The 50,542-nt window shown below is 45.2% G+C and overlaps 2 long non-coding RNA genes across 3 annotated transcripts; both read left to right on the top strand.

Moving 5' to 3' along the window:
• The first annotated feature begins 272 nt into the window (after positions 1–272).
• Positions 273–7,557, top strand: LOC147001907 (uncharacterized). Its single transcript, XR_015044675.1, has 3 exons — positions 273–4,042; positions 4,640–4,744; positions 7,298–7,557. It is a non-coding gene; the product is annotated as an uncharacterized LOC147001907 (long non-coding RNA).
• A 16,263-nt stretch (positions 7,558–23,820) lies between these two features.
• Positions 23,821–34,093, top strand: LOC110309837 (uncharacterized). Of its 2 annotated transcripts, XR_002379750.2 has the most exons (5): positions 23,821–23,874; positions 24,412–24,429; positions 25,962–26,121; positions 32,578–32,904; positions 33,449–34,093. It is a non-coding gene; the product is annotated as an uncharacterized LOC110309837 (long non-coding RNA). The 2 variants fall into 2 exon arrangements; XR_002379749.2 differs by lacking the exon at positions 24,412–24,429 and having other exon boundaries at positions 23,837–23,874.
• The last annotated feature ends 16,449 nt before the right edge of the window (positions 34,094–50,542 follow it).

Raw genomic sequence — 50,542 nt, 5'->3', positions numbered from 1 at the left:
CCTGTGGTGATTGGTGGGGGCGTGGTTGTGGCTTGAGTGGGGAAAAAACAAAGTGGAGATACCCAGAGAGGCTCGGGGAAATTGGAAGGGGATTTTGTAAAGAGTAGCTGCCTGAGTAAACTGCTTTAAGAAGAACCTGTGGTTGCATCTTGCTTGCTGGTCAAGAGGGACGCGACAAATGGTGCCAAAACCCAGGAACCTGATTCCCCCACCGAAGAGGTTCAGAACTTTCTGCAGTCAGGGTCTGTTGACAGGATGAGTATGGTAAGTAACTCACTATCCCAGGATTGGGATCTCGGTAAAGAGACAATAAGGCTCTCGGTAAAGAGACAATAAGGCTCTCGGTAAAGAGACAATAAGGCTCTCGGTAAAGAGACAATAAGGCTCTCCGGCTCTGGAGACAAGAAGGCTCTCTGGCTCTGGAGAAGAGAAAGTGAAAGTAAGAGAAAGTGAAAGTAAGAGGGGTAATAGGGACAGTCTATGAGTTACTTTCTTTTTCTAGCCAGTAGAGTAATTTTTCTGAGCTTTTTTTGTTGCTGTGGCAACTGTGTGGGGTGTGAAAGACTAGGTATGGGGTCGTCACAGTCACACCCAATTTTTTCAGCACTCAATGAGCTGCTAAGAGCGAAGGGCGCAAAACTATATTTTTGGGGCCATATTCAACCTTCTGTATCTCCATGGAATACCCCAATTTTTGTTATCAGAAAGAAATCTGGCAAATGGAGGTTATTACAGGATCTGCAAGCTATTAATGCACAGATGCAGGTGATGGGCTCCATTCAAAGGGGTCTGCCTCTCTTATCTGCCCTGCTAGAAAAATAGCCTCTGATAGCAATTGATATTAAAGATTGTTTCTTTTACATTCCCTTGGATTTGAAAGATAGTGTTAGATTTGCTTTTACTTTGCCCTCCTGTAATCATGAAGAGCCTGATCAAAGATTTGAGTGGGTGGTGTTGCTTCAAGGAATGGCTAATAGTCCTACCATGTGCCAGCTTTATGTAGGAAAAGCATTGGAACCAATTAGGAAAAAATATCCCAAACTTCGCTGTGTTCATTACATGGGTGACATCCTGCTTGCAGCAAAGGATGAAAAGTATTTGCAGGAAGCCTATGGAAAGATGGTGGAGAGTTTGAGGCAATGGGGTTTGCATATTGCACCAGAGAAAGTACAACAAGATAAAATAGTATCCTGTTTAGGAGCAAGGATCACCCCTAAGGCCGTTTGGCCTCAAAAGATACAGCTGAGGGTTGATTCCTTGCATACTTTGTTTCAAATTTTAGAAGGAGACTCAGAGTTAAGTTCCAAAAGGAAATTAACACCTGAGGCTAGAAAGGCCCTTACCCTAGTGGAAGAAGAATTGATTAAAGCCCAGCTTCAGCGTTGTAGAGAAGGGTTACCCATCATTTTGATAATATTACATACTGAAATGCAACCCACAGGATTATTGTGGCAAGAAGGTCCATTGTTATGGATCCATTCCAAAATATCTGCTGGGAGGACATTAGATCATTACCCTACAACAGTGGCTTCTTTAGCCTTGTTGGGAATTCAGCATTGTTTACAATTTTTTTGGTATAAAACCCAGCTCTATTGTAATCCCTTATGATAGGTATCAGCAAAAGGTCCTAACAGCAAATATTGATGAGTGGGCTATTTTAGCTTGTATTAATGAGAGCCCATTTGATAATTATTATCCCAAACATCCGTTAATGACCTTTTTTAAGGAACATCCAGTCATTTTCCCTCAAGTGGTGAGGAAAACACCCATTAAGGATGTAGTTAACGTGTTTACTGATGGATCAAAAACCGGATGTGGAGTATATATGGTAGAGGGGAAAGATCCTGTGATCAGACAGTATTATCCCTGTACTCCGCAGATGGTGGAATTACAAATAGTTACTGAGGTCTTTAAAGATTGTGATTTTCCTTTTAATCTAATTTCAGATTCACAATATGTAGTTAATTTAGTTTTATCCCTAGAAGTGGCTGGTCAAATAAAAGCTCGTAGTACCATCCAAGCCTTGGCCTTACAATTACAGAAGTTGCTGTGGGAAACACGCCAACCATTATATATTGGACATGTCCGTGCCCATAGTGGGCTTCCAGGACCCTTAAGTAGGGGAAATGATAGTGTGGATAATTATACTCGTATGGAGTTCATATTTTTAGCATCCCCTATAGAGTTAGCCTCACAATTTCATTCTAAATTTCATGTTAATGCTAAAACTCTCCAGAGAAAATTTGGAATCTCTAGAGCACAAGCTCTGGATGTAGTCACTACCTGTGGACGTTGCCTAGAGTTTCAACACTCACCTTCTTATGGAGTGAATCCTAGAGGATTGCTCCCTCTACAGGTGTGGCAGATGGATGTGACACATTTTTCAGAATTTGGCAAATTGAAATACATTCATGTATCCATTGACACATGTTCAGGAATACTTTATGCATCTTCCATGGCAGGGGAAAAGGCCTCCCACGTTATACAGCATTGTTTGGAGGCCTGGGCTGCTTGGGGTAAACCCCAACAACTTAAAACAGATAATGGCCCTGCATATACTGCCAAAACCCTAGTGTCTTTTTGTCAACAGATGGAAGTACAAGTTAAACACGGCCTGCCATATAATCCTCAAGGCCAAGGAATCATTGAACGAGCACATAGAACCTTAAAAGAATTATTAATAAAACAAAAAGGGGGAATAGGCTGTGGCCAAACCCCAAAGATAAGAATCTCATTAGCTCTTTTTACCTTAAATTTTTGCAATTGGATAAGGAAGGTCGTTCTGCTGCTGAACGACATGCTAATACCAGCACCAGTGAACTGGGGTATGCTAAATGGAAGGATGTGCTTACAGGATCATGGAATGGTCCAGATCCCGTGTTAGCCTGGGGGAGAGGGTCTGTTTGCATGTTTTCACAGAATCGGGCAGAGCCAGTGTGGGTTCCGGAGCGGCTAGTGCGACGCTGTCAAAATGAAGAAGCTGACCTTGCTGGTGATGAGCATGTGTCTGCCCATGATGGTTGCGGAACCCAGATGGAGGATACTGTCAGTGTTAAGAAATTGGACTGCAAATTTTGATGGCAAGATGAATGAGTTTCGCTCGGCGATTGCCACTGTGAAATCTACCCGAGTGAATCCTGTCTTGGCATTGGGAAAGAATGGACTGGGATGGGTGCCCTCGCTGTGGCCTTTGTTTTGGCATGCATGTTGTGTGTATGGTGTATGTGTCAGTTTCGAATGTCCAGGTCCACACTGCTGCCAAGGTGGTGCAAGCTTTTGCCACAGGGAAGCAGGGCAGTCACCTCAGATTTGGCTTGCTGCCATGAAGAATGAACAATGAAGCCATCACTCTGTAGGGTTGTAAGGCTAAGCACTGCACAGAGGTTAGTCTGGAAGCTGTTTGACAATCTCTGGGAGGTATGTCTGATTGTATGAGGGTTGAGTGTCCTAGTGTCCTTCCCCCAGGAAAAACGGCACGGGAGCAGGTCAGGGTTGCTCTGGGTAAAAACCTGTGAGCCTAAGAGTCAATCCTGTACATGGCCCCTATTTCTGCACACTGGGGATCAGACCTCTATCTTCACCCACAGAGCTTGCTTCAAAAGAATATAAAAGGGGGAATTGTGGGGAGCCATTCTGGACTCCCTGGCCAGCGGACAGATGGAAGTCTGTTCCAGGTAGTAAACAAGCCCATATTTGGTGGATGGCACGCCCCTAATCCCTGATTGGCTGACCAAACCTGCCTGGTGAGGTGCTGTGACCTGTGGTGATTGGTGGGGGCGTGGTTGTGGCTTGAGTGGGGAAAAAACAAAGTGGAGATACCCAGAGAGGCTAGGGGGAATTGGAAGGGGATTTTGTAAAGAGTAGCTGCCTGAGTAAACTGCTTTAAGAAGAACCTGTGGTTGCGTCTTGCTTGCTGGTCAAGAGGGACGCAAAAGCTCCTGAAGAAGTAAGCAATAAAGCTTTTGCTGCAGAAGATTCTGGTTGTCCTGAGTGTATTCTTGCCGGTGGGGACAAAAGCTCAGGATAGCTATACCCTTGACTGGTATGTTAAACTGGAACTATGCATACTCTGTTTTGTCCGCCCCCCCGCCCCAACACACACACTTTAAAGATTGAATTTTGGGCTGGAGTGATGGCTCACTGGTTAAGATCATGAGCTGATTTTTCCAGACTACCTGGGTTTGGACCACCCAGCACCCACATGGTTGCTCACAGTTGTTTGTAACAGTTCCAGGGGACCCGGTGCCCCCTTATAGCCTCCAAGGTCACTCACTGCATGGGTGTGGTGCACAGACACTCCTGCAGACAAAACATATAGACAAAATAATAATTTTACCAATGTTATTTAGTGTGTATGAGTGTGTTGCATGCAGGCATGTCTGTGCATCACATGCACCATGGTGCCCACACAGGTCAGAAGAGGGTGTTTGATTCCCTGGAACTTCAGTTCTAGACAGTTGTGAGCCACTGTATGTTCTGAGGACTAAACCTGGTTCTTCTCCAAGAATAGCAAGAACTCTTAGTGACTGGTTAGCATTCATGATTCTCATGCTCTGGATGTGGAAAAAGATCCTTTGTTTTGGCTGTTGCTCTTGAGTGTAGGCATAACAATCTGTGAAATACTTTATTGTTTACACAGTCCACTGTATCAGAAAATTATACCATTGCTCCCAGAATCCCATGGAGTGACGACATTCTATTCCTCAAAATCCGACCTTCTCACATTCTGCCTCTCTTCCATCAGGTAGGTGACTTTCGGCTCCTGGAGAGTCAAGGTCAGTGTCCCAGTTCAGCACCCTGACTTCAGAAAGGCTAATATTCAGCCGTGGTCAGCCCTGAAGTTTAAGGTATCCGAGTCCCACAAGAGGGACTCGACATAGGATAGATAGCTTGCTAGGAATTAGAGACACAAGGAAGAAAGGGCCCCCCTCATCTCCTGGTTCTGGTTTCTGTTTCCACCTAGCTGAACCCTGGGAATGTCTTCTGTTTGGCACATTCCTGTCCTGATGCCTGCACGTGAGTCTCTCCAACTGGCTCTCCCTTTTCTGCTGACTCGATGAACGCTCTGACTCACGCTGAAATTCTTTCTGTAGAAGCTATCAAGGACCCAGCAGCATGCCCTGTCTGCATCCTTGAATTGCATTTTCTGTTGCCAGTGGCAGATTGAGTTGCTGTGCATAGCAGTGACCAAAGCTTTTGGCTTTAGGTTAAATAAAACTTGTTCCTCAGGATCTATGGAGCATTAGCTCCGGGACTTCGTCAGTTATCAAAATCCATATGTGCTGAAGTCCCCTGTATAACAAGCATTTGCATAGTCCTCATGAATACTTTAACTCATCTCTCAATTGCTTTGAAGACCTATTATGAGATAAGGTCTGTTCATATAGTTGCTATACTTCATTATTGGGGGATAAGGACAAGGAAAAAGACTGTCTGTATATATTTACTACTAATGCACTGTATAGGAAACATTTCCAGTCCACTGTTGATTGGACCCAAGGATGTAAATCATGAACGGGGATCTGAGAGCACCAACCTTGAACTATTCATCTGTAATAGAATCATAAAACCACAGAAGGTTAGAACTAAACAAGAAGCTGCCCCATCCCTTATCACTTCCTTTAACAGTCAAGGAACCTAGAAACTAGGGAGATTGGAGAGACGTGTGCAAGATTCCAAGGGAACTCAGAGATTCAAAAATGAGTGTTTCTGGTTCCTACTTTGGTGCTATTTGTTGACAGTCTGCTTCTAAAAAAAAAATCCCACCAGTTTGGATAATTTACACAGTAGAAAATCCCATGCCACGCACCTAAGGCCAACTGGCATGCAAACACTGACCTAGGTAACCACTGAGATGCCTTTACTTAAGAACCAGGCTACTGCAAAGTATTCTGTCCTTTAAAATTCTTACTGTATATTTGATAAACTGCTTGGGACTATATAGAATCTTCTAAGGGAACTGCTATTAGTTGTTTAGACTAGTAAGCATTGTTATACAACACATTATTTTCCAGTAATTTGTATGTAACAGTTATTTTGAAAAATGGAAGAAAATATGTGAAAAGATGACACTGTATAGGGGTTCATGTCTTAGAGTTGCTGTCACTTACCCTGAACTGGATAGCTTCAAGCAACAGAGAATTATGGTCTTGCAGTGCTGTTGGCTGTGGTTCTAAATCAAGGAGCCAGTGTGGCTGTGCATTTGCTAAAGATTGTAAGAGAGGAAGAGTCCTTCTGTGTCTCTTCGACCATCAGTAGCCCTTGGTATCTCTAAGGGTGTAGATATGTATGTGTATATTTATGTATGTGTTTGTAGATGTGGGTTCAAATGCATATGCAAGTAGGTGTGTGTGTTTATGGGAATTAGAGAACAATTTTGGATGTTTCTAGGTACCTTTTAGCTTTTGTTTGACATTTATGTATCACACACACACACACACACACACACACACACACACTTTAAAGTATCATACAATGTGTCTTGATTATACTTGCCTTCCTTTACCCAACTCTTTTCAGCTCCACCCCCTTCCTTTCACAACCAATTTTGTCAAGGGCAATTTTTGCTGCCTTTTGTCAAGGTCAATTCTAGTCTTGACTGAGTAGCCTTCCACTGGAGTGGAGTCAATTTATTAGGTGCTGCATTCTTAGAGCAAATGTTGGGGCAAATTGACCCTTTTCCTAGCAGCTAGTTATTGCCAGTAGCCCCTCTGTTAAAGACTGAACTCTGTGCCCACTTCATGTCTCCATCCTGGGATTTGGTCTGGCTTGAGTTTGCATGGGTATTGTTCATGTTGTCACAGTCACTGTGAGTTCATATGTGCAGCCACTCTGATGCCCAGATGTTTCCGTGTAGCTACCATCCCTGGCTCTTCCTTTTAGTCCTCTCCTCTTGGATGATCCCCAAGACTTTGAAGGAGAGAGTACGGTGTATATATTCCCCTAGAGCTAAACATTCTGCAGCCACTTGGTCTCTGCACCTTGTCCTCCTTCTATGAAGACATTAGTCATATGGGGTTTAGCTCTCTGATCCAGTATGAGTGTATCTCCCTTTGCATCTGAGTGCTTCCCATGAGATCACATTCATAGGCTCTGAGTGCACATGGACTTGGGAGGGGGCACTAATAGACCCAACGCCTGAGAAGAACATTCTAGTGTAAGCTCTCAAGGAAGACTTCCTTGAAGAAAAAAAAAAGCCTCATAAATTGTATCGTTATCTAAATGTCCCTGGTAGATCCAGGCTGGCAGAGAGGATGATGTTCTAAAGAGACACTGTGTGCTTCCATTTCTCCGTCAGACTGTTCAAACAATGGACCGGAAGAAATTGCAGTTTCCCCAGGACTCTCATTCTGGAAGAAGAGAAAGATTAAAGCCTGGACCAGCCAGAGAAGAAACTTATCTCCTGGAACTTTTAAACCACTGTGCCGAAGACACTCCAGTCCTCCACTTACACTGTGACCTTGGGCCAGGACCCTGAAGATGCACTTGGAAAGTTACTGGGCCTCTCTGTCTCTGTTCCTAGTGTGCTGATATTAAATTAATTTCCCTCTTCATAAATGTTGACAATGTGCCTTTGAGATTCTTTTCTTTTGATCTAGCACAGACACTACAACTGAAGTCCCTCAAAGCTTCACACAGGGAAACTGAGGCTTCTCCTGGATAGCAGCATAAAAACTGGGCCAGTTTAACACATCTGCTTTCAGTTAACCTCATAGAAGCTGGGGAGACAGATCTGGGACAGGTGTGGCCATCCTTCTGGGCCAGGTTTAACAGAGCAAAGGTTTCTCCTAGACCCAGAGAACATCGGTTCAGCCTCTAGTGGGGCCTCCCAAAGCTGACCCCATCTGGGAAGTGCCCTGTGTGTACAGCTGGCTTCCTGCCTCCTTGCTGTAGAAGAGGCTGGCCTTCTGACCTTCCAGGCTGTTTGTTGTGTTTCTAAACAATGCTTACGGTCCTGCTTCCTCTCCAGTGAGTCTGTTGCCTCTCAGTGCTGCTGTCAAGATCGGGGCAAGATGTTTCATGTTTCGTCCTGCTCTTGCCTGAGTTTTCTACTACAGTACTTATCTATATATTATTCATGTCTATCTATATACCAATACATAGATATATCTATATAATAAGATTATATTAACTAGATAGATGACTTAATGATTACATTAACAAATAACTAGAAACGTGACTTGAGAAGGTTAAGTAGAGGGTTTAAGATGTTTTAACAGCAAGACACTAACTCCCCTTGCTAGCCCTTTACTTGTCACCAAACAGATCAGTTCCATCTTATGGTTATAAAATGGCCTACCTCAGCCTATAAGAAGAGCAGGGGGCATATCTCGCTTCATGGATATTAACGTTAGGGGCTTGTTGTTGTCATGCAAAAGCACAGCTCTCACCTCAAAGGGGATACAGACATAGTTTATTCTGGAGCCAAATATGAGGCCCAGGTAACCATGGCCCAGGAACACAGAATCAGGTTACCCCAAATTCCATCTTCCAGTGTGGAAAGCAGCATATAACATAGAACACCATAAATCAAAGTAAATTTCAACTACATTGGTGGAAATATTAAATTGAGGTTATGGAAATTACAGCTTCCGCATTTCTTGTTTCGTCCATGGCCCTTCCTCCATTTTCAGAACCAGCAGCAGTCAGATCTCTCTCTCTCTCTCTCTCTCTCTCTCTCTCTCTCTCTCTGGACAAAAGCTGAGGAGGATTTCTGTAGGACTGAGGGTGGCCATGTGACTGTGATCCCATACTGAGGGAGAATGGGAGAGAACCCTGGTGGGACAGAGGAGACATTCTAAGTTCTAAAGAGAGACACTTGTGTCCCACTGTATAGAGAATGGAGCCAGCAGAGCTGACCTGGAGGCTGACAAAAGGCCTCAAAGCCAAATCTGTGTATTGGGTAGGAGTCAACTATAAGCTGGTCATATAAAAAGGAATAAAGGGAGGACATAGTTTAATTAAGGACCAGTAAAAAGGACAAGGGGGAGAAAATGAACGAACAGAGAGTCAGCATGTGACTATGCCTGTGATTGGGTAAAAAAAAAATCACATGGTATGTCCCTGGTTGGACCAACAGGGTGTACAAGGAATGTGGGAGCCCACAGACATACCCAGAAAAATAACCAATCTCAATAAAATTACCTCAGTCTTTGTTGAGTGTCTGCCATAAACCCAATACCAAGTCTCTAGATGACACAGCTCAGTGGCAGCCCTCTCTGGGCACTCCTCCCACTCTCAGGAGCGTTTCTCATTTTTTTTTTTATCTCAATAAACTTTCACTCTGTTCAAGCGCTTTGTCCAAGTCCCTTATTCCTTGTCAGCTTGAAAGACACTTTGTCAGCATTGCTCTGATACCCTAGTCCCCTGGGTGACGCTCACCAGCACCACCAAAGGCTCTGTTGCTCTCAAAGATCCAACATCAGTATCTCCTGGCCTTTGTCTCGTGCTTTTGATAGATCCAAAGACTGCTACAGTCATAGACAGGAAGCAGCCTCTCTCTCCTCATACATCCAAACTGTAAATGAATTCATGTTTTAAGACAAATTGTTTCCTAGTCTGTTTTGGAATCCAGAAAAACAAGGGTGGAGTTTTATGGACCTGAGTGTCTAAGATCAACGGCAAACATTCTCCCCATCTCTGGTCTTTAACTATAGCAGAGTTCTCTGTTGCCATGTGACAATACATACATACATACATACATACATGCACATACATATATATACATATACATACATATACATACATATATACTAATGTATACTAAGTGTTTTTCCAAAGCATATATGCCTATGATAAAGCTTAATTTATGAATTAGGCACAGTCAGAGGCTAGCATTACTTAAAAATGAAATGGAACTATATATCAGAATAAAACTGCCAGAATAAAACTAGTTCTAGGCTTTGGGGCTGTTATTGAGTACAATAAAGCTCACTTTCACACAAGTACTGCGGCTCAACAGTCATCTATGTGATAACTGAGGTGGCCTCTAAATATTGACAGTAGGGTAGCATACACCGCCTGGATACCCTGGACAAACTGGTGACCCGTGTCCTGCGTGAGCCAGAGCAGGATGGTGCATGCTCTCTTCGCACTTCTCAGAGTGTGTGCAACTTCAAACTTCTGCATTGTTTTTGGAACTTAACCACTTGATATTTTCAGGCAGTGGTTGACCACCGATAACTGAAACCACATCGGATTTAAGCTCTGGTGAGGGTGGGGGTAACTGGAAAGCGATGGTGCTTGATCCATACAATTTAGTCACTCATTAAGTAAGTGGGAGAATAATGTTATGTGTTCAATGGCTGTATATATTCTTTAATTAAAAACATAATTTCCATTGTAGGTTTATCCTAGGTGTCCATGCTTTGGAAAAACACTTAGTATATATTATTAGTATGTATGTACGGTTGGTTGGTTGGTTGACTCCAGGGGTCTTGAAAGGTGACCCTTAGGAATGGTTACCTTTCCTGTGACTTTCTCTCTATTGCCTTTGACCCCATGGCCTGATCAGTACCCAGTTTCCTCCACCAAAACCCGTGTCCTTTCTTTTTGTCCACTCTCAAGCCCTGCACCGCAGCCCGCCGCTTTCAGAAAGCTGGGGCAATATCAAAGTGGGATGCGCTGTGGTACTAGATGGAGAGGAGATCTGAGCTCAGTGGAGCCCTAGAGATGTCCTCTCACTTAGAAACCTGCAGTTGCTGAGGGTGGCTTGTTTCCCAGGCTTTGTTGGCACGGGCAGGACTTTGTGGTCCACATGTATTTGTTCCTGCGCTCTCGGGGATTCTGAGATTTTGTCGGCCTCTCTCTGTATTCAGAGAGAGATTCCTGGAGAAATTGTGTTTGATTAGTTGACTAACACTATGTGAAAACAGGAGAGCAAGGCAGGCCGTTCAGAAGCTCTTCTGGAAGCCTGGAAAGTGACCATGTGGCAGAAGGAGGCTTCCAGGCTCAGGGATATGGATTTTTTTTGGTGACATGGGCATTGTGTGAGAGATGCTTTGATGGGTTCTGGGACTGGGGGCTGGGATTCAGAACCTCATCGCAACTGACTGTTAGCTTTGCCTGTGTTGCCATCAACTCCTCTTTGAGCCATACTGAGACTAGGAATATGCCACTAGAGGGCGCTGATGTTTGCGTCTCTGCACAAACCAGCGCCAACAGCAATGGTTACTATTTCGGAGTGGAGGCAACCAAATCAACACCAGGACATACGTAGATTTTAGGGATAGTGAATGCACTCTGTTGGAAGTAATCCCACTTGTGCACTGGACAGTTTTCTATGTCATTCATAGCGAATTCCCCTCTCATTTCTACTCCCAGATACTGAGTCTGTATTGAAAAGACCTAGCCACTAATGTCCCTAGTGTTTGACTCACCAGGGCCAAGCTAGGAGGTTTAGCTCTACATCCTGGATCCAGTCATAAGAAAATTACGCTCCCACCCTCACAGAGGTGTGCCCCTAAAAGAAGGGTGTCTCTTTTTCTACTGAAAATTCAGTTGTTTGTTAATTGTGCATAGCTTATTTGCTTGTAGGCAGGAGGGAAGGCTGGCTTGGGTTTGAGGTTTGGGTCTTATTTTATTTTTTTCTAGACCTAAGGTCCTTATTTAAAAAATGTACTATTGTACTCATGTGGGTGTTGGGGAGGGACAGGCATGCCCTGGTGTGTGCCTAGAGATCAGAAGACAACTTTATGGAATTGAATCTCTTCTGTCACCTTTATATGGGCTTTAGGGACCAAACCTGCTGAGTATCATGCTAATGCCCAGGATTCTCTTTTCTTTTTTTCCCCAAAATGAAACTAGAAATTCTCACCTGAGAGGACTGAGGGCAATACAAGATCTCATGTAGTGTGCATGGCCCCGTGTGACACTCAGTAGTCACTTTCTCATGATCACACTGCTACTCCTGATTGATCCAGGCTCTGTTTAGTTACCTCTGTCACCTGTTGACCATCACAGGGCTTGTCATGTGGCCATCCTCCTTAAGTGCTTTTAACAAATAATCACAACTAGAGCTCGAGCCCATGGATTTTAACCAATGATTCTTTAATCGATGAAAATCTAAGATTTTTGGAGGACTCAGGTTATATTCAGCTAACTTGGTGGTGCATGCTTGTCATCCCAGCACTCAGTAGGCAGAGGCAAGAGGATCAGGTGTTTAAAGTCACCCTGAACTACATATTGAGACAAAGCCAACCTGGGCTTACAGGATACACAAGATCTGTTTACCTTCTTCACTGACAAAGAGGGTTATATTATAAAATTCCCACTGTGCTTCTTTTTGCTGTATCCACCAGAGGAGACTGCTGGGACATGAGTTTAAGCCAACAGAAAGTCTTCATTAGCCTGTCAGTGACTACACTGAATGTTTGGGATCCCAGAGTAGTTCCAAGCCTTCCTCAGGGTGAACTTTTAAGGATAAAAACCATGTTCTGGGTTGACACACTTCAGTTAATAAGAAAAGCTAGCCAGAAGAAGAACTACAGAAGCCAAAAAGCAAGGTTCATACATTTAGAGATTTCCCAGAACTATGGACTTTGATGGACTAGGCCTTTGTTTTCATTTCTGACAGGTGGTGCTGTCCGTGTGCTGAATTTTACAGCTCGAATGGCACCTCCATCATGGAGTCTGTTATATGTCACAGTTACAGTCACAGCTGAAGTCTGTGAGCCTATGAAGGACTGGGGCCCTGATACAGTTCTGATGCTCTAACTGAAAGAAACAAAATCAAAACACAGCCAAAGGGACTAGTGTGATGGCTCAGTAGGTAATAAAGGCCCTTGCCATACAAGCCTGGGACCTGAGTCTCACCCCTAGGAACCATATAAAAATAGAAGGGAACAAATTTCACAAAGTTGTCCTATGGTCTGCCTATGCCCACACTGGCATAGCCCCTCCCCCATCGTGCATACTTACAATAGTAATAATAAAGAAAAAAAAAAACCCCAAACACCAAGAGTTTCACAGAAATGAATACACAGAAAGTGACTGGAATGTGGAACTTGAGATGTTTAGAATGAAACTGATCATTTTTTTTTTAAAGCAGAGCTCCAGTGTGAGCCTATGTTTGCTGACACTAAGCTGTGTCAAATGCTAGAAGGTGCAGAGAAGAAGAGCAACTGTGTAGCACAGACACTGTGTGTGGGAGGAAGATTTGAGGGTCTAGACATGAGTGGGAGAGCACTGGGCTGCCTGGCAGGGGAGTCGGGGTGCCTGGATACAGGAAAAAAAGCTCCAGGGAAGAGACACTAACGAGGAAGACACCATTTTCTCTGCACCATTTGACTGTTGATTTATTTCTTTCCAAGATGGAATAAGGTTGCATCATTAAAATCCAGAAGTGTTAGGGCTGGGTCCCACACCCAGTATACAGTTAGGCAGCCAGTGCAGTTCCAGGGCCCTGTAGACTGGGGTTCTTCCGTCTTCCAGGATACCAGCTATACCTAACGGCTGCTTTCACATCTTAGCTTTGTGGTCCCAATTGTCACTACTGCCATCAAACTACTGTGAAATAGTCCCTTGCTTTTCAGCCACCACCCAGTCTGGTTTCAGAATGGGGGGAGTCTCCAACCCCGCGCTTTCCCTTCCGCATTTATGGCACGATGCGGCACTAGGTGGCGCCATGGGCAAGATCCCATACAATGCCCCAGAACTCTAGGCTAGCCCACCTTGATGTTTCCTAGTCCTGTGTTCTCGAGTGAGCAACTCCTGGAGTGATTCAGAACGACTACCCTTAACCCCATCTTGCTTTGTGAGGTGACGAGCACACCAGATGTTCGTCTGTCCAGCATCCAGGCCTCCGTTTCGTAACAGCGAAGGAGTTTTCCTTTGAAGAACTATTTTCTCAGGCGACATCATGTGGTTCTTGTAGGCTCTGCCTCTTGCAAATGTACCCACATTGACCAGTGCGGCTAGTCCAGTCATTATGCCTTCTTGGAGTGCTTACTGGGAGACCACCACACTCTCTAGTATACCCCACCCGACCCCCACCTAAATACTCTGTCTGCCGCCTTCTCTGGGTGAAACCTGGCTTTTCCTTCAGGACATCAACTTCTTTGAAGACTCCCAGAAAACCGTAATTCTGTGACAGTCGCTAAGACAGACCCTTCATCGTGAATGCAGGGGCTGTTTTAGCATTTGCTGTAGTGTGCAGTAGAGAAAGATTGGCGGTGGCGTTAAGGGGTTCAATAACAACAGCTATGCTGGAAGGGACATGCATTGGACCATTCTATAGTGATTAAAATCACGATCAAGGGGCTGGAGAGGTGGCTTACTTAGTAAAAGTTATTCCTTCACAAGCATGAAGATTGGCGTTTAGACACTCAGCACCTATGAACATGTGTGTCCATCCATCAGTTTATAATCCCAGCACACAAGATGGGGGGATGGGGATTACCTGGAGTTAGCTGGCTACTTAGACCAGCTGAATTGGTGAGCTCTATTTGGGATCAAGTGAGAGACCCTGCCTTAGTAGAGAGCCATAAGGGAAGATTTGTGTTTCAATCTGACTTGCACACATAGATCCGAACTTACACACATACACCACATATGCAGGGAAAATATTTTTTAGAAGCATTCTTAATGATGTGGAGAAATACTTTAAAATAAGTGAGTACAGTTGTTACATACGAAATGATTCCAGGATAGCAGGGGAAGAAGAGGGTACCATCATGTCACGTGTTTTGTAGCTACAGATTTTATATTTGTGGACTCAATGAACCTGGAGTGGAAAACACAGGGGTGGAGGGTTGTATTTGTATTTACTCTGTACCAGTCTCTTCCTGTTATCCCTTAGAGGTCACACTATAGAATTCACATGGTATTTCCATTGCATTAAACATGGTGGGAGGATCTGATGTTCACAGAACAGTGAATTTAGCTTATGGCAAACACACCATCACTTTCTGTAAGAGACCTGAGCATTAGACCGTATGGAATATGCAGTCAGAGTTTTGTGAATGCTCTACCCATCCTTACCTTGAATCTAAGGAATGCCTTTATATGGAAGTTAATCACTTTTCAATGGTAGGATTATTAATCATTTTCTATTATTTTTATGTCTGCATTTTAATGTTTTACAACGAGAATATATTATACACCCTATAGGAAGAAAACTAGAAGATATCTTGAGATGTCTATATACAGTATTAAACATTTCATTTTTTATAATGGTTTATTTCATTTTATGTGCATTAGGGTTTTGCCTGCATGTATGCTTATGTGAGGGTGTCAGTTCCCCTGAGCTGACATTATAGACAGTTAAGAGCTACCATACATAGGGGTATTGGGAATTGAACCCAAGTCCTTTGGAAGAACAGCCAATGCTCTTAAATGCTGAGCCATTTCTCCAGATCCAAACACTTCATTTTTATACATGTCTATGTGCCTTAAGTAGACAAATTCCACCTTGGAGATTTCCTCTAAGGAAGTAATTGAAGGTATCAAATATGCTATGTTAATATGACCTTATTTGTAACCATGTAAAACTGAAATAATTTAACACTGTAGAAATGACAGAGAATGTATCATCTCCTCTAGATCAAAGGAAGACTCTTAAGCTTGTGTTTATAGTGCCAGGCAAGGTGGTGCACGCCTTTAATCCCAGCACTTAGAAGGCAGGAGCAAATAGGTCTGTCTTTGAGGACAGCCTAATCTACATAGTGAGGCCCCATCTCAAAAGAAAATTGTGTCTGAAAAGTTTTTTATAGCAAAGATAGCTTATGAGGTACTACAAGTTAAGAAAATGTAGATTATACTTATATCCTGATTAATTCAATGCCATTTTAAATGTGGAAAAAAGCAATGGACCAAATGAATCTAGCATACAGGTTATTTTGATTGGCATGACTTAGGGGAACTTGAGAATACTCTTTTTTCTTGTCAGCATGCTTTCAGGTATGATCATTAACCACTTATGTAAACAGGAACAAATGTACAATTATTTGAAAACACGGCATGCAGAGGTTATCAGTCTTTGGAGAACCTCCTAGGGTTGGGTGGAGACAGAATGATAAACTGCTGTTCTTCAAAGTCCCAGTGACCCCGCCCCCACCCGAGAACAGGGCCTTTCCCCAAGCCGCCCTTTATCATATGAAACATATGGATGCCAATCTAGCCTGGGCCCTAGAGGTCTTGCTCAGAGCTGAGGTCCCTCCTCAGGTTGTCTACTACCTCAAATAGCTAGAGAAGAGGCTTCTATCAGCTCACTCCACCCAGGCAGCCCCACCATAGTAGGGTGAGAGAGAACCCTCCCCCCAATAGCTTAGTCAACATTGCTGAACTTGAGCCTCACCCAGATCTCCCCACCCTTCCGACAGAATGGCCCACCCAGCTGCTGCCCTGGACTTTCTTACCTCCAGGCTAAGTGCCTTTGAGTCCCCTAAGCTTCTCCTCTGAGTCTGGAAGCAAGTTGTAGAAGCATGTTATAGGCTTAACACACTGAATCAGCTGCCAGGGAGCAGGTAGCTGTGAGAGGAGGGTGTTGCTAGAGACAATCCTATCTACAGGTACACCAGGTGAAAGCCAGATCAGCATAGACACTGAGCAAAGCTTTGGAGGATTTTGAAATAATAACCTGCCTTTGAAATCTGTGTACAGAAACCAGAAGGCTCCCCGCCTCATGTTCCCTTAGGGATGGTGTTGGATTGACAGGACACTTACAGCTATCTGTATGACCCCAAGCCTCGTACCATCCATCAGCCGGGTGTCCACAAAAGTCCACTGTGGGCTTAGTCACTTCCAAGGGCTCAGGAATGATCCATATCCCTGGTGTCCTGCACACCTCAATTTCCTTATCTGTAAAATGAGGGGCTTGTCCGACAGAGCATGGGTCTAAAAATCCTGCTTGCCTTCAGAGCATGCTTTACTTCACGGGAAGGTTGGGGAACTGAGGCCCTTGATTGGGACTATGCCATAAAGTCAGTGGAGCACAGCCAGAAAAGAAAACAGACAAACAAAAGATAGAGCTTAAACCCTTGAAAGAAAATTGTTTTCTAACTAAGAATAGAACCTCACAGCCAAGAAGGCTGCGGTGGGTCCCTGAGAGAGAGGGGCTGGAGACTTATCCACACCAATCCTGGTGTGTGTTTCATCTTAGGTTTTGTGTGGTAGGGAAAGGAGAGGTGGATTTGCATGTGTGTGTGTGTGTGTGTGTGTGTGTGTGTGTGCACCAATGCATGCATGCATATCCTCATAGAGGGCAGAGATAAATTTTAGGTGTCATTCTTCAGAAGTTAATCTTTTATTTGAACGTTCTTTACAATGAAGTCCATCTGTACCTATGAAGAAACGCTACTTAGTGTAGTCAACAAAGACTAAAGCTAGTAGCAAGGTTGGAAGAAATAGGAAATTGACCCAGTGTTCCTCTGGGTGTCTTTCCATTTTGATAGAGAATTGTCCATACGCTTCTTTTTCATTCATTCATTTTTTTATTTACTTATTTGTGTGCACACGTGCATGCACATTCCACAGCATGTATGTGCACACGCGCATGCACATTCCACAGCATGTATGTGGGAGGGTCAGAAAGAGTTGGTTCTCTCCTTACAGCATGTAAGTTGCAGGGATCAAGCTCAGGTTGCCAGCCCCACTGAGCCATCTCTCTGGTTCCTCCATCTTATATTTCGAGATAGGCTCTCTCACTGTACCAGATGTCCAACTGGACTGGAGGGCAAGGGAACCCCTGGGATCAGCCTGTTTCCACCTGCCAGCATAGGGCTGCAGGGATGGCCTACATGGTGGCTTCTACACAGGTGCTGGGGATTGAGCATCAGGAAGGAGCTAAATAATCAGGGCAAGGAAGGTGAAGAACCAGACAGGGCTGGTTACTCCTGGCCTCCCTGGTGTTGTTCATTGGCTTTCTGGGGGCTGCCATTGTAGTACCGGCATTGTTTTTGGACCAAGGCAAATATCTTATATCAGCTACTGAGTTAGATGCGTACCTGAAAAACAACTCTTCATTTGCTTGTTTGTATGCGTTTGCTCTTTTTCCAGAAAGAGTAGTCATGTGGCGTTCAGCTTTGAAATGTTTCCTGCCTGTCTTTATGCTTTGTGGGTAATTATTATTTATAAAGATAGTGTATGTTATCCCTGTTAATTTATAGAAATGAACACCGACTATACAAATTGCTATTTGTAATAATGACCGGACTATAATTCTTTTGTGGATAAATATGGGTTTGAACAATATAACCCTTAAACCTAATTGCACAGTCAAGCATGCAAGTTATGGGTGTTGTTCTGTAGATAGCTACCTGCTTTCCAGAACATCCAGCCGGGCTGCCTAGGAGCTCATTTAGTTCTCTGATAGTGACAGTACAAGAAGAATGGCTGTGAACTCAGCATGCCATTCATGGTTATTTTCCTGGTGACCGGATGCCCGAGTTTTCTTGTCACCCCATGTTGAGACGGGAGTCTTAACTGCCACTTCCTCTGCAACCATAACTTTTACAGAGTGAAGCCACCACACAAACAAAAGACTGACTGCAAAGCATTGGCGTCAGGTTTTCACACAAGCGTGATGTCAGCAGGGCAGTGGCAGGAGGCTCCTTGAGGCTTGGAACTAGTATTTGAAAGAGACTTAGGTCACTGGAAAGCAAGCACCCTGCAGGTCTGGACTGGCACTTTGGAGGTAAGTAGAGGCCTGAATGTGACAGACCAGAGCAGAATGGGTGTTGCTCAAGGAGCCTGGGGTCCCAGTGGTCATCTGTCTTCCACCCTCTAGCAGATCACCTCCTCCCCCCAGGGAGGACATACACAGACATCGCCAGAGTCATTTATGAAAGGCCCGGCTGCTGTTGCTTGCCTCAAGAACATTCTGGTATCAAGTGGTGGTGGTGGGGTGTCAATGTCTCCTGCATCCTCATGCAAAGGACTCCATTGCACACTCAATCCCAGTCCAGGCTGAGGCAGATGTACAGAGTGCAGTTGAGAGTGGATCTTGGGGGTGGTGCTCTCTTAGAATGACATCAGTTGATTCAGAATCTGTCCCTTGAGTCACTCCCATCACCTCATCTGGATTTAGAGTCTATGAGATCAAACCATATTTTTCTGTTCCTTGACCCTCTTAGGCCCATAGGGGTACATCTAACTCCTTATTCCATCTGGGTCCTCTGCAAGAGCAGTGAGTGCTCTTAACCACTGAGCCATCTCTCCAGTCTCACCTGGAAAAATTTAAAGATATATACATTTGAGTTCTATTCCATCTGGAAGAAAAAGGCCCTAAAGACTATTTGACTCTGAGGCCAATGGACAGATTAGACTGGCCATGGGTGACAGTCACTCAGAGAGCTGGTTGCTCCCACCCAAGCTACAGGCAGACCAACTTCCATCCCCTCGTACATACGAGGCACAGGAAGCTGATGTAGCCTGCAAACCTGCTCTTTGACATCACTGAACCGGAAGGTATCTCTTCACCCATAGACCCAGAAGCAGCCAGCATGAATGGTAGGTTAGTTACTGTCCTGACTGCCTGATCCAAGCAGATATGAACAGGAAGACCCAGCTAGACAGTCTTCTGTGATGTTCTGGCAGAGGTGTAGAACACTCTCCTACTTGGAGTAAGAGAGTCTCCTCACCCTAGCAGGGCACTGCCCAGGGAACACACTCTGCCTTGGATCCTATAGTAGCAGGCAAGTTGTGAAAGAAGAACTCTTGACCTTGACTTCTAAATCCACTGTCCTGTGGATTGTCCCATTGTGTCAGCCTCCTGGTTGGTCATCAGATCCATCTGCTCTGCCTAGAAAAAATACTTGGCTGGCAACTCTCCCTATTTCTTATCTTTCTCCACCTCCTCTTTGTGTTTTGTTGTAGACGCACTCATCGGAGAAGTAGATCAGACCCGTCCAGCTGGGTTGCTATCAGTTATGGCCATGCCTGGTGTCAGAGCTCACCCTTCCTTAACAGATAGCTAGCGAAACCCAGCGATGCTGCTAAGGGCCACTGCTACACCTCAATCTGGAGTGGCCCAGCCACCTGTGGACCACAGCTGGTGGCTGGCCTCCTGCTCCTACAGATTGCTGGTGGTGGCTGCTGAGAATCCCTGTCCCTGGGGCCTCGTTTCTCCTCCTGGGGCTTCTTGCTACTCTGTAATCAACAGGGAGAGGAAAGGCTCTGTTGTTATGTGACCTTTGTGGCCTTCAGTTTTTAGTTACCATAACACCTAATGCTGTGTAGCCTGAAAACCCCTCGTAGCCCAGGATGCTCATCCTGAGTCATCCTGACAGAGTTCTGAGAGTAGGAAACTAGAAACGACAGCCTCTCTTTAACATTTCGCTGTCTTCATGTGTCTGAATGGCAGAGTGTGTGTGATCGTGTCTCCCGCCTTTAAACAAGTCTTTACTTTGGAGAGTCGTACATGCTCATTGTATAACAAGTGGAATATGAAAACACAAGAAAGAAAGTGAAATCATTTCTGTTAAGAACTAACAATATTTTGATGCATATCTTCGGTCTTTCAATAAGCATACTTTAACACAAATAATACACAGTTTCATGTTTCCATATTTCCTCCAGGTTTCCTCTTTTACATGAATTAGTGTGGACAATTTTTATAGCAGTGAGACAGACAGACAGACAGACAAAATATGTATATAAGTATGCATTGCTAGGGCTTTATGCATTCCAGGCCAACACTCCACCATGAGCCACAGGTTCAGCCTCTGTTTTATAGGACAACATACACACGTGCTGCCTCTGGTTCAGCCAATCTCATGTCTTTAGCCCATTAGCTTGGTTCTCATCTCTCCCCATCCTAAACAAGGCTAATTGTTGCCAAACCCTGATGTTTTTCTTGCTCATTTGTAGTACTTCTGAGGCCCCCAGCACTGCTACCTTTAAAGATTATGGCGAGATTGTACCCCAGACTACGATGAATCCCAGTCTCTTGCAGGGTTGTACTTCTAGTTTTGTGTCAACTTGACACAGGCTGGAGCCCCTTGAGAAGAGAAAACCCCAACTGAGAAAATGCCCCTACCAGAATGGCCTGTAGGCAAGCCTATCGGGCATTTTCTTGATTAGTGATTGATGTGTATGGGCTCATCCCACTAAGGGTGATGCTTTCCCCTGGGCTTATAGTCCAGGACTGTATAAGAAAACAGCAAGCCATGACTAGCACAACAGTAAGCAGGGCTCCTCCTTGGCCTTGGGAACAGCTCCTCTCTCCAGGTTCCTGCCTTGAGTTCTTGATCTGACTTCCTTCAATGGTGAAGTGTGACCCAGGAGTTATAAGCTTTTCTTCCCCAGGTTTTTTTTTTTTTCATGGATTTTTATCCTAGTGATAAGGCCCTCAGCGAGGCTGTGGTTATCGTGAAGAGTCAATGTGGAGAAAAGTGCACGTGCTAAGGAAAAAGCGGCAAGCGCCAACATGTGGCATTTGTCATGGGCCCAGTATTGTTCAAGTGCTTCCCACTGTTAGTGGAATAATTATCTGTACCACAGTAAAGAGGACCAGAAGGCTCTGAGCCATCCCAGAGTCTCCTATTCGACACCTCAACTTCCCACTCCCCAGTGCTGCCTTTGTTACAGCTGACGGACTTACAGTGACATCATTGCCACCCTGAACCCACTTTATTTCTTTACTGCCTGGAGTTTTCTAGAATGTTACGCAACTGGAGTTCTATGTGTTCTTTTTAGATGAGCCTCTTTTGCTTAGTAATGGGTATTTGGGTTTCCTCTGTGTCTTTTCAAGCCTCGATAGCTCAATTCTTGTTAGTTCCGAGTAATAGTCCATTGTCTGGTGATGTCACTGCATCCTAACATGTTTAATCCCTGTGGTATCCTAGTGAGGTAAGCCTATTGACTCGCCCAGCTTTCATATGATGGTTCACTGAGGCATAGAGAGAGAAAGCATCTTTCTCAAGATCACAGAGTTAGGAAGATGTGGATCACAGAGTCTTATGCAGCAGTTCTCAACCTGTGGGTCATGACCCCCGCCCCCAACCCCTCGGATCTTTACGTGAAGATTCATAACAGTAGCAAAATTACAGTTCTGAAGCAGCAACAGAACAATTTTATAATTGTGGGTCACCACACCATGAAGAACTGTATTAAAGGGTCATAGCATTAGGAAAGCTGAGAACCACTGTTGACCTGTCTGACTTCTGAGCTTGTGCTGCTCTTAAGACACCATTACCCCTGAGGGTAGGATCCGGGAAGACGAGCTGATTCAGAAGACTGTGAAACAAGAGGCTGGGGTTCCTGGGGTTCCTGGGATGGCGACGGTTCATGACAGGCAAAGCCTGTCTTAGTTCAACAGCCTTGAGGGCTGGGTGATGGAGTCCCTTGTCATGAGCATGCCATGTGTCATTTAAAACAAGATGCACTCTGTACTTTGGGGGTTAAAGTGACATGGCCTGTTTTGTTTGTTTTAAAATTATCATTGCAGGGGAAGCACTGCTGAATAGGTGATGAACAAGTGATAGAAAATTAGCCCCTGGCTGAACTCAGCGAAGCTGCCTGGGCTGGGTATGCAGAGGATTCTCTCTCCCCTTCTTCCTCTCCTCCTCTCTCCCTTTGTACACACTGTTTGAGTGTGTACAGTGTGTGTGTGTGTGTGTGTGTGTGTGTGTGTGTGGTGATTGGAGGACAGCTTTGGCTATCATCTCTTACTGCCCGTCTTCTTTTGTGTCCCAAGACCAGACTGGCCCAGCAGTTTCCCAGAGGCTCTGTCTGCCCCTCCACAGTGCTAAGATGACTCATGCGCATCACTGGGCCCAGGTTTTTAATGTGCCTTCTGGAGATGGAGCTCAGGCCCTGGTGTGTGAGGCCTAGCTCTCTCTTCTATTATATTTGCTTCAAGTGTTCCATCCTAAGTCAAGATACATTTCAACCACTGGATGCTTTATAAATTCACCTTTCAGGAGACTTCCTATGCTGGAAGTTAAAGGTTCAGTGAGGAACATAAAGTCAAACCCAGCTGTGCTGTAGCTTTCTCAAAAGCTTTGCTCATCCCAGTTGGTCTAGGGAAAGAGTTAGAAAAAGTCATACTTCCTCCCATTGGATGTGTGGAAAAAAAGCCTTACAGGTTTGGTTCTTTTGGAGGGATGTTAATTTTTCATCATGGGGACCACTGTGAGGAAATAACTGAGTTTGGGGTGCTTGGATGGTGAGAAGTTAGATAACAGATTGCTTATCTGTCTAGATCTTAGGGAACATCCGGGGCTGCTATTAGTCCATTGCTGTCCCTGCCCAGGGCTGAGCCAAGTTCTGTGGGGAACAGCGAGGGAATGTGTATGAGGTCTTTTCTTCAGCCATACCCTTTGCGTGAGAGAGTGACAGGGCAATGAGGAGACTGTGCCACTGGATGCTGACACTCCCCCATCTGTTTTTATAACCGTGGCCTTGGGCCCTCCTGTTTATGTTTCAAAGAGAGACCGACTTTTTATCCAGTGGAGCCCAACAGAGTCCCTCAGCACCTCCCCGCTGCTTTACTGCATGGCCAGTGTTAAGAAAAGGCAGGCTGTTTTGTATTTTGTCTGTGATTGAATTTGCCAGAAGAATAGCAGTGTAAGGGGATATGTGTAATGTACTCCAAAACACCTTTTGTATCCTGGGAGAACTTACAGAAGACAAGCTCTTCAGAAGTGAGCGGCTGGGCACAGGGCAGAGAGCGAGTTGGAGAAGGTGGTAGACTTCAGGTCTCTCTTTCTCTCCTTCCTTCCCTCACTCTGTTTCTCTCTCCCTTGGAAGCTGCCCCCCCTCCCCATGACCTTAGACAGCTGATCTGGCTTTCTATCATCTATGCCAGGATTAAAGGTAACAGAATCCAAAGGTGCCTAGCCGTGGGTAGGCCGCCTTGTGGACTTTGATCAGGGCCAACGACTTTCTCATTTTCCTGATCTTTTTCATCTAGAGACAACCAGAGAATCTGATCGGGTAAGACCAGGAACTCCTCCCACTTCCACCCCTGCATCTCTTTCTTTTTTCATTTTTCCCCTTTTATTAAAGATAGAGTCTTTTCTCATAAATATATCCGGATTATAATTTCTATTCCTCCCAGTTCTTCCCTGACCCCTTCCCTTCGGGATCCACTCCCTTTCTGTCTCTCATTAGAAGAGAACAGGCTTCTAAGAGATAACAACCAAAGATGACAAAACAAATTATAAGACCAAGCAAAAAGTATTGTATTGAAGTTGGACATGCTAACCCAGCAGGAGGAGGGAAAGAGTCCCAGGAGCAGGCACAAGAGTCAGAGACCCACTTGTTCTCAGTCAGGAGTCCCATAAAATCACTAAGCTAGTAGCTATTATATATATGCAGAGGGCCTGGTGTTAACCCATGCAGGCCTTGTGCTTGCTGCTTCAGTCTCTGTGAATTCATTAGTGTCTTGCTTAGTTGATTACGAGGGCCTTGCTTTCCTGGTGTCCTCCACCCTCTCTAACTCTCATAATCTTTCTGCCTTCTCTTCCTCAGGATTCTCTGAGCGCTGAGGTAAGGGATTTGATGGAGACCTCCCATTTAGACTCTCTCTCTCTGCATAATGTCTGGCTGGTGGGTCTCTGCATCTGTTTCCATCTGCTACAGAGAAAGCCTCTCTGATGATGACTGGATAAGGCACTAATCTATGAGTATAGCAGAATATCATTAAGAATCATTTTATTGATACTTAAAAAAAAAAAGAACAGTCGTGTCTGTTTTACCCTCAGTCTCTGAGGTACGTATAGTCTCTGGTTCTTGGTTCCCCAAGCAGTCTTGGTATGGATTCCTTCTTGTGGAGTGGGCCTGAAGTCAAATCAGACGTTGGCTGGTCACTCCCACAAGTTCTGTGTCACCACTGCCCCAGCACACTTTTCAGGCAGGACAGATTGTAGGTCAAAGGTTTTATGGCTGCCACTCCCTGTCTTGTCTTGTCCTCCTAGGGTCCTGGCTCTAGCAGTGGGGTCACCATGGCTTTTGTATGCAGGGCATCTCTGCCCAGCCTGGAGTACATCTGACAGTTGTTTTGAGAGAGAGAGGAAGAGATGGTCAGAGGATGGACCTTCACTCAGGCTTTCCAGGGCCTCCAGGACATTAGCCACAGGTAGCTAGTGTCATGAGTCCATTGCCATTGTGCACACACACTGCATAGATTGGATAGTGACATAAGATGGACCTTGACAAAAACAAGATTACCTTATTTATAACTGCAGACATGAGCTTGGATGGCAGATACATTGGCACACAGGACTGCTCCTTCCAGGAGCCCTGAGACTCTCCATTCGTGAATGCCTCTCTTTACCAAGGGGCTTTCCCTTTCCTTATCCTTGGCGTTGAAAATCCTTTACAAATGGTTTTCTCACCACAGTAAGGCCATCCTCTCCATGTGAAAATCACCCTGAAAAACATGTAAATGGGGCCCAAATGGCAAGGCCAAAGAGGAACTAAGCCAGTGTTCACTAACCCCCAAAACAGATCAGCCTCAGATGCATTCATCCCGAGATGCTTTAAACCTCAGATGCATTTGTGTAAAGCAAGAAGTATTAGAGCATGGGATGAGAGTCTGCAATGTATCGCATCAGGTAGATTCCACAAAGCTGTGTGAACATCTGTTTCACCTTTGAAGGAATGATAAGCCATTTTACAAAGATGCCAGGAAGAGACACTTTGTACATTATTTAAAAAGCCTGAAATATGTGCTCAAGGGGATAGTTTGAAGAATCAGGAGGAGTCAGGGTGGAAGATATAACATTGAAGGGGCATATAAAACTACCTGCAATTCAGCAAAGGTCTTGTCTTGTTCTTAAAGGCAGACAAAGGTCTGAAAAGAAAATGCTCGTATAGCAAATTTGACATTGCAGCTGCCAGAACTTTCTAGAAGTTAGATCAGCAGTCATGTGTTGCATAATAACATATCCTATGAGCATGGTGGTCACACAAAACTCCATTGCCTAAAGATGACCCCAGATATCCTGGTTTGTGTAAGGACTCTCTGAAGTACAAAGAAATTGCCCAACGTCCTGCACTAAAAGCATCTCTGTTATTAGGTGGCGTATGAGAACATTGAGGAATGAGAAGAATCAGGGACAAAGTGAGCCAGGGCCTCTTCCAAGAGAGCCACCAGGCTGGACAACTACGGGGAGAAACACTACCACTGCACAACCAGCAGATGAACTCTTCTCTGAGATCTAATTCTAGAAGCCCAAGGTAAGGAGACAGGCTAGAACTTTCATGAGCTCTTAGAAACAGTCAGACTTTTGTAAGTCTGTGAATGCAAAAGTGTCGAGTGTCAATGAAAGCCATGGCAACAGTTCCGGTTTACTTTCAACATTTTGTATGTGTTTGTCTTCTGCCCAGTTTTGGATCACATTTTCTTCAGCTCTACCAATATTACTATCTCTTTTCTCTCCTCCCGATTGCCTTTTCACACAGAATGTTTTTAATCTGTGCCTCAGTGGCAGGGATTTGGAGTACATGGGGAAGTTTCCTGTCTGGATAGGCTTCACCTGTCTCCATTGGTACCTTGGCTAGTCTAGTCTGGTTCTTCATGCCTCCCCTCTCCTCCCCTCTCCTCCCTTCTCCTCCCCTCTCCTCCCCTCTCCTACCCCCCTTCCCTCCCTTCCCCTCCCCTTTTCTCTTCTCTTCTCTTCTCTTCTTTTCTCTAGTGATGTTCCCAGATATCCTGGTTTGCGTAAGGACTCTGAAGTACAATGACATTGCTCAATGTGTTGCACCAGAAGCATCTCTGTTGTTAGGTGATGTATGAGAACACTGAAGAATGCAAAGAATCAAGGGCCTCCTTCCAGAGGGCCATCAGGGTTGGACAAGTCACCAGAGCTGGGCAGCTACTGGGAGAAACACTCCTGAAGGGAAAAAAGGAAAGAAGGAAAAGAAAATAATGAACACTAGATAGACTTAAATCAGTATACAAAGTTCCATTTAAATTAATTTTTTAAGTGGCTTGTTCCTCAAATGGTGGACCCCTAGAAAAAGCTAGAAGCCTGCCTCAGCCTTCAGACTAGAATGAATTTCCTAAATAAAACTATAGATGTATGGATGGTATGGGTGGACATTTATGTAGTCTTTGCAAGAAAAAATTTCGTCTCAATCTCTCCATTAACTAATTATTGTATATTGATGTGTGTTATAGTGTGTGTGTGTGTGTGCTGGATCATGCATGCCATAGCACACATGCAGACCAGAGGATGAACTTGGATGTCTGTCTGTTCCAACCTTCTACTTAGTTTGAGATGAGGTCTCTCTTATACTTCCTGCCACCTACCCAAGGCTAGCTGGCCTGAGCTCATGGGGATTTCCCCGTGTACGGCTTCCATCTCCCCTTAGGAGAGCTGGGGTTTTACATGAGCCCCCTAGAGCTTCTCGCCTGTGCATAGAATCTGGGACCTGGACCTCAGGTACCAATGCATGGGTGGCAAGTGTCTCACTCAATGAGCCACTTCTTCAGCTAAAACTTTCTTTTTGAAAAAATTTTTTCCCTCAGGTAGTGACTTGCTGTGTTGCCAAGAATGGCCTGGAATCTATGGTCTTTTTGCTTTGACCTCCTGAGTTTTAAAATTACAGATGTGTGCCAACAGTGTCTCCCCTGAAAACCAAATCCGAAATGAGAATTACATATATTGAACCAAAAGATTTCTATGTGAAAAACTCAGTTCACATGAAGGCAGCTTGCAAGTCAAAAAGGGAAATATCAACTATACCACACAAACATGGTGAGTTTAGGCAAGGGAAAGTGGACATTCATGTCCTGACTTATAGGTGTGAATTAACACCTTTTAAAGATATGTACCTGACAGTGTAGCTTTGAAACTTTCAGGTTCTGACAAAGAAGTCCCAATTATGGGCATGGATTTCCTATTTCCATACATGCATACATACAGACTTATTTATGTCTTTAAATATTTATCATTTATAGTGTGTGTATGTGTGTGTCTGTATAGAGATATGCATGTGTGTGTGTGCCTGTATAGTGATATGTATGTGTGTATTTGTGTGTTTGTATAGTAATATGCCTGTGTGTATGTGTCTGTCTAGAGATATACATGTGTGTATGTGTGTGTGTCTGTATAGAGATATGCATTTGTGTGTGTGTGTGCGTCTGCACAGTGACACTCCTGTGTGTGGGCATGTGCATGTCATGGTGCATGAGAAGAGATCAGAGGATGACGTATGAGAGGCAGGTCTTGCCTTTTATCACAAGTGCTCTGGGGCTCTAACTCAGCAGCCATCAGGATCAGCAGCAAACACCTTTACTCATCTTGCCAGCCAAGGACACGGCTTTCTAAAAACCACCACAACAAAATGGTCTTTAGAGCTTTCTGTTAATGTTAGCCGTAAGAACTTCTGCCCCAGGACAGTTTATGATGATTGCCAGCATCAAGGAAAGGTGATATCGAAATCAGTCTTGACCCAACCTTGGAATGCAGTGCTGTTTAGGGCCCAGTGCTGAGGAAGGAAGTCTCATGTTGTCATAGATAGTAAGCTGTTGGCACAGCTGTCCTTTATTTATTGTGTTCCAGTATTTATTTATTTATTTATTTACTGAATGATTGGTTGACATGGAGTCTCCCTATATAGCACAGACAGGCCTGTAACTTGTGATCCTCCTGCCTCAGCTTTTTGAGCGCTGGCAATAAGGGTATGCACCACCACACCGAGCCTCACTATCGTTTACTAGTAAGTTTTGAGTAGAAGTGAGATTTGAATGGTTGAAGAACCAAAGCGGAATGGGGTGTCAGGGATCCTTGGTACCTTCGTCCACCTGACAATAGCCCTCCATTAAGGAACAGTCTCTCACATGGAGCAGACAAGGTTAATAAAACTCTTAGGCATGGGTTTGATGGATCTGATCTCTGTGTGGGAAAGGCCTGTGGCAGGAGGGATACCTGGAAGTTGTAAGGTAGCACTCCTGGCACTATCCGGTCATGTGACTTCCCTTCTCTTTCAGGCCTGGACTGTTCAAGGCACTCTTCTGTGAACTGATACAAATACCATCTGTCCCATCCTTCAGTTTATAACTGAACACACATTCAGGCACAAGTGTCTGGAAACTGTCCAGTGACCCCAGGGCAAGCACTGAAAAGTAGTAGACTTTCTTAGTGTACTATTCTTCCCCTATTAACTCCACATCACAAACACAGACTTGCGTACACACTTACATGGGCACATACTTGCACACTTTTATGTATCTGTAGAGAACTTAGGAACTACTAATTCTTGCTTTCTTCTATTTGCCCTCCTGGTCTGTCTTCCTCTCCCTCTACTCCCTCTGTCCTCCCCTCTCCATCTCTCCTCTCTTCCCTTTCTTCTCTTTTGTCCCTGTTCATTCACTTAGAGGTAGAGGAAAACAAAATTTGAGGAAAACAAAATTAAGAAATTATATGTTAGAGCATCTTTTGGGTATATGCCCAGGAGTGGTATAGCTGTGTCCTTAGGTAGTAAGTACTATGTCCAATTTTATGAGGAACATCCAGATTGATTTCCAGAGTGGTTGTACCAGTTTGCAATCCCACAAGCTTCGTCAGCAGCTGCTGTCCCCTGAGTTTTTGATCTTAGCCATTCTGACTGGTGTGAGGTGGAATCTCAGGGTTGTTTTGATTTGTATTTCCTTGATGACTAAGGATGTTGAACATTTCTTGCTTCTTGGCCATTTGAGATTTCTCAGTTGAGAATTCTTTGTTTAGCTCTGTACCCCATTTTTAAATAGGGTTATTTGGTTCTCTGGAGTCTAACTTCTTGAGTTCTTTGTATATATTGGATATTAGCTCTCTATTAGATGTAGGATTGGTAAAGATCTTTTCCCAGTCTGATGTTTTGCCCTATAGACAGTATCCTTGCCTTACAGAAGCTTTTCAATTTTATGAGGCTCCCAGAACCCAACAGGGATGACATTAGCTGAAATATCCAAGAAAGGGGAGAGAGAACTAGTGGAGACCATATCCAGAGGTTAGGCACAGCCCTCGATTGAGGGATGGGGCCATCCATCCATCTCCAAAGTTTTAGCTCAGAATTGCTCTTGTCTCAAGAAAATAAAGGGACAAAGAGTGGAGCAGAGACTGTAGGAAAGGCCATCCAAAGACTGCCCCACTTAGGGATGCATCCTGTATACAGCAGACACTATTGCTGATGCCAAGAAGTGCTTGCTGGCAGGAGCCTGATATAGCTGTCTCCTGAGAAGTTCTGCTAGAGTCTGACCAATACAGATTTGGATGATTGCAGCCAACCATCAGACTGAGCATAGGGAACCCAATGGAGAAGTTAAGGGAAGGATTGTAGGAGCTAAAGGGCTTTGCAGTCTCATAGGAAGAAAAACAATATCAACCAACTAGACCTCCCCAAGCTCCTAGAGACTAAACTACCAACCAAAGAGTACCCATGACTCCAATATGTAGCAGAGGATGGCCTTATCAGTGGGAGGCCCTTGGTCCTGTGAAGGCTCGATTCCCCAGTGTAGGAGAATGCTAGGGTGGTGAGGTGGGGAGCATGTGGGTGGGTGAGGGAACACCCTCATAGAAGCAGGGAAGGGAGATGGGATGGGGGTTTGTGGAGGGGAAACAGAGAAAGGGGATAACATTTGAAATGCAAATAAGTAAAATATCCAATAAAAATACATAAAAAAACAAAATTAAGAAAATTAATTTTAAGTTCAGGGCCTTCCTTGAATTTGCTTTCTACACTAGCTATGGCTTTTAGCATGTGCATGAATTTCCTTTCAGTTTTTCTAACCTATATAGTATTTATAAATTATATTGAATATTGTTTTCCATATTTTAAGATTGATGCAAATAATATTCTTCATGATTTCCCAACCTATATACTATTCATAAATTACATTACATATTGTTTTTCATATTTTAAAATTGATATAAATAATATTCTTCTTTTTTTGATACAGGATCTTATTATGTAACCCTGGCTGTCCTGGAACTCTCTTTGTAGACCAGCTTGGCCTTGAACTCACAGAGCTCTGCCAACCTCTGCCTCCGAGTGCCACCATTCCCAGCTCTCCATGATGTTTTTAGGCAACCCATTTTCACCATTCAATATTCTATTCAGGACATTTATTTTTATGGACTTAGATACTTGTTCTTCAAACTGCCATATAGGATCCCATTATGTTACTACCGTAACTTTTCCATTCTTGGTTCCACTTCCAAAAAGAACAGTCGTTAGTAAGACAAGAGCAGACTACACATCCACAGATACATATACCTTCCCACTGCGGAGCAGTGAAGGCAGCCTCATTTTGTTCTAAGAGGCTAGACCAGAATAAAACTAGGTCAGTCAAACACAGGTCTTAAAAAAAAAATCCAGAAGCATACCAGCTGTGAAGGACTCAATATCTAGTCCCAAAGGCGCTGGTAAATCACTTGCCTTGAAGAAACTGGAGTCTGATCTCCACAGCTCACCTAGAACAAGCAAGCATGGTGGAGTTTGCTTGTATTGTAAATGCTTACATGTTGGAGTGTCAAGATGTGGGAGGCTGGGTCAGGAGGATCAACAGTTTGAGGTCAGCCTGGGACATATGGAGTTTCAGGCCAACCTGGGCTACATAAGACAATTTCAGGAAACAAGGAAGAAGATCATTGGGCTTCCTCAAGCACATGATACACTCCAGGAGGAATTTAAAATAGGGGACTCAGGAAGAGACACAGAGGGTGTTTACTGGTGTGCTGTTTATGGTAATAAGGAATTGCAACCATATATATCTCTGTGCTAGGCTATTTAATGCCTGTCTCCTCCACTGGACTGTGGCTTCTGTGAGGGAAAGCCTGCCTGTTTATCTCATTTTTTTTATTTCCAGGGCCTGGGATACCAAAACAAGTGGAAAAAAAAAAGGAAAATTGAAAATTTAATCCATCTTAGCTACTATTCAAGTAGAACGTGTTATAGCCATAGAATGGAATACTAGACACCACACAAAAGATGTGTATAATTATATAAATACAATTTAAAATTCTGGCAGGAACTCTACCTATATCCCCAGAGTGGTTGGTCTTGTGGTTGGAGAAGGACTTGGAATTATGGGTAGCTTAGCTCTGTGAATAAATGTCTATTTTTTTTTAAAAAGGCTCTTGCATTTATGTTTGTCCTGCTCAATTAAACCTATTTTTAATATAAAAGGAGGCTAGAAGAATGAATATTTATGGACTATTTCCTGAGAACAAAACAACCCATGATTTTCCATCATGTTTTTCTCTGTAAATGTTTTCTAGATTTCCCCCAGTGTTTTGTCTATCACATTTGTGTTAATAAAAAGAAGTTCAGTTTGAAGAGATTACTAAAAATTTCAAATATTCTCTAAAAGCTAGTGCGAGATCACCTTAACTATTTCCACCCTGTCTCCAGCCGCTTAGTTCACAGAACTGTGCTTGGCGAGGGGTGCCAAGTTTCAGTGCAAAGTTATACAAGGTCCTGTGTTTGGGAGTATAGAAAAAAGATCCCAAGATTCATTTAGCCATGGCTGGCCCCCAGCCTGCAGTTAAATGTTCCACTTGATGACCTACCAACTAGCATACTCCGAACATCCAACTTAGGAATGTACGATATTCATCTCCATCTGAAGGGACCTACTCTCTGGCAATGGCTCCTCTCAGGTAATAAGGTTTATCCTTTGACTACTCAATTGGCGTTGTTGTATTTCAGGGATTTGGGAGCAGAAAACGTCGCAGAGATTCCCTCCAGCCTGCCTCTGCCGAATAGGTGTTTCTAAGGGCTGGTGAACAGTGTCTGCCATTGGACGTTTCTTCTTTTTCTCCACACTGTCATGGGCTCAAAAGGTAACACTGTGAGATTGTTCATAAAATAGCTGGAGGAAGGCCTCACACCAGGATTCTCCAGGATGAAGGAACTCAAACTGTGGGCATTTCACATGGCTGTCAGCAATGGACTCTGCTTTTATACTGAGACTTGACAATGAAAGAAACCCCAGGACCGGGCAGAGGTTTCTTCTCAAATGTAGTCTGATCATAGGTGAGTATCAGTATTGCTCCTGGCCATTATTTGTAGAGGCAGGGATTGTGCACAATTGGAGGTTAGCCTTGTATCTCTTCAAAGGCTTGATTTCAGCGGAGGGCATCTCATTGGCCCAACTGATCCCTCTGGGGTACAGTTCAGTCTAGGGCCAGATGCTGTAGTAGAATTGAGACATCCATAGCTTTGGCAGTAGAAGGGTGGTGGTGGGGCACTGTGAGTATGACCAGAGACCTAGGACAGGAATATGGTCCAGAGAGATGGAGGCACTTATTCAAGCCTTGAGTATCCCATGAGTAAGAAGCAGTGCTGCTTTCTTTCCACCATACCTTGTTTCCGTCTAGATGCTATAGATGGGTAGTTGCAGGGGAGCCAACACATCTCCTGGAGACATACTAAGAACAAACCCAGCTGTTACCACTCAGTACCTTCACTTAGCCATGGTGTGAGGAATTAGCTTGATGTCAATGCCACAAGGTTGAACATTCATAATAATCAAAGTTTATTTAAAAAATAAACCTTACCTTTATTTTTCCCTTTCTAGGCTATCCACACCTCCCCCCACCGCCAGCTCAGCAATGGGTGTGTTCTACCAACCCATCCCTCCCTGCTTATCAGAATGCACCTGTCACATCTTGCTTCACACATGTGCCTCTGGCCTGAGAGCAGAATCCACCCTTTCCCTAATCAAGCACCAAGGATGTGCGAGTTCATGGGAGATAATTGTGGCTGGTCTCTCCCTAGAGGAACCTCTACCTCCTGGTTATTCACTCTGATGTGTAGACATTTGACAGTCAGGCCAGCAGCTCTCTCATGTACTCATGAAGGGCCATTTTAAAACACTATGATAGGCTGTGCTGGGTACTCCCAGCAGAACCCAGCTATGTTCTTGTTCCTTTTCTGCCCAGAGCCTTAGGGAGAAGGATCTGGCTCCTGGGTTCCAGTGCAGCTGAATGTCCCACCTGCCTCCAGGCAAGGTCTTACCTGGATCTATGCAGCCAGAGTGAGTCACCCTATTGGTATTTGTGGCTCTTGTGGTCCTACATCCAAGTTGTGCACAACAAAGACAGAGCTCGGCCTCATGAAGGGAACCACTCACTCAGTGAACACTCTTGCTTAGCACACACAACAGAAGCCTCCTTCAGCCTGCAGCTATCTAGTTTTTTTTTTTATACAATAAATCTTATTTCATTTAGTTTTGTATTTGCCTGCATATATGTTTGTGTATTATCTGTGTTCCTGTGTCTGGAGCCCACAGAGACTAGAAAAGGCCATTGGATTCCCTGGAACTGGAGTTACAGACAGTTGTGAGTTGTCACATGGGCTCTGAAAATCAAACCTGGATCCAAGAGGAACAGGGAATGCTTTTAACCAGTGACCCACCTTTTCAGCCCTCCACGTAGTCACTTTTAAAGATAGCCTTGACATCCTGAGGTTGGAAACAAATGCTATTTAAATTTGCCAGATTCCTAAGAAGTAGGGGCCTGGTGACTATCACCCTAACTCAGCTCAGGCCCTACATTTCAAAACTGCTCAAATACTATTTGTCAAATGAGTGAGCCTCTCTTGGTGTTGCTGAAGATGGTTACTTCCTTCTGGATAGCGTTCGCAAACCCTTTTGGTGACTGGTAATACACCATACAGAGTGACACTGCAGACTTCTGGACTCAGCAGCCCATATATCGATGGGTCTAGAAGGCAAGGCCAACCATGGGTTTACAGAGAGAACGGAGTCTCTGGAATGTGATGATGAGGAGGAGGAGTAAGAGGAAGAGCAGGAGGTGGAGGAGGAGGAGGACGAGGAAGAAGAGGAAGAGGAAAAAGAAGGAGAAGGAGAAGGTGTTGATGATTCTTGGACAGGGTCTTCCTATATGCTCTAGAGTGGTTGTGAACTTACAATTTTCTTGTCTTAGGCTAATATAATATTTGGTGATAAAATACATATAGCACAACTATCACTTTCACAGTTTTAAATGTGCAGTAATGGCACCAAGTTCATTCACCTCATGGTGCAACCACTCCCCTCAGCCTCGTGCAGAACCTTTCCATAACCCCAATCTAAAACTGCCCACTCAACATTGGATGCTCATTTCCCCTCTCTTCTCAGGCCCTGGGAACCGCACTGCTTCTATGCCTGCGACTCTGGCTCTTCTAGGTACCTCATATAAGTAGACTCATATGACATTTGTTTTCAAAAACATTATTGATTATTATTATTCATAATTGCATTATGTGGGTGTGGTGTGGATGCGCCAGGGCCAGGACGGCCTTCCTGTGATGCACATCCAGTGCTCACCTCTGCCTTTGGGTCGCCACAGCTTCAGAGCTTCACCTCTCAGAGAAATCACTAGATTTGAAGAGAGGGCCTGAATTCTCACATCACCCTTCAAAGGCCAGAAGTTGTACTGAGTGTTCGTAATTTCCAGACAATTTGCTTCTGTGACTTAAGTCTTTAGGTTTATGGCAGCCCACTCATCTCCTTTTGAGGGAGAATTAGCCTCAAACTAAGATGATCTGTACCTGCTCTGGGTATAGTAGCTTCCTTTTCTGGACACTTCACTCATGCAGTGTAACAATGATTGCCCCCACCCCTTTGACTATATATCATTGATTCAATCATTAAACATTTGATATTGGCTGTCTAGTGAAGGCAATCAGTGTAGTATCTTGGAACTTGACCTCTGGACCCACACTTCCTAGGTCAGGATCTAAGTTATACCTTAACCATGTGTACCGTTCCATAGGCTTTTTTACTTCCTAGGGCTTCTGGTTCCTTATCTGGCCCACCTCGCTGTGCTGTTGTGAAGATTAAATCACCTGCTGTATTGAAAACATAAGAGGGTTTGGCCCTCCATAAATGTGCTGTTTCTCTGCACAGGTAGGGCATTGGCCTGGGTGCTGGGAATGGCATCCAGCCAGGCTGACCAGCAATAGTCCCTTTGTGGTTTGCAGACTGGTGGAATGGCTAGGCTGCTAAGCCATTGCATGACAGCTTGGCTTTATCCACAGGCAAGTGTGTAATTAAAAGATACATTTTTATGCAAAGACTAACCTTCGTCAATTGCACTCGAGCAAATCTTAGGATTAGAGAATTACAGGGTCACAAGAAAGCATGAAAGTGGAGACACTACTAACTCTTTCTTGTTTATTCGCTCACCCATTCATTAAAAACGAATAATTGTTAGGTTCCTACAGTGTATAGACCTTAGAAAATGTCAGTGAAAAAAAAAAAGAATCTTTTCCCCAAGAAACTAACTTTTTGGGGGGGAGGGGGAGGGGGCAGGCAGCAAACCACAAACATAAGCACTCAAATTAAATATCATATGAATCAAGAAATGCAGCTGTGTTGTATGAGAGGCTTCACTTAGTTATTGTGTGTGCATGAATGTTTGTGTAGTGTATGCATGAGTGGACTGTGTGTGTGTTTGGGTAATGTATGAATGAGTGGACTGTGTGTGTATGTTTGTGCAGTATATGCATAAATGGACTATGTGTATGTATGTTTGGGTAATGTATGCATGAGTGGACTGTGTGTGTGTGCGTTGGGGTCATGCACCTAGGCATGCGTATATGGAGGTCAGAGGTTGATGTCAGATCTCCTTTTTATCAGTATCTCCTCCTCCTCTTCCTCCTTCATGTTTACAAGTAAACAAGGTTTACTGAGAGGCAGAGGAACAGTTACCTGTACCAGGGAGGGAACCTGAAAAGGGTTGCCCTTTTTGTATTGCAAGGTTTAATTTTTTAAGTCTCTCTCTCTCTCTCTCTCTCTCTCTCTCTCTCTCTCTCCCTCTGTCCCTCCCTCCATCTCTTTTTCTCTTTTTCTGTGTTTATGCACATGAGTACAGACCGTGAAGACCAGATTAGAAGAGGATGCTACCCCTTGGAGCTGGAGTATGAGCGTTGGGAATTGAGACACCAACACCAACATTTTCTCTCTTCCCCTTTCTTTCTTTCTTTCTTTCTTTCTTTCTTTCTTTCTTTCTTTCTTTCTTTCTTTCTTTCTTTCTTTCTTTCTTCCTTCCTTCCTTCCTTCCTTCCTTCCTTCCTTCCTTCCTTCCTCTCTCTCTCTTTCTCTCTCTCTCTTTCTTTCTTTCTTTCTTTCTTTCTTTCTTTCTTTCTTTCTTTCTTTCTTTCTCTCTCTCCCTCCCTCTCTCCCTCTTTCTTTCTCTCTTTTCCCTCCCTCTCCCCCTCTCTCCCTTTCTTCTCTCCTCCTCTTCTTCCTCTCTCTCTCTCTCTCTCTCTCTCTCTCTCTCTCTCTGATAGGAACTCATTATAATTCAGCTGGCCTGGAGCTCACTATATTTATTACATGTGGGCCTTGAACTTATAACAATCCTCCTGCTTCAGCCTCCTGAATGTTGGTATTATAGCTATGTACAAATACCCTCTGTTCTATACTCCATTTCTGGAGGAATTACAGAGATGGTTACCATAGTTAACCCTTCTTCATCACTGAGAGTCTCTGGTGCTGATTCAACTCTGCTTTGTCAGGAGGTGGCATGGGTTCCTTTGCCTGATATTCTCTTGTGGGTTCATAACTGCTCTCCAGTGGTCCTTCTTTAGCAGCTGAGAGCTGGGAGAGACATGCTACAAATAAATAGATACTATTAACAGAGGATACCAGTGTGAAAGCACAGGAACAGCTGTAGGGTTTGGTATCTCCGATAACCAGGAGACAGCTCCTCACAAGGCCAGCTCCTCACAAGGAAGTAGAGGTGTCTCTTTACTTAATCCCAGTATTACCTTCACACCACGTGCTTCTGAGCTTTCTGCCACTCTGTCTCCATTCTCCTAAAGTCTACCCCTTCTGTGCTCAGTTGTCCGTCTGAGGCACTGGAAATGGGGTACCTATGATGCCTGGAAGATTGTAACTACTGATGGTCTTATTCGTGATGTGGAACCTTTGTGTAAACCATCTGGGGGATGTCAGCCAACATGACTGCACTCTAATGTGCTTGTGTACTTGGCTGGAGTTGGGAATAGGTGACTATAGATTTTTCTAGAGCACATATCTGAGATATGACTAATGACAGCAATATAAGAATCTTATCAGCCTCAGAGTTTATGACAGAGGTGAGAATATTGACCAGGTGCGAGTGGCTGACATTTATAATTTCAGCACCTGGAAGGCAGAGGCAGGAGGATCACAGAAAGTTTGAGGTCACCCTGGATTACAGAGTGAATTCAAGGCTAACTTGGGCTACAGATGAAGATCTTGAGTGAAACAAACCACAGTAAAGAGCAAACCAATACAAAACAAGCAAATAGTGAGCCGGTGAAAGAGTTGAAATCCACGTCTGGAGTTTGGTACCAGCAACCTCTTCTGTATCCCTGGACAAGTTACTTTATTTGGATCACTTTTGTTGGCCTACAAAATGGGATATAGAGAGTAGATTACATGCTACATGCTACATGCTATGTCTCATACAGGTCCTCATGTTTGTAACGTCATGTTATCCTAAGAGAAGTAGCCTCTTAATTACCCTTTGTAAGAGAGACTTTGAAAGAATTAAATATAGCCCTTCTGTACTGGCTCTCCATAATCTATTCAGAACATCCAAACCTGAGTTGCAGCATGGTTTTCCCTCTACAAACCATGGATACCTGCAATACTTTCAGGCTATTATACAGGAATGTGAAACTCTTTTCCAAAGACATTCTTATTGCGTTAGGGATATTTCTTGTCAACTCGGCGTATGTCCTGGGAATGGTAAGGCATACCTGAACCATACTGTAGGATGAAAAGTGTCATGAGCAGGGGGACAGACAGGGTCAAGTATCTGGGCTCATCTCCCTACTGAGATGTCAGAGAAGCTCTAGGGACGATGTGCTGTGTGCCTAGCACTGGGACTGGATGTTGGCTGCCATTTTGATGGGTAGAGTTGTGTACGGTTTTTTATTTCTAAGATGTCAGGGGATTTAGAGAGATGGTGGAGGATAAAAGGGAAGGGGTGGTTGGGATTGTGGTGACCTATGTCACCACAGGCTTTCTCAGGACACTCAGTTTATCCTTTCTGTCATGAAATGATCAATGAAGGCATCTTCTTATTCCCAAGAGTGGCTCAGTTTTGAGGTTTAGTTCCAGAATCAGTGTGGCTCCAAGGGATGCTGTTTCAGAGGCCAGAGATGCATCTGGCTGATAAGATCTGAGGGGTAGAAAAGGAGAACCAGGAAGTTCTAATCTTGCCAGGTTTTTGGATGGTAAAAGCATACAAAATGTGGGGAAATGGCACTGGAAGGAGTTGGTGCCCTGGTTGGTAATCCCAACTACTTGGGAGGCTGAGACGGAAAGACTTCGAGTCAAGGTTTGTCTGGACAATGGAGTGAGCTCATGGGCAGCCCAGGTAACATGCAAGACCGTGTCTCAAAATGAAAACTAAGAAGAGGCCTGGGGATTTAACTTAGTGGTAGTATATTTGCCTTCTAAATACTAGGCCCTAGGTTCAATCCTTAGTATTCAAAGGGACAAAGTCATGATTGTGGAGAAAGGTGATACATTTCATCTGAAAACAGAGCTGCAGTGGGTTGTTCCCTGACTGAGCCTAGGTCAGCATCTTTTAAGGGGATAAGGGTAAGAAATGCTAATCAGCACTGGCTCCCAGGACCCCTGGATTCTACCTGTACCCCACTGTCAGAGCTGACTCATGTCCCTCTAAATTCACATCCAGCTAGAACTCAGGAGTGTGACTTTGGGGTCTTTGCAGGCATAATCAAGTTCTGGTGAGGTCATACTAGGATAGGATAGGCCCTAGGCCCAGTGTGCTGGTGCACTTACAAGAAGAGCTAGAAAAGCACAGGAAGCAGGCTGCACAGGAGGCAGGCATTGGAGCAATGTGCTCGTGAGCTGCAGTGTTGGCCATGACCACAACATTCGGTAAACCTTTTCCATTTTGGTTTAAACAACAGACCAAAATGATTTGGCTTCCTGAACTAAAGTAAGATACGATGAGACTCTTGCCCTCACACCCTGCTGACCCCCTGTCATGGCTGCCACAGATGTTTGTACATCCCCTGACACTTGGTTTTAATCCGTCACTCATCCTATGCCTTAGTTAACCACAGCAATGGCTAAACATAGTGGGGGGGGCACATTTAGTTCCTCTGTTTCTCTTCTACAACTACCCCAACCTGTAAGCAGAGAGGAGACTCTCTGGTTTCTTAGAGACCTCAAACTAGGTGGAGAGTTTTCCTGGCACTGTATTGCTGCTCTCCCTCTGGATCTGTCTCTTACCAAGCAGAGTCGCTGGGTTGCAGGGGCCCTCCTGCGTTTTTCTTGCTTCTTGGTGAAAAAAGCCTCCTTTCTTACTTCTCTCTGTCATGGGCCACCAGTCCTCTAAAACTTACCTAGCCACTTGCCTTTGACACCTCTACTCACACAGTTATCAAGCTGTGACTAAAAGGTTCTGTTAAGTCACCGTGTCTTGTGTCTTACTGTGCTATTGTCCTGGCCAAAGTACCCCTTGGACAAAGGCCTACCTTTGGCCAGAGGAAAGCATGCTTGACTGTCATATTCAAAAGAACCTTGAAAATTTTCTCCAGCCCAATGGAAAATGGGCCAATCCCTCTCAGCCTTTGTGAGTCTTGTGCTCCAACTTTGGGGTCTTTCTGGTCTGACTGCACAGGTTCCCTGAGTCTTATTCCTCTCTTCTCAAATACCCTCTTGATTTGCCTCTCTCCTTGGGCTTTCATCCTGGAGATGTGACTTCTCACCTGTCACTGTCTCACTTCTAATGACAGCACTCCACCCCCCCTCCACTCCCCGTGGCTCTCCTCCTCCCAACCTTCTCTGAGGAGACCACCCTCCCCAGGCTGGCCACTAATGTTTAAACTACCAACCTTCCCTCCCAAGCCTCTTTGTCTCTCCCTGCCTTCCCTGCCTCACACCCGTTCTCTTCAACAGCTCCTCCTTGACAAGGCTCACTCCATTCTTCTGCTCTGTGAGGTCGCCTTCTGTGAAGGCCTCATGCTTGTCCACATTCCCTTTTATGTCACACGTAAAACAGAAATGTGTTTGAACCCCCTTTTCTCCAGTCCAATGCCTATCACAAAGGATGTCAATATCTTACCTGGTCCTTTGACCTGACCCGACCCAACATGACATAATCACCTTGAGATCCAGCTCATGGCAGCTCTATGCACACACCAACTCTCCTCATTTCCAGGCTAGGGATTATAACCCCGTTAGTGCTGGGGCAGTTTCAGACACCCACTGGACTTGCCATGCAATTCAGATTAATTCCTACATGACTGCATGGCTTCCTGCAAGAATGAAAAAGGCTGCCCTTAAGGCAGTCACTTATGACAAAAACCAAAGACTTTTTCTCAGGGAGCTGATGAAAATCCAGCTTTCTTTTGCTTACCCAAAACCATGACCAAACACACGGGCTTGAGCCCTGATAGGAGATTCTATCTCTACCTTTATTTTATCTCTCTCTTGGTACCCGTACTAGGAAAGAACTCCAACTATTAGAGAAATGGCCCCCATGCCCTCAAAGGAACTTCACAAAATAGCCTTTAAGGTCTTTAAATAACAGAGAGGAATCTCTTAAACTCGAACACATGAACAAGATCAGGCAGAATACCAAATGCTGGCAGTAGCCTAACTCCAGGGTTCATCACAGGATAACTCAAAACAGGGGCGTGACTCCCTCCCCACTCAGGGCTAGACCCATCCAGGGCCTGCTTTAAATGTGCTCAAAGGGGCCACTGAGCCAAGAACCTGCCTGGCCTACAACTGATGCTCACACCTGCGCCCATGAGAGCAAAGGGAGAAAAGGACGATAGCAAGACAACAAGACACCGCATCCCAGTCAGGAGACTCAAGCTCTGTGAATTTTCGAAGAGTGACCACCGAGGGCAAGTGACTGGACCCCTAGAGGTACAGCTTCCAAATCTCATTCACTCATTCCGGGGAACATTGGCTGTAGCTGGTAAGGTTATTTCTTTTTTATTTCATACAAGAGTGACTTGTTCAGTTTTACCAGAATTTGCTGGATCTGTATGGGGGACCCCTTCCTCTTTGATGGGGGTGAAAGTCATTCCCACTTAAGGCTGAACAGACTCCTCAGTGACTATGTGACCTTTTGGGTTATCTCTTTCCCTGCTCCCAGTTGTCAGACCACTCTCCTGGGACATGGCATTCTGAAAAAGCTCCATGCCTCTCTTATCTTTCCATCACTGAGTCCCTTCAAAGCAACGTCTTCCTTAGTACTTAGCCATCAGAACTTACTGGGACCCAGGACATCTTCACTGCTCTTTATTCTCCACTCATCCTCTGATCTGGGATTCTGCCTACCACACAGCTGCTACCCTGCAAACCTCCTGATTAAATTCTGGGACCCTCTGGGTTTTTGTCTGTTTTGTTGTTGCTGTTGTTTTGTATGCAAGTCTCAATACCTTCTTACCCCAAACTGGCCTCAAGGAACTTAAACCTATAATTATCTGAGGCCTTAAAGCCTATGTATGTTTTAGGACTTATCAACTCTCCCCCCCCCCCGCCCCCCGCGCCCCCCCCCCCCCAGCGCTCTTGTTCTGGCATTCTGGAAGCCAGGTGCCTCTTGTCATCTAGTCCAACCCTTGTCTGATTAACCCAGCTGTAAATTTCTTTCCCCTTGGTCATCCTCCATCCTTACACCCACCTATCCCACATCTCCCTTCCACTGTCATTGCCCAGGCCTGGATTTCATGGATGCTTTACTATCAGTCTTTGCCTGTCTTTGTTAAGACCTTCCTGCATTCACTTGGACAGACTCTGACCTCCAAATGTCCACTCAGACAACCCTGATGCCCTTCCCCAAGGATTGTGTAATACCCCTCATCTCTTTGACCTGGAAGTCCTCCTCATGATCTGCTAGTCCCAAACTCTTCCCTGCACACGTCAACATGAAGACAGCTGCCTTCTCTGCAGACCCTCATCTGGCCCATCTCTACAGCACATCTCCATCTTCCTTAACTTCTTAGCTGATACCCGGGGATACCCAGATAGTCTTCTTCCAGGTAACCTACCCTGGCTTGTTGTAACTGCCCCCACCCCATTCCACTGGCATATCTCAAAGCTGCAAGACTGTAATTCAGGACACAACTCCATCCATCAGAAGACAAAAAAAAAAAAAAAAAAAAAAAACCCTAAAAAACAAAACAAAACAAAACAACCAAACAAAACCAACAACAAAATTAAATGGGAATCTTCTCTCCTTTCTGAGCCTAGTGGGCTAGCCTTTTTTTTTTTTTGTATGGGTTTCTAACTTTGGGGTCTTAGCCAAACCAATTTATCAAACTACTTGTACTACTCTCCTGGAACCTCTGAACCTTTCTTTTTTTTATTTTTATTTATTTTTTTTATTTTATATTTTTGGTTTTTTGAGACAGGGTTTCTCTGTAGCCCTGGCTGTCCTGGAACTCACTTTGTAGTCCAGGCTGGCCTTGAACTTAGAAATGTGCTTGCCTCTGTCTCCCAAGTGCTGGGATTAAAAGCATGTGCCACCACGCCCGGCTACTCTGAACCTTTCCAAATCCATTCATCCTACTTTCTCTAAACTTAAAGAGATCCTTCTAGCTGCTTCTGCACCTCCTCAAACCTCTTGTTCTGTTTGTACACTTAGCCTTAGGTCTCTTACGTCAATTTTATGGAGAAACATGCCAAAGAAGTAGCCCACCTGACTAAACAATTAGACTCAGTAGCAAAGGGTTGGCACTTTTGCTTAAAGACATCCAGAAACTCCTGTCTTAATGATACAAGCTGTCAGAGTCACGCTCTGACTCATTACTGTACTGTACTGTATTGTACTGTACTGTAGTGCACTGTGCTGCAGAGACGGGCCAGATGAGGGTCTGCAGAGAAGAAGGTTGTCTACGTTTTGACGTGTGCAGGGAGGAGTTTGGGACTAGCAGATCATGAGGAGGACTTCCAGGTCAAAGAGATGAGGGGTATTACACACAATCCTTGGGGAAGGGCCGTCAGGGATGTCTGAGTAGACATTTGAGGTCAGAGTCTGTCCAAGTGAATGCAGGAAGGTCTTGACAAAGACAGGCGAAGAGGGATAGCTCATCACTTGTCTCCGCCTGCAACAGTCTCCTTGGGATCATAAGTTGCCGATCCATTTTCTTTCCCTCTCAAGTTCAATAGACATAGACACTCTTTTTATCTCTCCACCTCTGCCAGCCACTTTTCAAAGGTATGAAGCTCTTGATCCAGCCACCCTACTCCCCCTTGAGGACTCCCACTTTTGCACTGATCCCCTGACTCTTTGCTCCCCACTTTTATTCACCTGTCAGATGCTCTCATTGCTGAGGCCTCTAACTGGGTCATTGGCGGGACCTCTTTTTCAAGGATTTATTTTTATTATCTGTAATTGTGTGTAGGTGTGTGTGTGTGTGTGTGTGTGTGTGTACAGGTGCCCATGGAGGCCTGAGGCATTAGATCCTCTACAGGTGGAGTTTCAGATGGCTATGAGCCACCTGACATGGGGTCTGGGAACTGAACCCTGGGCCTTTGGAAGAGCAGCAAGTGCTCTTGGCCATTGAGCCAGCACCATGGGAGGAGCTCTTTTAAAGAATCCCATCCAATTGCAGGTTGTGACACTGTCACAGATGATACTACTGAAGAAGTTCAATCTTTCTCTTCCCCTTCCTACCACCTCATAGCAAGCAGAAGTCATTGCTCTTCTCTGGCACTCGAATTAGCATGAAAATGAAGGCTAACAGCTACCCCAATTCCAAATTCCTAATTCTTGTGCCACAATTTCTAAGAGAGAGAGGCTGTCCGCACTCCTCAGAGCACTGCTATCATTCATGACAAAGACCTTCAAGCTGCCTGGCTGTCTCTGGCTGCAGCAATCCTCTACTGCACAGGCCAGATAGCCAAAGGCAACTCTTGCAGCTGACACCCTCATTAAACAGGTAACACTGGTCTCCACCCTGCATACTTCCAGTCCTCTGGAGTCTGCTCACCCAGAGCCTGCCTTTTTTTGTTGTTGTTCACTTTCTCATCTTTCCAGTCCTTGTTCCTTTCCAACCTATTCACCTCCCATGTGTGTATGTCTGGTGGGGGGGGGGGGATGGGTCAAGCCATCCTCAAAGACTCTTGGGAATCCCATCACCCCCTTTTCTGTTCAAGAATGGGCCCTCCTTTCCACCCTACATGATGTGGGATGTCAGCTTCTGCTCACCTTATCCAAGACCTATCTCTACTCCCCAGACTTGTCACAGACCTTCCACACCATGCCCCCTTCTTCACTCACCAAGCCCCAGGACATCTGCTGGGACAGAACTAGCAGATGGACTTCCCCCACATGCTGTCTTCTCGGTGTCTGCTTTGCTGGTTGACACTCTTCCAGGGCAGGCAGAGGCTTTCCCGACTAAGTCTGAGAGGACACAGAGGCTGCTCAGATCTTTCTATTTCAAATCACCCCTTGCTTTGGTCTGTTTTCATCTCCACTGTCTGACAATGGACCTGTGTGTGTGTGTGTTTTATTTCTAAAGTAACTCAACCCTTGACTACCTCCTTAGGCATCAAACCCTGGTTTCACATTCCCTATAGACCTCAGTCCTCAGGACTGACGGACCATGGTAATGCCTTTCTCAACACTTAGCTCGTGGTTGACATCAAACTGTCCTGGTCAGCTCTTCTACTGTTCTCTCTGTCTTTCTTTTTTTTCAGGTTCTCTCCAGGAAAGCCCGTTGATCTCAGCCTCCTAGGGCTCAAGCACAGCTGGTCCGTCACCACCTTCTCACTGGCACCTCATTCCCATTTCTGGATGCATGGACTGCTTCACATCTTACCACCTTCTGCCTTCATTTGGCTCACAAACACCTTCCTAAACTCATCCTGAGTCTTCCGGAAAGGGGTCTGCCCAGGTCACTGTGACCACCCCAGCAGTAGCAAAGGTAAAGGAATCTCTCATTGGCTGCACTACTCTGAGCTCCAAAGGGCTCCAGACACTAACTCAAAAACTCTTAATCCTGTTTGATGACCCTTCCCCTATCTATGTTTCTTCTTTCCCAGGTCTGACCTCTCACCTCATAACCTGAGAGTCTGCAGCCACCCTGTCTTTACCAGCCACCTTTGAACACCCCGACCGAGCAAGTTTCAGGACTCAAGGATCCACGCGACCAACTTCCCGGCACCCCGCACTACTGCTGGCCATTCCCAAAGCACCATGACAGGCTTTTGGGTCCTCTGTTTCGTCCTTTTCCCCTCCTCCTTATCCTATCCGGAAAGCTGGATGCCCCTTGTAAACCTCACTCACCACATCCTACGTGATACCAACTCTTCCCTGGTTTCCAACTGTTGGGTCTGCTTGTCCACCCAAACCCAGCGGTCCTTAGCAGTCCCAGCCCCTCTGTCCATTTGGACAGACACACCCATGAAACTTCATCTGACCTACTCAGTCAGGCCCTTCTCTGGCTCCTTTTCCATTAGCGACATTGAAAGACGCCTCCGTCTCTTCCGCCCACTGACTGCCTCCTATTCTTTCCACAATCCTGACAGAAGGGCGATTGCTTTTCTTCAACTTGTCAGCTCAACAGGCATATTTCGGATCATCACCCGGATAACCTCTGTGATATATCCCCATAAGGACCGTTTCTTCGAATCTGCCCAACGCCCTCTCTGGGGACCACTCTTTACTGAGACCGTTCTCAGGTCGCAGGCCCCACTCTGCATATCCCGCTTTTTCAAGGTCTCAGCATATGCCACTTTTGTAGGCAACCTCTCTGCCTCTCTCTGCAACTACACCATGCATATTTCACCTTCTACCAGTCATGAAAACCTAGATCTTTCCACCACCCATACGTTCAAACAGGCAATGAAAAGACCGGATGCCAAATGGAAAAACCCGCTCCGTTTTTCTGGGCCCCCCTCCCTCATCTTCTCGAAGCCGGCTTACTATCCCTGCCCAACAGACATCAAACACTGCCATACCTCTCCGGCCACTCCCTGGATGCACTGTCCTCAGGCTCCCTTCGGCACCTGCTATAACCTCACTTTATTTGAACCAGACAACTCAACCCACCCTGTTACCATGTCAGTGAACCCTACCCACTTCAAGGTCAAACTTCAGGGGCACAGAGACCCCTATCCTCTCTCCCATTACCAGCCCCTCACGGGAGCTGTCCTGTCTGGACAATATTCAGTCTGGGAGAATGAGATCACTGTCCAAGAAAACTGGGACATCACCTCCAACATTTTCTCACATCTTCTCAGCTTCTCATATGCCTTCTGCCTCAACTCTTCAGGCGTTTTCTTCCTCTGCGGAACATCGACTTACATCTGCCTCCCAGCCAATTGGTCCGGTGTCTGTACCCTGGTCTTCCAATACCCGGATATTGAACTCCTCCCCAATAACCAAACGGTGCCTGTCCCCCTTTTTGCTTCAGTTCTTTCCTCAGACTCAGCTCTTCGCCCAAAGAGGTCCCCTCATCTCCTTCCCTTCCTTGCAGGCCTGGGTATCTCTTCTGCCCTTGGTACGGGGATAGCTGGCTTGGCCACCTCGACTCTCTATTTCCAACAGCTTTCTAAGGTTCTTTCAGAAACCTTGGAAGAAATAGCTGCCTCAATCACTACCCTCCAGAACCAAATAGACTCGCTCGCAGGTGTTGTTCTACAAAACCGCCGAGCTCTGGACCTCATCACTGCTGAGAAAGGGGGCACTTGTCTCTTCCTCCAGGAAGAGTGCTGCTTCTACGTAAACCAGTCTGGAATAGTCCGGGACGCGGCAAGAAAACTCCAAGAACGAGCATCTGAACTCGGCCAGCATTCTGACTCTTGGGGACAGTGGCCTGACCTTGGACACTGGTTGCCCTGGCTGACTCCCTTTCTGGGACCTCTTCTCTTCCTCTTCTTCCTACTGACATTTGGGTCTTGTCTTCTGAACTGCCTAACCCGTTTTGTGTCCCAGAGACTTGGCTCCTTTGTCCAAGACACTGCCAAAAGGCATGTGGACAGCATCCTTCAAAATTTCCAATATAAAAAACTGCCCCAAGACTCCTCAGATGAGGACACCATTCCTACATAACAGGAAGAAGTTGAGAGAGCACCAAGTATACCCTCCCTTCTACCCAGTTAATAGAATCCAAGTCGGGAGAGTTAGTTACGGCCTCATGTTTGTATCAGGGTTAATTCCAGAAACTATAGTAATTTGGCATCCAGAAATTTTCTTATTTTTCTAGATCTGAGTTCCTTCTGCCTTATCAGTAGCCCCCATCTCAGACGTGGCCTCTGGAGTTGTTTCTCATCACCTGACATTCTTTAATCCATCACTCACCTTACTGCTTTGCTACTCTTAGCAATGGCCAAAGAAGGAATGTTTTCAGTGCTCTGCCTGTAGGTGGAGAGTGGGCTCTCTTATACAGAGATCTCTGCTCCCAGGCCTCTGCTGCCAGGGAGTGGCTTGTTCCTCCGTTGTCTTTCTTGCTTTCTGACCTCATACGAAGAACATTGAGGTGGCAGGGAGCTTCCAGAAGCTGGAAGGGGGCCAGCAAGGATTCTCTATGACAGCTTTGAGAGAGAGAGAGGGAGGGAGGGAGGGAGAGAGAGAGAGAGAGAGAGAGAGAGAGAGAGAGAGAGAGAGAGAATTATTCCCTTAACCTTAGACTGTACCCTTCAGAAGATATTATAAATATGTAGTTTCAAGCTGTCAGCATAGCCACACTTTGGTACTGCAGACCCAAGACTCACGAATCAACTCTGATCCGTAGATGTGGTAGGATATTTAGGTGGAGCTCTTCCGGAGCACATGAACAAGGTGTGAAGAGCATAGGTTGGGGTAGGATGTACGACTGAGCTGGGCCTGGTAACTGGATGGGCAAGAGGAACACAGGGAAGGGAGGGAAGGAGAGGAAGGAGAAGTCAAGGGATGAAAGAGTGGACGGCGAGAGAGGATTCCAGAGGTAAGAGCAAGACGTTCATGCTGGAGATGTTACCAGAGTTGTTCGGGGCAGAGCTGGGACCCTGGCAGCCATAACAAGCTAGGCTTGACCACCTGTCCTCAACAAGCCAATCATTGTCACACTTAATAGTGGAAAAAAAAACACTTATCCAATGTGGCCACACTGGAAAAAAGAAGGAAGAAGTCTATGGAACCCCTCTCTCACCAAGTCCACGCTCTGGGTCCTGACATGAGGTTTGGGTTTAAATAGGAAGCAAGAGGCAGGCATAAGGAAGCAGAGCTGTCCAAGACCCCGCCCCTCCTACCATCATTGTTCCAGTCTGGTGTCTTCTGCAAGGGACGGTCTGACCCATGGTCAGAGTTGTGTGTAATCTCTTCCCCAGAGGAAAGCTCCTCCTAGCAGGCCCCAGCCTTCTCCAATTCCAGATGGAATTCTCAACTCTAACCCCTGCCTGTCACCTCCTGCATTCACAGAAAGCCCAGTAAACCGAGGTAGTTCTGTCCCACCTCTTAATTTGTCTCTGTGTCTTATTCTGTGTCCTGGGGAAAGTTATCTCCAAGGGAAACTTATCCCACAGGTCAAGAGTCTATAAACAGTACTGTCCTTGGAAAAGCAAGGGATTCTGGGATTAGAAGGACAGATATGTGCAGTTGTGAGGACTGGATATGTTTAGAGGTGCTTGTGGTCTCTCATATATATACTTGAGTTAAAATTAGCTGGCACATGCATGCTCTCATTCTCAATGTACTGGTGTGTTTTGTTTATTATGTGGTTATGTATCCATGGCCAGAGCCTTCAAAAGAAGTAGGCCAATCCAGAGGCCAGAGCCCCATTGTAAATGGGGGAACCAGAGCTGGCACAGGCCTCTGAGCCAAAGTTAGAGGCTGTGCACCCTGCATGCTCAGTAACTTCCTCTTTCTAAGCTAAGCTTGGCTTCCAGTTGACCTGAGGCAGATGGCATGCTGACATCTTCGGGCCTTCAACAGTCAGGAACTTAATGCAAGACTCCAGCAGAATCAGCAGCCTGTGTCTCTGAACCTGACCCTGGAGAGAATATCATCACCTCAGCAGCCAGTCTTTTGTTCCTGAATTTCTGGGCTCCTGTCTTTCAAAGAAAAAGCAGCTTTCCCCTGTGCAGGGTGTGTCTAAAACACAGGGTTCTAGAACTGGAATGTGGACCTTGTCCCAACAGGCCTTCCTCCGGAAGTGGGGGTGGGGTGGGGGCAGGGCTGACTGCTGAATTGCCATGGCCAGGAGCGAGTCCTCCACCATCGGGCCCTTCTACTGCTATGCATGGCATTGTTGGAGGCGTGGAGAGCCAACTCCAGGCTAGGCCTCCGAGGGTAATTCACAGATGCACACAGCCAAGATGGTTTCTCAAGGAAAACAGTTAACTCTCTCACATCCCTGAGGGTCAGGGATCAAGAGGCCATATATAACACTACCGTGAAGGGATTGGGAGGCTGCCATCAAAGACTCCCAACAAGCATATGTCTGGTGGCCAGCCACTGCAATGCTATTGCCCAGGGAAGCCACTATCCTCCCCAACACACCGACCCTCCTGTCTGCAGCCTTCTCAGCAAGAGAACAGCGAGCAGTAGAAGACAGCTCTGGTTGCACTTGTGCTTTCTGGATATCTCCAGTTCTATCTATTGGCAGAGCAGCACATCTAGAGCCCTGGCTGCAAGCATGTCTTAGAAATGTGGCCCCTGCAATACACTGAGTGTGACACAGACATTGAGCACACAGT

The sequence above is a fragment of the Mus caroli genome, unplaced genomic scaffold, assembly GCF_978045245.1.
Source record: "Mus caroli unplaced genomic scaffold, Mus_caroli_1 scaffold_12, whole genome shotgun sequence".
Classification (NCBI taxonomy): domain Eukaryota; kingdom Metazoa; phylum Chordata; class Mammalia; order Rodentia; family Muridae; genus Mus; species Mus caroli.
This window is presented reverse-complemented; position numbering and strand designations above follow the sequence as displayed.